We start from the raw sequence: 72089 nt of genomic DNA, 5'->3' as shown, positions 1-72089 counted from the left end.
ACCGTCATCAGCAGCTTACTCTATTTGGCTGTTTAATGTCAGCTAACTGTTGTCAAAATTGATTCGAGGACTTTTTTTTCCCAATTAAGACCACCGTTCTGATGATAGGACAAAGGAGGACTCATCCCAATAGCTTACGCGAATAATTTGAATGAGCTTTGTCTTCTTGGTTATCTATGCCCATCAGAGTCTTTATGATTATTCTTTGATTGATTTCTTCCTCCGCGAAAAAACTTTCACGGCAGCCAAACATGGCCAAAGATTCAGGCATGGCGAGTTCAAATTAGGTGAATGGCGAGTTCAAATTAGGTGCAACTTGGGTCGGGTTCAACCCGAAAAAAAAATCAGGCCTAGACAGGTTCAGGTTTGGGTTGAGTTTTTCCAACCCGGGTTGGAAATCAGGTTGGGTTGAGAGTTTGGGCAACCCGACCTGAGTGAAACCCGACAGAGTTTGGGTAACCCGACCCGAGTGAAACTCGACATTTTTAATCAATTTTTTAAGCTTAAAAACTCAGGTCGGGTCGGGTCGGGGCGGGTTGAAGTTCATTGGGTTGGAAATCTGGTCGTGTCGGGGTTGGGTTGGCCTAAACCCGACCTGAGCTGCACCCATCTCAATCTAATCTTCATTGGACGGTTAAACTAAAAGTAACGTTGTTTTGAGTTCCAAAGAAGCAGGACTATTAAATTGGTCCTCAAATAAGTAAGGCAAGATTGAACTGACCCAAATAACCTTAATAGTATTAATTAATCACCAAAATGTCCTTCATGGGCAATGACAAAAAGATGGAACTCAATCGAGCAATTTCTCTACCCGGCAACAGAAACTACATGAAAGAATCAAAGGAGAGACTTGAGAGAACGAGATTTCATAGGTTTTCTTCCCCTTTTCTTTCTCCAATACCCATCATCAATAATGTCATTCTCATCTCTATCATCATCAGAATGGTCCTTAAAATCAAGCACATGACCTTGATTAGACCATGATAATGGCATGCTTTCACCATCCATCTCAGCCATTCCTCCTCGTTTCCTCTTCTTCCCCCATCGAGGTCCAAACCCAGAATCATAGTAAAAATCCGATCCACCCCTACTTGGATTATTATTGTGTCGAGTTCCGGCAAGAGCAGCTTCTTCCAGGTCAGATTTCCGGCAGGACTCGTAGCGATAAGAACGGCGCTGTGTTAGATGGTGGGCACAAAGGGAGTGTCCTTTTGCCTCTCTCCAACATTCACATCCCTTCCCACCCTTCTTACTACAAATCCTCTTACTTTTCTCTTCATTTTTCTGTTTGTTCTCCTTCACTTTTGAGGGTTCCTTCAATCTATTATACATTTAACATCATACCATTTCGAATTCATATAAATTATTCCATGGAAAATGAAATAAATCCCAAAATCCATTTCTTGGTGTTGTTACTTACCTGGCAACGATGCCAACTGATACTCTTCCGCTCCCATTCTCCACTGTCACAGTCTCCTCATCTTCATCCTGAAAAATAATCATTCATACCCAACCCCACAAATCTCATTTACTACATTAACAAAAAGGTATAGGTAATTAACAGATTTAGGGTTTCTATCAATAGCCAGTCTCCTGCCGGTCTATACCCACAATTCCTAATCGTAAATAGGAAATAGACCCATTTACAAAAACCCTAGACCCAAAAGTAAAATGATGGAAATAAGATAGTGTAAAAAAATTAAAGTGAAAAAAGAGGGAAAAGAGATTTCATTTAGGGTAAGACCTGGGATTTTATTGGGTGAGAGGAGAGGTAGGATTGAGGAGCCAAGAGTAATACATCCCACGGTGACCGGTAGAGCTCGCAGATGTCTTTCTTCAAGGTCGTCGAGAAAGGTGAGATGGAGAGAGACGAAGAGATCTTTGCGTGCTTTCTAATCCTCATATGGTGTGACGCCCAATAGTATAGTCTGTATGTAGGAGAGATCCAATGCGCTCGATGTCTTTCACACTTTCTCTTTCAGATGTCGCAAAAATATCGAAACGAGGGTTTCGTCCCTAGCAACGAAGGGAATATTATATATGATATTTCTAGGGAGCTGATATTCCACCCCGCCTTTTAGGCTATTTTCTCCCTCTCGACGGCTGGCTAACGTTAAACGTTAGGATTAACGTATACGTCACTTTCCCACATTTGACCGGTCTCTCTCTCCGCGCACACACACAACAGGAACAGTTGGTGGGCCCAACAGAAACCGTTGGTGGAATGGTGGGCCCATCTTTGAACAATGTAGGCCCCACCCATACCATACCATAGGATAATCCAAACCGTCCATTTGATGGGCCATAAACGTAAATAGGTTGCGTCCCAAAATATCATTTCCATAGGCTGATCCTAGCCATCCGATCTAAATAGAAACTACATCTTATGCAACCTCTATAGATTGTAGGGTTGTGATCATCCTATGGAAATAATTTTTGGGGCACAACCTATTTACATTGTGGCCCATCAAATGAATGGTTTGGATCATTCTATGGAGTTGGTTGTAAAGTAACATTAAGGCCCGTCCACAACATAGGACGATCCAAGCCGTTCATGGTTTGGATAATCCTATGGAGTTGGTCGTATAGTAACATTAAGGCCCAATCGTAGGCCCCACCGATATTTTTCAAATTGAAGCGTACTGTCCACAACATAGGATGATCCAAGCCGTCCATGGTTTGGGTCATCCTATGGTGTGGTTCGTACAGTAACATTAAGGCCCAATTTAGGCCCCACCCATATTTTTGAAAATGAAGTGTACCGTCCAGACCATAGGATGATCCGAGCCGTCCATTTGATGGGCCATAACGTAAATGGGTTGTGCCCCCACAAGGGTTGGCCCATCAAATGAATGGTTTGGATCATACTGTGGTCGTACAGTAACATTAAGGCCCGTCCACAACATAGGATGATCCAAGCCGTCCATGGTTTGGATAATCCTATGGAGTTGGTCGTACACTAACATTAAGGCCCAATCGTAGGCCCCAGCGATATTTTTCAAATTGAAGCGTACTGTCCACAACATAGGATGATCCAAGCCATCCATGGTTTGGATCATCCTATGGTGTGGTTCTTACCAATTTAGGCCCCACCCATATTTTTGAAAATGAAGTGTACCGTCCGGACCATAGGATGATCTGAGCCGTCCATTTGATGGGCCACAATGTAAATAGGTTGTGCCCCAAAAATAATTTCCATAGGATGATCACAACCCTACAATCTATAGAGGTTGCATAAGATGTAGTTTCTATTTAGATCGGAGGGCTAGGATCAGCCTATGGAAATATTATTTTGGGACGCAACCTATTTACGTTTATGGCCGATCAAATGGACGGTTTGGATTATCCTATGGTGTAGTATGGGCAGGGCTTACGTTGTTCAAAGATGGGCCCACCATTCTACCAACGGGAGGCAATATCAGCGCCCCATTTCTAAGCTTAATTTACGAAATTAACTCTAAAACGGGTAGAAACTACAAAATACCTTGAGTTAATGTCTCTCGCCGTTGTATGCTTTTGTCCGTGCTGCTTTGCACTTAGTCTGTTCTTGTTTCCCGGTCGCTTGTGGCTTGGGTGTGCTCTTGCTCTATCTTTGTAATCTCCATTTTTTCAATATATCTGGTCGGGGTCTGCCTAACCCCAGCTTACCCTTTTCAAAAAAAAATGTCTCTCGCCGTTGTAGTTAAAAGGACGGTTGATATTTGAAAGGTGTTCATGCACGTGGAGTAAATTTCTTAACTAAATAGATCAGATTTCTCAAAATTTATAACAGAATCTAAGAGGCAAGAGACACTAAGAAGACATGGGATGAAAAATTGAACATCGATCATCTCTTTGTTAAGAACACCCATGTTGGGGGTAAAATCGGTATACATGGTACCGACCCTCAAAGACATTCTCCAATGCCAAACCAGACTGCCTCGCGCCCTGAAAGTTAAAATCGGCCCCGAATCGCGCCATCGCGTCCACACCATGTTCTTTTGGTTCGACACCGACCGTCATATTCAAACCAAATGCAATTGCTATGATCTCGCCCCCAAGCGACCAATCCGGACAGCTGTTACAGTTGAAGCGCGGCTTTCAAATTCAAAACACCCCGCCAAGGCCACAATCCCATAATCTCCGCCCGGTATCACAGGAAACCAAAGCTCCACGATCTTATCCTCTGTCCATCATGCCCCACGTAGGCTAAATCAAAGGAAAAACAGATATTCTCATGATCGTGGGCTGCCACCCCCATAAATAGGGGTCTACACACTCAAGCAAAGGCAACGGGAAATCAATTCTCCTTCTCCCCTTGGTCTGGTAACTCGTCTTGGCCCTCCACCCTATTCCATCGTCCATTCGTCTATGATTATCCATATCTGACTTGAGTGTCGAAGTGGCCGCCCGGAGCCACAACTCCAGGTCCACTGATGCTTTCTTTGTGAATGCAGGTTCTATTAGGCTAGCACGTGCAGTCAGATTTTAGACGTCCTTAGATTGGCGCCATCCGTGGGACCCGTCGATGCCAAAATTGATAGCTCCCTCTCAACCTAACGGTGAAATGGTTATGAGAAGCCAAGCAAGCCAACGAGCCCAAGAACAATATGCGGAGACAGGAGAAATGGTTGTCTCCGGCGACGCTCCGGTCACTATGAACGCCCTCAACAAGTTTGGGCAACAACTTGGGGATGTGGCAAGCGCCTTTCAACAAGTACTTCAAAGGTTCCCTCCACAACCAGCAACACCGTCCCCACCGGTGATTCCGCCCGCTGAAGAAATTCCACTTGTCGAGGTCTTTGAAGAACAAAAGTCTACGAGAGGATGAAACCCTCGAAGTCGGAGACCCCACCAGCACCAACAAGGGTCCGCGTCGATCACCAGTCCGTTACCCGACCATCGTTGTGATAATCGCCATCGCAGACGCAAAGACCCAATGGCTGAGCCAACGATAGTAAATTTGACTCATCAGATCGATGATCAGATACCGCCACTGAGAGGAAGTCCGACGAGGAATGACAGGGCGGAAGAAAACCCTACGATCATGGCTGATCTCCAACGCCAGATAAGGGAACTCTAACAACAAATGAGGGCGCCCTGTGATCCGGATCTCCTGGCGAAATGGGACAGCGAAATCGCCTCCCCGTTTGTCCCGAGAATCACCGATGTTGTCATCACAATGAACTCCGATATGCCTCGTCTGGACCTCTATGATGGGTCATCCGACCCTCTAGAGTTCCTTCAAGCCTATCACAGAGCAATGGTACTCAGGAATGCCTCAGACGCAACGATGTGCAAAGCATTCTCCGCATACTTAAAAAAGGATGTAAGTAACTGGTACGGCCGGTTGAAACCCAACTCCGTTGAGTCATTCCACGAACTCGGAAAATAATTCGTCGCCTACTTTGTGAACAGTTGGCCCTGGAGGAAGCCCACCGACGCTCTTTTAGTTCTACGACAAAGAAAAGATGAGACGCTCCAACAATTCATCGGTAGGTTCCGTACCGAACTTCATCAGATCAAGGAGCCCAACTTTGACATGGTCCGTGCCGCACTTTGTCACGCCATCAAGGATCGAGACATGAAGGTGGCCCTGAACGTCAACCCTCCTCGAGACCTCCAAGAGCTCATGGCCACTACGGATCGATACATCAGCAACGAGGAATCGTTTGCCATGGAGAGAGAATTGGAGAACGTCAGGGCAAGCGAAAAGCGAAAGGATGAATCTCGGTCAAGACCAAGTCAAAAGCGGGAGCGATACAACGACCGACAGAGTCGTCGCACCCCAAATATCCAGTTTGAAAGAGTTAATTATACGCCGTTAAACACAACGGTGTCCAACATCTTGTATGAAATCCGCGACAGAGAACCCATACAATGGCCAGAAAGGATGAGAAACACAGGGAAAAAGAAAAACTCTAGCAAGTACTGTTATTTCCACCAAGATCATGGACACACCACCGACAACTGCTACCATCTTGAGAATGAAATCGAGAGGCTCGCCGGACTTGATCGAATCAACCGTTATCTTCATAACTCTCCAAGGAATCAACAACGACCAACGTTCGAAGTTCATCGACTTACTGACGAGCGTCAGTCCCCCATCCACCGACGCTCGACCAATCACCAAGTGGAGAGCAGCCGTCAAAGAGCTCCAAAACCAGAAGAAGCAACGAGGATGAAGCCAAGGTCTGATCCGAGCAACAGTGTGCGTATCACTTTTATGGAGGAGGACTACAGAAAGATTGACCGACAGCACGATGACGCCGTAGTGGTTCGGCTCACCATAGCCAACTTCACTGTAAGCCGAATATTGGTAGACACAGGAAGCTCTATCAACGTTCTCCACCAAGATGCCTTCACCGAAATGCATATCGGCAAGGAAAGACTGGAACCGGTTGACTGGTCCATCTATGGATTCTCCGGAGAAGAAATCAAGGTGCGAGGCAAAATCAAACTCCCAGTAACGTTCGGAACTCACCCAACTCAACGGACCATCATGCAAACCTTCGTGGTAGTTCGAGTCCCTTCTGCTTATAACGGTATCATCGGAAGGCCAGCACTGAACGAACTGGGGGCAGTGGTTTCCACTACCCACCTGAAGTTGAAATTCCCCACGAGGCACGGCATAGGAGATGTCAAAGGTGACCAAGAGAAAGATCGGGAATGTTACGCCACCCTGTTGAAAAAGAAGAAAGCTGCCAAGGAAACCTTCTCCATCGGTGGCCCTGACCCATGAGTTGAGGTGAAGAGAGGAGAGCCGGTCAAGGAACTTACAAAGGCCCCTCTTTTCATCGGGTCCAAAGAATGAACTGTCCAGATTGGTTTTCTCCTTCCGGGTAAGCTTAGAACCGACCTTGTCAATTTCTTGAAAACTAACTCGGATATCTTCGCCTGGTCCGTCTCCGACATGCAGGGAATCCCCTCCGATGTAGCAGTCCATAAGTTGAACGTGGATCCAAATTTCAAACCAGTTAAGCAGAAGAAACGAAAGTTCACCGCAAAGAGACAAAAGCATATCAAGGAAGAAGTGGATAGGCTCCTTGAAGCCAAGTTCATAAGAGAGATTCATTTCCCAGAGTGGGTCGTGAATGTGGTGATGGTCAAGAAGTCTAATGGAAAATGACGAATTTGTATAGACTTTACCGACCTCAACAAAGCATGCCCGAAGGATTGTCACCAGTTACCGAGGATCGACCACCTCATCGACGCCACAGCCGGACATGAAATGCTGAGCTTCATGGATGCCTTCTCCGGCTATAACCTGATTCAGATGTACGAGCCCGATATCCCAAAAACCTCCTTTATCACCGACCAAGGACTATTTTGTTATGAGGTCATGCCCTTTGGCCTCAAAAACACCGGAGCCACATACCAACACCTCGTCAACAAGATTTTCACTGAACAAATAGGAAAAAACATGGAAGTTTACATCGACGACATGCTCATCAAGAGCCTTGAAGCTCGAAATCACATAGCAGACCTTAAAGAAGCCTTCTCCGTTCTCCGTCGCAACCGAATGAAGTTAAACCCGGCCAAGTGCGCCTTTGGGGTAACATCCGGTAAGTTCCTAGGCTTCATGGTTAGCCAGCGGGGAATCGAAGCCAACCCCGAGAAGATAAAAGCACTACTCGAGATGACCCCGCTGAAGGAAATCAGGGAGGTACAAAGGCTTACAGGCAGAATCGCAGCCCTCAGTAGAGTTATGTCTAGATCTGCCGACAGATGCTTGCCTTTCTTCAAGACTCTCAGGAATGTGAAAGATTTCTGATGGACCGAAGAATGTCAGACAGCCTTGGACCAGCTGAAGGCTTACCTACAAACTCCTCCTTTACTCTTCAAGCCGGTACCGGGCGAGGAATTGTACATGTACCTGACGGTAGGACTCGCCGCGGTAAGCTCTCTACTCATCCGGCAGGAAGGGAAAGTTGAACAACCCATCTACTATGTCAGTCGAGTGCTTCATGACGCTGAGACTCAATACCAGGGAATTGAGAAATTCGCCTTTACGGTTGTCATCTCCGCCTGTATTTCCAAGCTTACCCAATCACAGTCCTCACCGGTCAACCCCTCAGAAAAATTCTGCAGAAGCCCGAGACGTCGGGATGACTAATTAGCTGGGCAGTTGAGTTGGGCGAGTTTGACATTCAGATAAAACCCCGACCAGCAATCAAATATCAAGTGCACGCAGACTTCATAGCAGAACAGACGATACTGATGGACGAGCCAGAAGAATCGGACCATCCGAACGAGGAACCAGCTCTAAACTTACCAAACCAGGGACCACTTTGGATGCTATACATCTATGGTTCCTCCAACGCTGGGGGTAGTGGCGCTGGTTTGGTCATAGCAGGGCCGGATAATTTCCTCGCAGAGTATGCGACGAAGTTCAATTTCAAAGCCTCTAATAACGAGGTGGAATACGAAGCCCTAATCGTCGAGATAACACTCGCCACCGAATTACACGCCAACCGAGTCAGAGCCCACAGTGACTCACAATTGGTTGTAAGCCAAGCCAATGGTTTCAGCGAAGCTAAAGAAGAACGAATGCTCAAGTACCTAGAAAAGGTATGAAAAGAGATCTCCACCTTTGAAGAGTTTCAAATAGTACAGATTCCCCGAACCCTGAATGCCCATGCCGACGCATTGTCCAAGATGGCGTCTTCCGGAATATTCGAACCAGGAAATGTGTACACCGAGATCCTCTCCCGACCTAGCATCAAGAAAGAAGAAGTTCTACAACTCGATGAAGAACCCAGTTGGATGGATCCGATAGTACAGTACCTAAGAGATGGCACCCTACCCTCGGAAGCTCGACGTTTGATTGCCAAAGCCGCCCATTACATCTTCGACGGACAAGCATTATACAAGCGATCTTTCTCATGGCCACTGTCGAAATGCCTCCGACCTTTGGTCACGGAGATCGCAATGAGAGAAGTCCACGAAGGACTCTACCGTGACCACTCGGGCGGAAAAGTCTTAGCCCACAAGATCCTACGCCGAGGCTTTTTCTGGCCGACTCTCCAACAGGAAACCGCAGATTTGGTCAAAAGGTGTGAGCAATGCCAGAAGTTCGCCACCGTACCCGCCTTCCCGCGGTCCCCTACAAACCCATCTCCAATCCTGTTCTGTTTGCCAAGTGGGGAATGGATTTATTGGGACCTTTCCCAAACTCCACCAGGGGGCAACGTATGATGTACGTGGCTATCGACTACTTTACCAAATGGGTCGAAGCCAAACCTGTGAAAAAAGTAACTTCTAAAGAAAAAGAGAACTTCTTCTACCAAGACATTATCTGCAGGTTCGGAATACTGTGGATCCTAGTGACCGACAACGGTACCCAGTTTTCATAATAGAATAATGTCTAGTCATCCTTCTACTCAAATCATAGGTGAAACCTCTCAAGGAGTTAGAACAAGATCTCATTATAGAAATGTTTGTGCTAACATGGCATTTATTTTCCAAATAGAGCCTAAGTCCATAAAAGAAGCCTAAAAGGATGAGTTTTGGATGGTTGCAATGCAAGAGGAACTAAACCAATTTGAAAGAAATAAATTGTGGAGATTAGTTCATAGGCCTAGTGATCACCTGGTCATTGAACCGAAATGGGGTTTAGAAATAAACTCGATGAACATGGAGATATTCAAAGGAATAAAGCTAGATTAGTAGCTCAAGGTTACAACCAAGAGGAAGGCATCGATTATGATGAGACCTTTGCTCCGGTTGCTAGATTGGAGGCCATAAGGATGCTTCTCGCATTCGTATGCCATAAAAACTTTAAGTTATATCAAATGGATGTGAAGAGTGCATTCCTTAATGGGTATATCATGGAGAAAGTTTATGTAGAACAACCTCCTGGATTTGAAGATTTCAAATATCCTAATCACGTCTATAGGTTGGATAAAGTCTTGTATATTCTAAAGCAAGCTTCTAGAGCTTGGTATGAGAGGCTTAGCTCATTCCTATTAGAGAGTGGCTTTCAAAAGGGCAAGGTTGATCAAACCTTGTTCATTAAAAGAAAATAAAAATATATGCTTATTGTTCAAATATATGTTGATGATACCAAATTTGGTGCTACTAATAATAGAATGTGTGAAGAATTTGCTCAATCCATTCAAAAAGAGTTTGAGATGAGTATGATGGGAGAGCTCACTTATTTCCTAGGACTTCACATCAAACAATCTAAAAATAGAATTTTCATCAATCAAGAGAAATATACTAGGGAACTCCTAAAGAAATTTGGAATGGATAGCTCACAAATCAAGCCAACTCCAATGAGCATATCCACTAAATTAGAAAAAGATGAAATTGGGAAACCGGTTGATGGAAAGAAATTTAGTGGAATGATAGGAAGCCTATTGTAGTTGACCGCTATTAGGCCGGTGTGGGACCCGATCCCGCGAGAGGGGTGGGGCACGAGCCGCCACGCCCTCTCTTGGTCTCTCGTACCCACGCGATTGGCGTGTGCATTTTTAGTATTGATTTTAATTCATCTTTTATGTGAACTTGGGGTCACTAAGGCAATCTGAATTCCACACAAAAGAGACTGACAGAGTCGCCACCTAGATGTGGGATCTAGGACCCATAATTAACCAAAAATCTAGACTCGCTACCTGGTTACAAGAATGGAAGGTATGGGGAGTTATCCACCACATGCACCATTCCCGCCCGATAATCGATCTTCGATTCCAAAAGCTAACTCTTTTGAATTTATTTTAAATGGCTCATTCAACTCTATGCTAAGGTGCGAACTATGTGACATGCATCCTATGATCTAATTTCAATGTGGATCCTAAATGTGTATCTTGATTCCTTAATTTGTTTGAATTCAATCTAGGTGCAAGTTCTCCTAAGATTCTAATTTCATGGAAAATCCTAAATGATTTAATTAAGAATGTACAAGCAAATTAATATACAAAACACCACAATTTGTTGTGCTGCCGACTCGCGGTTGATATGCCATCAGACATCCAAGCTGCCTATGTACCCAAGTCTCACTGGGATCAGAGTCGACGTAGTTCGGTGCACCTAAGCTAAGCTACTTATGCCTAACTCAACTAAGACACCGATCTAGACTGATTTGACTGTTTCAACAGTTATAAGAGGAGTTATTTAATTCAAGTTAAGGATTTTATTATCCTAGGATTTCATCTAAGATGCTATATGATTCTTACCTAAATGCAAGTTGCTCCTTAGACTAATGCAGGTTAGCCTACATCCTAGTTTACTAGGCTTGTCCTAGGGAAAGATTGGGTGACTAGTGTAATTAGACCTATGGCACGGTTGCTATACATAGCAAACGTACGTGATGAGGCTGGACTCCTAACTCTAGGACTCCCTAAAACCTAAGACTCCCTAAAACTTAGGACAAGACACGACACTAGTATTCCTAAATTGGGCTCTAAGGGTTCTTATGACAGAAACCGTAATCCAACGGTTCCGAAAGACACGAGATGAATCGATTTCAGTTCTTGAAGTTAATTAATTTCGGATTTCAAGGATTTTCAGTTTCTGGACATAGGATTACCAATGAATCTAGGGTTCACCAATTTCGGCCCCGAATAGCATCCAAGGAAGGAAATCGTGCGCTCTTTCCTAGTGCAATTTAATACTTAGGTTATAGTACCTTATTGCCTGGCATATCTCAGGATTTCCGTGGACAGTAACCTCGAAAGCCAACAACGTGTTATAGCTTAAATATTCAAATTGTCAAAGATCGAGTGCACTAGGGATACGATTATGGATGCGCTGGCCATTTTTCCAGGAAAATCTAAAGATCCTAAAATTTCTGTTTCAATGGATTAAGGAGTGAACATGCGACAAAAATGTAAGGTTCTTTAGAAATTTTGATAATGATTTTTTATTAATTTCGAATTTTCAATGGAATTTATCAATTTTAAACATGTGAGTGATTTTACAAGTGAAATTAGTGCAAACGAATTCGAAATGAATCGAAATTTATACAGCAGAAAGATGGGAATGCATGTAGCTTACTGGATGAATTTTGAAGATTTTTACATTAAGCTCATATTTAATTTTGATTTAACAACAATAAGAACAGATTACAAAAATAACACAGAAACTACTAGAAATAGAAATCTAAATTCAATGAAATTTCTACAGTAGTAAAATATAAGTAAGCATAGCATGCTGTGAGATTTTCATGAATTTTAGAAACTATTTACTATCAGTTTCGGATTTTTCAATTTTCAGACCAGATTATGAATTAACACTACATCCCATATGAAACAAGATCTAAATCACTGGAAAATTTTACAGCAACTAGCGAGATGGAATATAAGACTACTGTAAAACTTTTGGAAATCTTATCTGTGATCTGATGTCTATAAAATTTTTCCCAAGATCTAATAATTTTCAAAGAAAGCATAAAATAATATACCAAACCAATTCCAAAACTTCTCAAAAATTCATGGTAGAATGTACCAGTATCATATTATTTTTCCACGAAATTCCATTAATTTTCGAATCCGTTTGGTATATAATTTATTTTTCTTCGTCGAAAAGATATTTTTAAAGAGTTTTCTATTTTTTAAAACACGATTTTTGAGAAAATTAGGACTCCGGAAAACGTCCTCCAACCTTGTTCTGATGTGATGAACACAAAAAAAATTTAAAATTCCAAAAAATAGATCATCCTGAGATGGCTATTTTTTCGAATTTCGTAATTACTCAGCCATTATTTTAAATAAAATACCATTCTTCACTCAAATTTTTGAAAACCTTTGATCCGATGTCCGATCCAATCCGATGGTTATCTTACTCTATTAGATGGATCGTTGTATTAAATTTCGGGACGAAACGGAATTGAAACACCCATGCAGATCATGATTTTGAGCACACACATATAATATTCAATTAAATTCAATTAAATGCTAAAAATCGTGGAAAAATACATAAAAAAATATCAAATAATCCTGGAAAAATCTGAGAATAGTGCACCTACCTGTGATGGAGATTTTGGGTATCCTTTGAATAGGACAAGATTTGAAGGCGGGGATATGGAGGATTTCTCTAGTAGTTTTCTTTAAGTCTTCTTCCTCTCTTTTTTTCCCTTTTGAAAGAAGAGAGCATGGGTATTTATAGGTGAGGGATGAGCCAGGTTGCCATCTTTAGGGCCTAGAGGTGTAGGGTGGAGATTGAGTGATGGAAAAAAGGAAGGGGAAAGAATGGCCAAGATCGGATTTTTCTAGAATATTCTCCCTCTTCTTTGGCATCTTCCATTTAAGCCATGGCTATGTTCAAAATGGCAGGCACTTATGCGGCCAGGATCAAGTACTAAAGATTTAGGAACAATTCAAGGTCCAAGATGATGCCATTTGTCCTTGGAATCTTTGTAGATTTTGGAAGCAAATTTCAAGGCAAAGGAAATGTCCAATTTGGTTGCCTTTGTAGAAAATGGCAATGATTTGGATGGTTGCGATTAACTGCAATCTCCATGTGATCGAAAGAACGGGCGAGATCGGGTCTCCAAATATCCTGAAATCTTTGCAATGATATGGAATAAGATTGGGTGGTTGAGATCAATTTCGATCGAAAGAATGGACGAGATGATGCCTCCAAATCTTCTAGAATCTTGTAAAAGAATTTTCAAATATTTTGAATGTAAAAATTGAAAAATGCGGTTTTCAGGAGATTTTGAAGTCCGATTTTGATAATTCTTTCGCCATTAAAATCGTTGATTTTTCCTCTTTCATTTAAGCCCAATATTGCCATAGAAATATTATTTTTAGAATTTTTGACCAATGCGAGCCGTCGGTTTTTAACAGCGAATCGTTTTTCCAACCATTGATCAAATTGACGATTCGATTGGTCCAACCAACTTGATCAATTTTTGATGAATGATCCTAACCTTTGAAATATGAATTTTGTCAACAATTAAAGTACTGAAAGCATCGTTGTTGATAATTTGGTTAAATTATTTCGACGGCTCTCGTTCACCCACTTTGATCCGTGATTTTTCACTGGGTTTTTGCTCAATTAAGTGACACAATGCTTAATCTGAATTTGAGATTAACCTTGATCGATCTTATTTTGACTAAATGATCACAAATTCTTGGTAAGGAAAGACACCCGGGTCAAGATCTGCCCTTGGTCTAACGATTTACGGAAATCGGGTCTCGGAATGGAATCAGGTCCCGGGCTGTGAAGTGCTCCTAGCTTATTTTGTCCCGATTGAAGATCCGTAAAGTCAGATCGAGACATAATGACATAAAACATATAAATCCATGATAGAGGGGCTCTCACATGGATTTAACACACTAAATTCACCAATCAGGGTATTTTTCAATTTTTCGGATCTAATCATCTCACCAGGTACATCTCTTTATCATTTTGGTTTTTCAGAAAATTTGAGGATGCATATTTTACCAATGAAATTCTACGGATCAATATATTAGGTTATTGCTGGTTAAAGTGTAGCAAAATGAGGGTGTCTACAGCCGGATATAATGTTTAGTGTGTGCATTTGTGCTAGATTTCAATCGGCTCCAAAAGAATTCCTTCTCTAGGCTTCTTAATATCCCGTGTGCCTTTAATCTTAGATTACTCTTGAGAGACCTTAGGTTTTACTTGTTTATCTTATTCTTGAGTGAGAGTGAGAGGTTCTTACATTGTAATTAGCCTACGAAGAGGCAAGTGAGCTCCATCCTTCATTCCTTCTTTGTCGTATTTGGTGAAAGGGGCGCCGTAGTTAAGTCCCTTAGAGCGTTCAAGCTCGGATTGTACTTGGCGGAAGGAACGCCGTATTTAAGTTCCTTAGAAGAAGATTCTTAGTGGATTCCTCAAGAGATCAACTTGGGAAGAGTGGAGTAAGTTTTGGGTTTAAGACCGAACCACTATAAAAATCTTGTGTCAAGCTTCATTGTCTTTTCTCTTCATCTCTTGTGGTAAGTGCTTGAACTCTTGACTCTAAAACTAATTCTTATTCTTTAATCAAACTAAAACTAGAGCAAGATAGTTTTTCAAAATCCTTAAAATTTTAGAAGACACCCAATTCACTCCCTCTTGGGTTGCTAAGTGGAATTTCATGGGTACGACAGGACCGCAGTAATGCGAAATGCTCACATCTGCTCTAGCCTAGCTATGTTATTGTATCCCATTACCTCTGGAAATAGGAGTTGTGAAACTGGTGCGTGGTCTGGAGAGATCAATCCATACCTTTCCTAATAGGAGTTGTGAAACTGGATTTTACCATATCTAGTAGGATCTGTGAAACTAGAGAGACCTTTGTGAGTAGAGGTGATGAAACTGTCAGTGACTATGTTGGACTGATCATCGACTTTTGCCAGTAGGGGATGTGAAGCTGGACTCAAATTTTCAGTTACTCAGAAGGTGACAGTGACCATAGCTATGGCTAGTGGGAAGTTAGTTGTTTTATACATTGTGTGGTGAAAACTTGTTATGATTTCTACTACTGCTTCCAATATATATAACACATTATGCAATGCAGGTTTGCAAAATAACCAATGCTTTTCAAATGTTTTTGTTCATGATTTGTTGCATGCGTGAACCATCCTCTATAGGATACATGTCTACATATTGAGCATTAGCTCACTTTGATATTATATATATTTTTTATATCCCGAGGAGTAGCTTTGTTAGCCTAAGGGTTTCCATGGGTTCATCCAATCACCATGTTTTGATGATCAACAAACACAAATTGATTAGTTCTTTTATGGACTATTATATTGCCTTGGAGTGTTGTGCTATAAACAAGCCATTCACAGGTCAATCCGTACAAGCACACCACCATCATGGCCAAAAGCTTGAGGATGAACAATTCAACTAAAGGAGCTAGAACAAACTCGGATCATCATTCCTTGAAGGTACAATCAAGGTGGAGCTCCAATTCAAGCATCCAAAGCAAGTGAACATTCAAAGGAACGTCATTGAAGGCAAAAGCTTGAGGATCATCATGCGCAAAGGTCAAATGAGCTTGAACACATTGGCGGCATAATCCTTGGAAGATGTCCAAGCAAGAAGCTCAAGTTGAAGATCCCACATGATATACAAAGATCAATGAAGGTTAGTTGAAGAAGTGTTCAAGAGAGTGCGTAGAATGGTAGATTGTACACTCCATCTCTTGTGATTTCTTCTAACGTCAAGGCACTCATAAAAGTACCTAAAACTCACTTAAAAATAAACTAAAATATTTTCAAAAGTGACCCAAAATCAAGTGGTCCCAAAGCCCAAGTGTTAAGTTAAGTTTCAAAATGGAAAGACATGAAATTAGCACTTGAAAATAGATCCAGCATATATCCTTTCATAACTGGTCCAAAATATTTTGAAATATTTTAAAAAATATTTTTAACAGAAAGATCTCATCGTTTTCATTTAAATCAAGTATAAGAGCGTCGAAATCCGATAAAAACGAATTTTACAAGTTGGGAGCTAAAAGTTGGAAATCTAGGTACGGAATTCCGGGGGTCCCATGGAGTTCCATGCCCGGAATTGTGTAGAACTCCGTGTTCCGTGAAGTGTTCTGGCACTTAAAAATATAGTCGTTGGAGTTCTCAAAGTTGCACAGAATTATCGTTTTGCCCCTGTAACGACTAGTTTTGATTTTTGGCTATATATATGGGTTTAAACTTGGATTTTAATTTAAGAAAAAGGTTTCCTAACATATCTAAGGCCTATACAAACACTTGTAAACCTCATTTTCTTTGAACGTCTCTCTCCACCTCATTTGTGCCTTGATCTTGATTAAACCCTTTCAAGAGTGGATTAAGCTTTACCTGTAATCTTCTTTGAGAGATTTTTTGTGTGAGCTTCAACTTGTAATCAAGCCTACATAGAGGCTATATATTCTTCTTATTTCTTTAAGATTCTAAAGAGGGTCTTCGATTAAGCCCGCTAAGAAAGGTAAACCAAGATTGTAAGAGGGTTTTACGCTTCGGCCCTTGAGAAAGGAGAAGCTTGCTTGTAAGAGGGTCTTACGCTTCGGCTCAAGAAAGGTGAAGCTTGTTGATTGTAATTGGCTCATTGATCCAGCCATTTAAAGGATGATGGTGATAGTGGATACCTTTGAGTACAACCTCAAGAAGAGTGGATGTAGGCCTTGCGTTTGAAGGTCGAACTACTTTAAATCTTGTGGGCAATCTATTCTACTTCTTGGTGACTCACTCTATCCCTACTCTTTTATTTGTGCTTTCTTGTGGTTTGCATTTACTCTGTTCTAGTTACCTGACCATATTACAAAAAGAAAAATAGATTAATATTGGGTAATCCATAGCTATATTCCTTTTTAGGCTAATTACAACTTAATCAAGTTTGTGAGTTAACTAGGATATTAAGTGTTCATAATTTCTATCTTTTCTATTCAAACTTACTTGATTAAGCGAAAGATAAAACTAGGGTGAACTTAGATAAGTTTTTAAAAGGTAAAATTTTACAAGACAACCAATTCACCCCCCTCTTGGTTGCCCAACTGTGATTTCACTTGGTATTAGAGCTTAGGCTCTTATAGAGGCTTGCATTTAAAAACATACAAGAGAACGATCTAATTGCAACCTAATGACATCTAGACTTCCATACTTTGATGGAACCGACTATGGATCTTGGTGGATCCATATGAGGTTTTATCTAAAGAGTTTAGATAATGAATTAATAAAAGTAATTGAAAATGGCTTTGTATTAAACTCTAAATCTAAGAGAATTAGTGAATATGATAAAATATTATATTACTTCAACTCAAAAGCTATGAATGCCATATGTTGTGCCTTACCTTCTCATATATTTGATAAAATAGCTAATTGTAAAAATGCCAAAGAAATATGGACCTCACTTGAAAATATTTTTAATGTAAAATATTTTATGGCATTAGAAAACAATAATGAAGAAAATTGTAATTTAGATCGGGATGAGCCTCTTACTATTGATGAACTTCTTGATGAATGTAAGAAACTAAATGACGCCTTAAATCTTGAAGTCTCCAAGAATCAAAAACTTAAAAACTCTCTCAACTCAATTTCCGAGGAATTTGAAGAATTCCAAAATAATTATCAAAATTTGCTGAAAGAAGAAAGGGAGTTAATTGAAAATAATAAAAAAATAGAAAAGGAAATAGAGGAATTAAAACTAAAAGAAGAGAAACTAAGGATAAACACATCTCATGAAATAAATGTTCTAAAAGAAGAGATTGAATAGATAAAACTAGAAAAAGAAAAACTTTTGTTGGAACATCATAGGCTACAAGAAGAAAGTGCTAAACATGATTATGACCATTGACACTCTTGTAGTTAATCGTATTCGTGTGCCTATTCTTCTATGTCATGCTCTTTGAAAGCCCAAGGGTCTACTTTCCAATCTTGTTTTGATGATTCTAAACATAATTGATTGTGTTTTTGAATACTAATCAATTTGCTTTGAAGTGTTGTGTTAAAGATAGGATTGATCATTGAAGAAACCAACACACGACATGGTCATGCTTGAAGATGTACCCAACAAGAGTCATCACTCAAGCAAGTATACAAAGATGGAAGATCAATTGAAGACCAAAGCTAAAGAGGAATTGAAGGTTGCATAGGTATCATTGTACATCCCTTCTCTTTAGATTTTCAAGTCAAGGCAAAGTGTTTTCAAAATGTTTTTCAAAGAACACTTAAAGAACTTTAAAGGTTTAGTGAATGATTATGTGGTGGACCAACATGTTGGGACCCTCCGAACTCCGAGAAATGGTCCAGTAGCTTCTGGCCATTTTCTCGGAACTCCGAGAAATGGTCCAGTAGAATATTTTGTTCTTCTGGCCGTTCTCTCGGAACTCCGAGAATATTTCTCGGAGCTCCGAGAATGGTTCTCGGAACTCCGAGAACCTCGCGACAGACCAAAAACTAGCCGTTGGGATTTAAATTAACTTGTGATTTTTGATATCCACACCCCCAAACGGTCATATTATTTGGTGAGGCTATATATACAACATCTAGAGGATTCATTTCGTCTCTCTTGATGATTTGAAAACCTCCTTAAGCATTGAAGAAAACTTGCAACCCATTTTGTGCTTAAGATTTGATTTTTTCCAAACTTGTCTTGCACTTGCAAATTTATTGAGTTGGGATTCTTAGAGCTTTCACTTGCAACTACCATCATTGAAGAGCAATCAAGGATCTACAAAGAGCATCAAGCTTTCAAGAAGAAGCCAAGCTATTCAATCTTCACTTCTTGTATAGGTGGCTAGGGCATTCCTTATTTTAATTCCCTAGAGAGCAACCGCTTAGAACTCGGTGGAGAAGGAGAGTCTTTGTAAAGGTGTAAGGGCATCCTCATTTAATATCCCTTGGAAGTGTAACCGCCTCGGAGCCGGGCATCGTGGAGGTCTCCAATAGTGGAAATCCTTAAGGACGATCTTAAGAAGAGTTGAGTAGGGCTTTGCCCGAACCACTATACATCGGTGTGTTCTTTCTTGTCTTGCATTTCCATTATTAATTTTTGGTTTGGCATTTTATTTTGTTTCTAATTATTTGCACTAACCAAATATTTAATTAAGTGAAGAAAATTCCAATTAGGTGCACAAGAAATTTTCAAAAGGGATAATTTAGTATTAAAATTCAATTCACCCCCCCTCTTGTTTATTTCAATTGGTATCAGAGCCTCGTCTCTAATTTTTAGAAAACCCTAACCGGTCTAGAGTAAAGATTCTAAAATGGCAAACTACCCTCAACACCATGAAGGTTATTCAAACACTAGGCCACCTTATTTTGATGGAACAAACTATGGTTTTTGGAAAACTAAAATGAAAATCTTTTTAACCCAAGATTATCAAATGTGGAGAGCCATTAATAATGAATACATATTACCCACAAGAAACCTAAATGATTGGACCGAAGCCGAACAACAAGCTTCGAATTATAATGCCAAAGCCATGAATTCCCTTATTTGTCCTCTATCTCCCGGAGAATTCAATAGAGTATCAAATTTGAATTCGGCTAAGGAAATTTGGGACACTTTGGAAGTCACCCATGAGGGAACCAATCAAGTCAAAGAATCTAAAATGAACCATCTCTTTCGGCAATATGAACTCTTTCAAATGACACCCGATGAAACAATTGCCGACATGTACTCTAGGTTCACCAATCTTGTAAATGGACTAAGGGGACTTGAAAAACAATTTTCAAATAGAGACTTAGTGACCAAGATTCTTAGGTCCCTACCTTTGTCATGGGAATCCAAAACCTCCGCAATCACCGAAGCCAAGGACATGAACACATTGAACCTAGATGAACTAATAGGGTCCTTGATCACTCATGAGATGATTTTCAAAACAAAAGCACCCGAAATTGAAACTAAAAGTGAAAAAGGAAAATGTGTTGCTTTTGCTTGTAATGTAGGTGAAAATGAAGATACAAAGGAAGACATGGAAGATGAAGTTGCCCTCCTAACAAGAAGGATCAAATTCTTACAAAGGAACATGGGAGGCATGCGAAATAGAAGAACTAATCCCCCATTCAAGAAGAAAGAAGAACTTGGTGATGGGTCTTCTCAACCCCGATGCTACGGTTGCAAGAAGCTTGGACACATTCGCCCGGATTGTCCACTCAACAATGAACCTACTTCAAACAACCGCTTCAAGAGAAGAGAAGGCAAGAAAGGAATGACCGCCACGTGGGATGAAGAAATTGAAATTGAAGGCGAACAAAATGATGGCGAAGATTGCTTGATAGCAAAGAACGTGTGCTTCATGGCCTCAACAAACGACAATAACGAGGTAAACACTCTAAATGATGTCGTTGTTTTGAAAGAAGTTCTTGATTCCTTACAAAGTGCAAATGATGAACTTGAAATTCAATTTGATAAAATTGCTTCACTTGAAAACTCTCTTGCTAACATGACAAAAGAATTTGGTTGGTTAAAGAAAGATCATGAATTTTTAGATGATAAAAATGAAAAATACAAAGTAGAAATTCATGAGTTAAATGCTTCTATCACCATTTTGAATGAAAATCGACAAGAGCTTTCGATTGAAAACAACAAGCTAAAGCATGAAAATGGTAAAATATCTTTTGAATATGATGAACTAAAGAAACTATTTGAAAAATTTGAACATAGTTCACTGAAATTGGATAGGCTTGTTAACATTCAAAGAATGCCACATGATAAAAGTGGACTTGGTCTTAAATGGAATACTACAATATCCAACTATAAAAACAAAATTTTAAAGGCTTCTTCTAATAGTACCAAAACTTGCTTTTATTGTGGTTTAGAAGGTCATTATAAAATTGCTTGCATGCATGCTAAACAAGATAAAATTAAATTGAACTCTAAAGTAAAAACAAATGAACATAGCAAGATTAGGAAGATTTGGGTACCCAAAGGATCTCACTTGCCTATTCATATGTAGGTATGCCTTAAAAGCCATAACAAGAAGAACACATGGTACCTTGATAGTGGATGCTCTAGACATATGACCGGAGACCTTACTCAATTCGCATCCCTATCACTCAATGATGGTGGAGACGTTACCTTTGGACATGATAAGAAAGGAAAAGTCAAAGGTGAAGGCACCATAGGTAACTCTACCTCTCTCATACATGATGTACTATTTGTTGATGGCTTATCCCATAATCTTATTAGCATTAGTCAATTATGTGATAATGGTTTTGAAGTTGTCTTCAATCCCGATAAATGCATTGTTAAAAATAAGATAGATGGAGAAGTAAAATTCATAGGTTCTAGAGACAATAATATTTACACAATTGGACTAGATGATCTTAGACTCCAAAATGTGACTTGTCTTAATGCCATTAGTGAGAATTCTTGGCTATGGCATAGGAGGTTGGGTCACGCTGGAATGGATCTCATTTCGACCCTATCCTCAAAAGAAAGTGTTAGAGGATTGCCTAAGTTCAAATACATCAAAGATCACATTTGTAGAACTTGTCAATTAGGAAAACAATTGAAAAGCTCATTTGCACCTAAAAACATGATTTCAACTTCCTACCCCTTGGAGCTACTTCATATGGATCTTTTTGGACCAATGAAGACAAGTAGCCTAGGTGGAAAGAGGTACGTGTTCGTAGTTGTGGATGACTACTCACGGTTTACTTGGGTCATATTTCTAGCACACAAAGATAAAACTTATGGAAACTTCCTTACATTATGCAATCAAATACAAAATGAAAAAGGTGTTGCTATCTCTTACATTAGAAGTGATCATGGAACGGAATTTGAAAATGTACATTTTGACACTTACTGTAATGAACATGGCATAAAACATAATTTTTCCGCACCTAGAACACCTCAACAAAATGGAGTAGTAGAGAGAAAGAATCGAACTCTCCAAGAAATGGCTAGAACTATGTTGCATGAAAATGATCTCCCTAGATATTTTTGGGCGGAAGCGGTTAGCACCGCTTGCTATATCATAAACAGGGTATATTTAAGGCCAATTTCTAAGAAGACACCTTATGAGGTTTGGAAAAACTTGAAACCAAATATAAGCTATTTTAGAGTGTTTGGATGTAAATGCTTCATTTTGAACATTAAAGAAAATTTACACAAATTCGATAAGAAGTCGGATGATGGAGTATTCTTAGGGTATTCGTCACATAGCAAGGCATATAGAGTATTTAATCGAAGAACCCTAGTTGTAGAAGAATCCATGCATGTGACATTTGATGAAAGAGAGCCAACACCTCAAGAAATACCACATGATGAGGATGAACCCATTGAACATCTTTTTTCCAAAATTGAGTGCTCCTCCTCATGCATCTACAAGTCATACATTACCTAGTGAGGAAGTAGAAAATGAAAATGATGACTCATTGCCTAGGGATAGGAGAACATTGGTAGATCATCCTGAATCCCAAATTTTAGGTGATGCCACATCGCCAGTGAGAACTAGATCATACTATCGTAGTGTGAGCAACAACTTGACGTTCCTATCCGAATTAGAACCAAAATCCATCAAGGAAGCTGAAAAGGATGAATATTGGTTGATGGACATGCAAGAAGAGTTAAGTCAATTCGAAAGGAACAAGGTGTGGATGCTAGTGCCTAGACCTAGTGATCATCCAGTCATTGGCACGAGATGGGTGTATAGAAATAAATTGGATGAAAATGGAATTATCACTAGAAATAAAGCTAGGTTGGTAGCCCAAGGGTACAATCAGGAGGAGAGAATAGACTATGATGAGACATTTGCTCTTGTTGCCCGTATGGAGGCTATTAAGATACTCTTGGCATATGCATCCCATAAAGGATTTAAATTATATCAAATGGATGTCAAAAGTGCCTTCCTAAATGGCTATATCCAAGAGGAAGTGTATGTTGAGCAACCTCCAGGTTTTGAAGACTTCAAACATCCAAATCATGTCTTCAGGCTTGATAAAGCTTTATATGGATTAAAGCAAGCTCCTAGAGCTTGGTATGAGAGGCTTTGCACTTTCTTGGTTGAAAAGGGATTTGAGATGGGAAAGGTGGATAAAACATTGTTTATCAAAAGAGAAAATCAAGATATCCTCCTTGTCCAGATCTATGTGGATGATACCATCTGTGGCTCAACTAATCAAAAATTGTGTGATGAATTTGCAACCTTAATGAAAAATGAATTTAAAATGAGCATGATGGGTGAGTTAACCTATTTCTTAGGACTCCAAATTAAACAATACAAAAATAGAATATTTTTAAATCAAGAAAAATATACAAAGGAGTTATTAAAGAAGTATGGCATGGATAGCAGTAAGATATCAAGAATTCCCATGAGTACTACGGCTAAGCTAGAAAAGGATGAATTTGGAAAATCTGTGGATCAGAAATTGTATAGGGGTATGATAGGTAGTTTGCTCTATTTGACAGCCAGCAGACCAGACATTATGTTTACTGTCTGTCTCTGTGCTCGATTTCAATCGGATCCTAAAGAGTCTCACCTATCAGCAGTTAAGAAGATCTTCAAGTACTTAAGAGGAACCCAAAGTCTAGGACTGTGGTATGAAAGATCATCTTCCTTCACTCTCATCGGATATTCAGATGCAGACTTTGCTGGATGTAGAGTAGATAGGAAAAGCACTAGTGGGACTTGCCAATTCTTGGGAAAATCACTTGTTTCATGGTTTAGCAAGAAGCAAAATTCAGTAGCTCTGTCCACAATAGAAGCAGAATATGTGGCAGGTGGAGCTTGCTGTGCTCAAGTCCTATGGATGAAAAGCACCTTGATGGACTATGCAATCAAAATGGAAAATATTCTCATCCAATGTGACAATACTAGTGCTATAAGCTTAACAAAGAACCCCATACAACACTCAAGAACAAAACACATTGAGATTAGGCACCACTTCATCAGAGATCACTCACAAAAAGGGGATATTTGCTTAAAATATATCAACACTGAAAATCAATTAGCGGATATTTTTACAAAACCCCTTAGTGATGATAGAATTTGTTATATCCGAAGTGCCTTAAACATTTGGAGTGCAGATCAAGTCAAAGAAATTGCCAAATAAATACTTTGTGTCTTTCACCAGCTTATCTATATAGTATTTATACATATCATCTTTGTTTGGTAGTATCTGCATGAATGAGATGTCAAATATTAATCTTAAAAATCACTCAATTGATACTCTTAGCCTTCTTAGTTTTCTAAGTTGGAGAGGTATCTTCACTTTAATTAAAAATACCTAATAATTTGACATTTGTCAACATCTTGATCATGAACAGGTATATGTGCATTACTTGGCTATATATTTCTATATTCCATAAGCATTGATTTAGGGGGAGTTATCTACTCCTAAATTTTTTTTTACACCCTTTCTGTCGACGACAAAAGGGGGAGAAGGTTTGAAATTGATTATCTATTCAATTGACTATATGCACCACATGCTTATAACTTGTATCATTTATCTGTGTGCATATATTGAGGGGGAGTTCCAGTATTCACTTGCCTACTATGTCACTCCACACACACCTCATAATCAATTTTGTTTGTCATCATCAAAAAGGGGGAGATTGTAAGCCCAAGGGTCTACTCTCCAATCTTGTTTTGATGATTCTAAACATAATTGATTGTGTTTTTGAATACTAATCAATTTGCTTTGAAGTGTTGTGTTAAAGATAGGATTGATCGTTGAAGAAACTAACACACAACATGGTCATGCTTGAAGATGTACCCAACAAGAGTCATCACTCAAGCAAGCATACAAAGATGGAAGATCAATTGAAGACCAAAGCTAAAGAGGAATTGAAGGTTGCATAGGTATCATTGTACATCCCTTCTCTTTAGATTTTCAAGTCAAGGCAAAGTGTTTTCAAAATATTTTTCAAAGAACACTTAAAGAACTTTAAAGGTTTAGTGAATGATTATGTGGTGGCCCAACATGTTGGGACCCTCATAAACATTCCATAATTATCATAAGAGTTGAGTTCCAAAAGCTAAAAAATCAAATAAGCAAAAAATACACACACTGCTGATTTTTTAGGCTTCTCGGAACTCCGAGATTTTTCTCAGAGCTCCGAGCTCGGAACTCCGAGAAATGGTCCAGTAGCTTCTGGCCATTTTCTCGGAACTCCGAGAAATGGTCCAGTAGAATATTTTGTTCTTCTGGCCGTTCTCTCGGAACTCCGAGAATTTCTCGGAGCTCCGAGAATGGTTCTCGGAACTCCGAGAACCTCGCGACAGACCAAAAACTAGCCGTTGGGATTTAAATTAACTTGTGATTTTTGATATCCACACCCCCAAACGGTCATATTCTTTGGTGAGGCTATATATACAACATCTAGAGGATTCATTTCCTCTCTCTTGATGATTTGAAAACCTCCTTAAGCATTGAAGAAAACTTGCAACCCATTTTGTGCTTAAGATTTGATTTTTCCCAAACTTTTCTTGCACTTGCAAATTTATTGAGTTGGGATTCTTAGAGCTTTCACTTGCAACTACCATCATTGAAGAGCAATCAAGAATCCACAAAGAGCATCAAGCTTTCAAGAAGAAGCCAAGCTATTCAATCTTCACTTCTTGTATAGGTGGCTAGGGCATTCCTTATTTTAATTCCCTAGAGAGCAACCGCTTAGAACTCGGCGGAGAAGGAGAGTCTTTGTAAAGGTGTAAGGGCATCCTCATTTGATATCCCTTGGAGGTGTAACCGCCTCGGAGCCGGGCATCGTGGAGGTCTCCAATAGTGGAAATCCTTAAGGACGATCTTAAGAAGAGTGGAGTAGGGCTTTGCCCGAACCACTATACATCGGTGTGTTCTTTCTTGTCTTGCATTTCCATTATTAATTTTTGTTTTGGCATTTCATTTTGTTTCTAATTATTTGCACTAACCAAATATTTAATTAAGTGAAGAAAATTCCAATTAGGTTCACAAGAAATTATCAAAAGGGATAATTTAGTATTAAAATTCAATTCACCCCCCCCTCTTGTTTATTTCACTCTTCTTTATGATTTGATTCTTGTTGTAGACTTGGACATTACAAGTCTAAATGTAGGTTTAAATTTGTAAAATCAAAAAAATTTGTGTGGAGAATAAAAGGCACATTACAAAACACAAACTTGGTTGGACCCAAGATGGTTTGGGTTCTAAAACCCCCTACTTGATCTATTCTTTGATTATACTAGAGTTAGGTTTGTGCTTATATTGCCAAATCATAAAAAAATCATGAAAATACATGAAATCAAAGTTGGTCTTTATTAGGGCTGCAACTCGAGCCGGGTTTTACCCGACCCGAAAATAGCCTGGGTCGGGTTCAGGTTCATGGGTTTCGGGTCAAGCCGGGTTCAGCATTCAAAAGCCCGCATGAATCTCGAGTCAAGCCGGGTTTGAAGGGGCCCGACCCGACCCGACCCGAGTTACATAAGTTATAGTATGTACATTTTTTTCTATTGTTAGTTAAAAGTTAAAGGGATAATTACATTTACACCCCCTCTAGTTTCTGACACATCCACTTCCACCCCTATAGTTTAAAACGTGACAAATACACCCTTGTAGTTTCAATTTGTTTATGGTAGGCCCCCTCAGCTGAAGGTTCGTCCATAGATTGAAGGGTTAGGATGATCCAATGGAGCTGATTTTTTGGGCACACCCTATCTATGTCAGGACCCATCAAATGAACGCTTTGGATCATCCAAACAATGTGGGCCCACATTATTTGGATAATTTTTTGGTAGTGTTTGGATTCGGGTAGGGGCCCACATTATTTGGATGATCCAAAGCGTTCATTTGATGGGTCCTGACATAGATATGGTGTGCCCAAAAAATCAGCTCCATCGGATCATCCTAACCCTTCAATCTATGGACGAACCTTCAGCTGAGGGGGCAAACCTTAAACAAATTGAAACTACAGGGGTGTATTTGTCACGTTTTAAACTATAGGGGTGGAAGTGGTTGTGTCAGAAACTAGAGGGGGTGTAAATGTAATTATCCCAAAGTTAAAAGTGAAAACCCACGCACCCACTGTTACTATATGCGAGTGTAATTTCTGCTTCTATGAGTTGAGTTGATTCAAGTGTTTGATTCAGCATTGTTTGATTGTAATTACAACATTGTTTGATTACAGCATTGTTTGATTCAAGTGTGATGTGAGTGTAATTACATCATTGTTTGATTCAAGTGTGATGTGAGTGTAATTTCTGCTTCTATGAGTTGAGTTGCCTTGCCAAACAAGAATTTTCCTTCAAAATTTGCGTCAACGTGAAAAAACCCGACCCGACCCGAACCGACCCGAGATTTATCATGGGTAGGGCCGGGTTTGGGAATCGTGGGTTTTCCGAAAAAAAACCCGACCCGACCTGACCCGAGATATTTCTCGGGTAGTTCTCCAAAACCCGACCCGAGTTGCAGCCCTAGTCTTTATATGTTGTATCTCACATGCACTTGATTGTTAAATCTATTACAAAGGTAAAATTAGTATCTATCTTTTCTATTCAAACTTACTTGATTAAGAGAAAGATAAAACTAGGGTGATGGATATGTTTTTAAAAGGTAAAACTTTGTAAGACAACTAATTCACCCCCCTCTTGGTTGCCCAATTGGGATTTCACTTGGTATCAGAGCTAAGGCTCTTATAAAGACTTTCATTTGAAAACTTACAAGAGAATGATCTAATTGCAATCTAATGGCATCTAAACTTTCATATTTTGATGGAACCGACATGGATCTTGGTCGATCCGTATGAGGTCTTATCAAAAGAGTTTAGATAATGAATTAATAAAAGTAATTGATAATGACTTCGTATTCAACTCCAAATCTAAGAGAATTTTTGAATATGATAAAAGATTATATTACTTCAACTCAAAAGCTATGAATGCCATATGTTGTGTCTTACCTTCTCATATATTTGATAAAATAGCTAATTATAAAAATGCCAAAGAAATATGGACCTCACTTGAAAATATTTTTAATGTAAAATATTTTATGGCATTAGAAAACAATAATGAAGAAAATTGTAATTTAGATCGGGATGAGCCACTTACTATTGATGAACTTCTTGATGAATGTGAGAAACTAAATGACGCCTTAAATCTTGAAGTCTCCAGGAATAAAAAACTTAAAAACTCTCTCAACTCAATTTCTGAGGAATTTGAAGAATTCCAAAATGATTATCAAAATTTGCTGAAAGAAGAAAGGGAGTTAATTGAAAATAATAAAAAAATAGAAAAGAAAATAGAGGAATTAAAACTAAAAGAAGAGAAACTAAGGATAAACACATCTCATGAAATAAATGTTTTAAAATAAGAAATTGAATAGATAAACTAGAAAAAGAAAAAACTTTTGCTGGAACATCATAGGCTACAAGAAGAAAGTGCTAAACATGATTATGACCATTGACACTCTTGTAGTTAATCAATCGTATTCATCTACCTATTCTTCTATGTCATGCTCTTCTTTATATTGTGATTGTTGTGGTAGACTTGGACATTACAAGTCTAAATGTAGGTTTAAATTTGTAAAATCAAACAAATTTGTGTGGAGAATAAAAGACACATCACAAAACACAAACTTGGTTGGACCCAAGATGGTTTGGGTTCCAAAACCCCCTACTAGATCTATTCTTTGATCATAGTAGGGTTAGGTTTGTGCTTATATTGCCAAATCATAAAAAAATCATGAAAATACATGAAATCAAAGTTGGTCTTTATATGTTGTATCTCACATGCACTTGATTATTAAATCTATTAAAAAGGTAAAATTAGTATCTTTCTTTTCTATTCAAACTTACTTGATTAAGAGAAACATAAAACTAGGGTGATGGATAAGTTTTTAAACGGTAAAACTTTGTAAGACAACCAATTCACCCCCCCCTCTTGGTTGCCCAATTGGGATTTCACTTGGTATCAGAGCTAAGGCTCTAATAGAGGCTTTCATTTGAAAACTTACAAGAGAACGATCTAATTACAACCTAATGGCATCTAAACTTTCATACTTTGATGGAACCGACAATGAATCTTGGTCGATCCGTATGAGGTCTAATCAAAAGAGTTTAGATAGTGAATTAATAAAAGTAATTGAAAATGACTTTGTATTAAACTCCAAATCTAAGAAAATTTGTGAATATGATAAAAGATTATATTGCTTCAACTCAAAAGTTATGAATGTCATATGTTGTGCCTTACCTTCTCATATGTTTAATAAAATAGCTAATTGTAAAAATGCCAAAGAAATATGGACCTCACTTAAAAATATTTTTAATGTAAAATATTTTATGGCATTAGAAAATAATAATGAAGAAAATAGTGATTTAGATTGGGATGAGCCTTTTACTATTAATGAACTGCTTGATGAATGTGAGAAACTAAATGACACCTTAACTCTTGATGTCTCTAGGAATCAAAACCTTAAAAACTCTCTCAACTCAATTTTTAAGGAATTTGAAGAATTTCAAAATGATTATCAAGATTTGCTGAAAGAAGAAAGGGAGTTAATTGAAAACAATAAAAAATTAGAAAAGAAAATAGAGGAATTAAAACTAAAAGAAGAGAAACTAAGGATAAACACATCTCATGAACTAAATGTTCTAAAAGAAGAAATTGAAGAGATAGAACTAGAAAAAGAAAAACTTTTGTTTGAACATCATAGGCTACAAGAAGAAAGTGCTAAACATGGTTATGACCATAAACACTCTTGTAGTTAATCGTATTCATCTACCTATTCTTCTATGTCATGTTGTTCTTTATGTTGTGATTATTGTGGTTGACTTGGACATTACGAGTCTAAATGTAGGTTTAAATCTGTGAAATCAAACAAATTTGTGTGGAGACTAAAAGACACATCACAAAACACAAACTTGGTTGGACCCAAGATGGTTTGGGTTCCAAAACCCCCTACTTGATCTATTCTTTGATCATAGTAGAGTTAGGTTTGTGCTTATATTGCCAAATCTTTAAAAAAAATCATGAAAATACATGAAATCAAAGTTGGTCTTTATATGTTGTATCTCACATGCACTTGATTGTTAAATCTATTAAAAAGGTAAAATTAGTATCCATCTTTTCTATTCAAACTTACTTGATTAAGAGAAAGATAAAACTAGGGTGATGGATAAGTTTTTAAAAGGTAAAACTTTGTAAGACAACCAATTCACCCCCCGTCTTGGTTGCCCAATTGGGATTTCACTTGGTATCAGAGCTAAGGCTCTTATAGAAGCTTTCATTTGAAAACTTACAAGAGAACGATCTAATTGCAACCTAATGGAATCTAAACTTTTATAGTTTGATGGAACCGACTATGGATCTTGGTCGATCCGTATGAGGTCTTATCAAAAGAGTTTAGATAATGAATTAATAAAAGTAATTGAAAATGACTTTGTATTAAACTCTAAATCTAAGAGAATTTGTGAATATGATAAAAGATTATATTGCTTCAACTCAAAAGCTATGAATCCCATATGTTGTGTCTTACCTTCTCATATGTTTGATAAAATAGTTAATTGTAAAAATGCCAAAGAAATATGGACCTCACTTGAAAATATTTTTAATGTAAAATATTTTATGGCATTAGAAAACAATAATGATGAAAATAGTGATTTAGATCGGGACAAGCCTCTTACTATTAATGAACTTCTTGATGAATGTGAGAAACTAAATGACTCCTTAACTCTTGATGTCTCTAAGAATCAAAACCTTAAAAACTCTCTCAACTCAATTTCTAAGGAATTTGAAGAATTCCAAAATGTTTATCAAGATTTGCTGAAAGAAGAAAGGGAGTTAATTGAAAACAATAAAAATTAGAAAAGAAAATAGAGGAGTTAAAACTAAAAGAAGAGAAACTAAGGATAAACATATCTCATGAACTAAATGTTCTTGAAGAAAAAATTGAAGCGATAAAACTAGAAAAAGAAAAACTTTTGTTGGAACATCATAGGCTACAAGAAGAAAGTCCTAAACATGGTTATGACCATAAACACTCTTGTAGTTAATCGTATTCATCTACCTATTCTTTTATGTCATGCTCTTCTTTATGTTGTGATTATTGTGATAGACTTGGACATTACAAGTCTAAATGTAGGTTTATATTTGTAAAATCAAACAAATTTGTGTTGTGAATGAAAGACACATCACAAAACACAAACTTGGTTGGACCCAAGATGGTTTGGGTTCCAAAACCCCCTACTTGATCTATTCTTTGCTCATAGTAGAGTTAGGTTTGTGCTTATATTGCCAAATCTTAAAAAAAATCATGAAGATACAGGAAATCAAAGGTGGTCTTTATATGTTGTATCTCACATGCACTTGATTGTTAGATCTATTAAAAAGGTTCTCTAGATACTTCACTTATTGCATCTAATCTGTACTTGTGCTTAAATGTTATATCATTTGAAAATAAGTTAAATTATACATGTGCTCATTATTTATTATCTTCATGTATCCATTGGTACTTAAACATCACATAATTTTGAAAATGTGTTATAGATATACATATGCTTATCTTTCTTTATCTATATGTATCTATATTTAGGTATTCATACCATTGATGACGTGATATATTTTGTTGATCTCTATAAACTTATGTTATTTGCATAATAAATTACACTCACTTTTTTTGGTATGATCATGTAGTATGGTCTAAGTGTTTGGTATATCATTTGAAATACATTCATGCACTTAGTACCCTCATTAACCCATAGGAATAGCATAGTTTGGTTCAAGATAGGTTCCTAAGTTCAATATTATGAAACTTGAACTAAAATGAAACAAGTCTTGCTATTGCTAGATTTTATTATTCTAGAATTGTTGATCATGTCATTCTAGCAAACATAGAAGAAATTGAGTGAAAATTGAAAACAAAAAGAAAATAAGAAGATTCATTTCAGAATATTGTATCTAAGCGAAATCGTTGTAATTCAAACCTTAGACATCCTTTAAACAAACAAGGTTGGGTCAAAGCACAAAACTTAGTGAATTTTCAAATATATTGTCAATATCGTGAGAAATTCATAAGTTGATTCATTAACCCAAGGTGTTTATCATCTAGGAGAGACTCTTGAACATCCTTAGCTTTTGAGATTATCCGTTTGAAATCAAAATCTTATAACACTTAAGGGATATTGGAACTTGGTTCAATGTGAGGAATCCATATAAGTTATCTTGACTTTTCATTGAACTAATCATGTCTATGAGCCTTAATATGATCATTCATCCATGACATATAATGTCACTTGTTTTGAAATAGTCTAAATTGAATATAAAACACGCATACAAGTGAAGATGATGTGCTAAGAAACTTTGTTTATCTTAAACTCCTTCACAATAAACATAGGTGTACATAGTCTATAGAGTATCTTATATGTTTGCTTATTTATGATATCCATATGATCTATAGTGTATCTTATATGTTTACTTCAAATTAAAGAGGGAACATTAATAGTAATAATCATTGAACCCTTTAATTAAAGGCATTTGATTTGAATTAATAAATTTTTGCCTACTATGTATATGTGATCTATGTATATCATACTTGAATACTCTTAAACTAGATCACTATGTATAAAATAAATTTGAGTTAGTTGAAATCATAAATTCTTCAAAACACTAAAACTTGAATCTCATGAGATCGTTTGATTTAAATTAAAAATCTCATTGAAAATCAAAAGGTTTTGGTCATATAAGCCCAATTTGTGCCTAAAAGTCATATATATAACTTAGAAATATATGTATTGGGCTAAAATGTGTTTTGTTAATATAACTTAATCTTTTAAACTCAAATCCATCAAAATACATTAAACAACTTAATAAAAGATAAGAAAATGAAAATGAGCATTCCCAAAGGGCATGTTCACTTGCGTTCCCGCGGGAGCAAAGGAAAGGAAAGCGCTCAAAATTTTCTCGGGAACCCTCGTTTTATGCTGTTCGCTTACTTTCTTTGGAAAATGGAATATCTGACATGGAATTGATAAAAAATTACGTGGAAAACTGGGTTTCTCGCAAAAGGCGCGATTCTCTGTCTCGCCAAAACGATAGGAAAATGAGTTATTTTCCTTCGCGAAAAAATTTATCGGGATAGGGACAGAACCACGCTCGAGGCAAAAAAGGAGAAAATTTTCTTCCTTCGTCGACTTCACCCTCTCCGGTGGCATTTCTCTCTCCGGCAAGCACAGCTTGACCGGCGAAGTGACACTCCGACAAGGTACGACTTCTTCCTTTCTTCTTCTCCGAAAATCCAGTGGTTTGAAACTCCTCTGCAAGTTTTTTTTTTCTTCTTAGTCAAAAAATCTCATTTCTTAGAAGGATCAGCCTCCTTTAGCCTTGATCTACAAGATCTACACAAGGTCTACAGTTGAAACCCTTTACCCTTGTTCATTTCTCATTTTTCCCTCCTTTTGTTTCTTCTGAAACAGTAGTGAAGGGTTTAGGGTTTCATTTGGTATTGTTTGGGATTTTGTCACTCAGTTAGGATCTAGGGTTTGGATTTTGTGAAACCAAAGGATTTTTCTTTGTTTTCTCAGATCCAGGGTTTGGATTTTTAGGGTTTTCTGTGTTTTTCATAATAAAGTTCTAATTGGAAGATCAAGTTATTTTTCTTTGTGATTCGGATCTATGATTTTCCTTGCATTTTTGTTTCAATTCTTGGGGTAGATATTACGATTTTTTTTCAGTTTTTTGTTGTAATAAGGTTTCTGATTTTGGGGTTTTCGTAGTATGTTTGCTTTTCTTTGCAAATAGGGTTTTAGATTTTGGGGTTTTGGATTTCTTGTCATCTAAATATTTTTGCATGTCTGATTACTAATTATCTTTACATTTTATGGATTGTTTGGTTCCTTGGCCTTTCTTCTCATTGGTGGTTTTGATATAATGCCTTGGTTGGTGGGTGGATGGGTGTTGATGATATGTGGGTGGATGAGTGTTCGTGGGTGGATGGGTGTTGCTGATATGAGGGTGGATGGGTGTTGGCGGGTGGATGGGTATTGATGATACGTGGGTGGATGGGTGTTGATGATATGTGGGTGTTTCTCATACATGCATTGGGTTTGGTTTTCATCAAAAACCTGGCTTGTTTTGTTGGTTTAGGGTACTAATTTGATCTTTTTTTACATATTCTGTAGAGCTTTCTGATATAATGTCTTGGTGGTTTGGTGTTGCTAGTATTTGGGTTTCAAAGTAGGGTTTTTAATGGATTGAAACTGGAATCTCTCCATGTAGGGCTACCATCAATCATCATTCCTCGAGAACCACCAAATAGGAGGATGCTTATTATTTGAGCTGCAGCTCTAGTAATGGCTTCGGTAGCTACAGTGACGGCTAGGGTTAGACTTTACGTTGAAAAAATATGACAAGGGGCCCTTATGAAAGTGGGTACGAAACTCGTAGGACATTTGTTACACAGATTACAAATGCAGAGAATCATTGTATTGCGCTTCTGCGAATGGATGTTCGATGCTTCCGCAGCTTCGTCGCGATATTTAGAAACACGGCCCTGCTTGAAGACACAATACATTATTGTGTTGAGGAACAAGTGGCAATTTTCTTACAAGTAATTCCCCACAGCCAAAGGAATCGTACTATTAGAGCATCCATTAGACGGTCAAGGGCGACTGTTTCGAAGTATTTTAACAAGGTCCTATGTATTGTGCTCCAACTTCAAGAGTTGTTCATATTACCTCCATCAACGGACACACCACTTCACATTGCTAACAACCCGAATTTTATGCCGTACTTTAAGCTACCGTTTATTACCTATGTAGTGGCATTTAAGTTGCATAGCAAGTGACTGATATGTCAGCACTGACAGTTGACAAGATTGAATGTCCATATTGTAGGACACACATTCAAGCAACAGTACCCGAGGATCAATCATCATGCCCTCTCAAAATGTGCTAGCTGTATGTGACTTCGACCTGAAGTTTACTTACGTGTTAACTGGGTGGGAAGGGTTGGCATCAGACTCTAGGGTCTTAGCAAGTGCTTTATCAAAGTTGAACGGGATTCCTTGTTTATCAGGTAGTACTGAGTTTGCCTTTTACTCCATACCGTTGTTGTTGTTCTCGGTTATGAAACTTAAATATATATATATCCTTTCGTGTGTCTGTAGGAAATTTTTACCTTGCTGATGGTGGGTACCCATGCCTGAGAAATTTTATAACTCCTATCCGATGCATTGGTTACCACCTAAACGACATTAGAGGGCGCAGACCTCGAACTGCAAAGGAGTTGTATAATCAAAGGCATTCATCAGCAAGAAATGTAATCGAGCAAACTTTCGGTGTCTTGAAGAAGCGATTCAACATAATAAATACGCCACCCATGTACCTATTCGAACGACAGGTCGACATAGTGTTAGCCTGTTGCTACGTCCACAATCACATAAGGAGGGAGATGCCGAACGATACATACAGTCTGATTGTGGATAATGAGTTGGGACTAACTGTAGCGGAGGAGGACGATGAAGAAGAAGAAGATCATTTTCTTACTAAGGCTGAAGATGTGAGAGCAGGCGGTCTACTTCGAACAAGAATAATGAATCATATGTGGAATGATTTCCAAGCACAATGACGTGGTTGTCATAAGGATGACATGTTTTTGGGTTGTAATAATTTTATGACTATTTCGATTAGACTTCTGCAACTTTGTTTCATCATATGGTTTTTTATTGTATTAGGATTTGGAATATTCTTGGGTTGTAATAGTAATCTATTTCATCGTACTATATTTGATGATATATTGTTGCGACTGATTATTTGGATATTTTTATACTATGTTTCACAATGTTTCAGATATAATGGAATCAACTTCAGTAGAGAAGAGGAAGAAAAATAACTCCTGGAGCGACGATATGGATAGGCATCTCATAGTAGCCATACAGCATCAAATTGCCGAGGGCCAGAAGGACCCTAACGGTTTTAAAGAGGCTGCGTACAGTGGCACAACACATGAGCTTACTACTGTCCTTAAAAAGCATATCACAAAGGAGCACGTTAAGAACCGTATGAAGACGATGAAAACCAACTATAGGATTCTTAACACTATCGTCAACCTGAGCAGATTTGGCTGGGATCCATAGCTGAAAAAATATCTGTGGAAGACCCAGTGAAGAATGACTATTTGGCGGTAAGTATAAGTCGTCATAAATCCTTCTTTATTTTCATCAGAGTTTGGTCATAATCCTTACAATGCCTCGTTTTGTTTTTAGAGGAATCCTGAACATCTTCACTTCTTTAATAACCGTTGGGAGCTATATGAGGAGATGAAAGAAGTGTTCGGGGAAGATTATGCCACTGGGGAGTTCGCTAGGGACAGACATGCCCCTTCTCAGGACACACAGGATGTAGAGGGGCTTTTCTCATCGAGCCAGGCAGTAGGGCTCGATGATATGTTCGACCCCTGCTTTTACTCCTCCCCCAGCTCCCCGTGCTTTCAGATCACATCATTCATCCCCAGTCAGAGACACCAGCATGGGCTTTAATGACTCATCGCCACTGAAAGCCCCAGCATCATGTAGTAAGGGAAAGAGGAAGAGGCGAACAAGTGGTGCACAACTTTCATCTAATATGACTTACTTGTCAGATAGTGTTAGGATGGTTGCTGAGGCCATCATAACAACTGGTGAGGTCCATAGCCTTGCTGAACTGAAAGCCACTGTTATGGGCATGCCTGGTTTCACCATGATGGAGTTGATTAGGGCCTACACCTACCTGTACAAAAGTCACAAGGATGCTGAGGTCTTCCTTTCCCTTTCAGAGGATGAGCATATGCATATGATGAGAGATATTATGGCGCGTTTGGCGTAGATTGGTATGGGTTGGGGTCGTTTTTGGGAATCATACGATCGTAGGATATGATCGTAGTATGGCTTTGATACTTTTTGTGTCTATATTTTAGAGGACTTGTTATGTTGATGTTGTTCATTTTGTTGGACTTGTTGGCTTTATTGTGATGTTTACATTGTTGGACTTGTTTGCCCGACTTTTTTGGTGGTTGGGCGCTTATCCTATGCAGTTGGGTGCTTATCCTATGTTATCGGACTTGTTTGTCCTAGATGGGCGCTTATCCTAGTTGTATTTTGTTGGACTTGTTTGGTGGGTGCTTATCTTATTATCTACTTTTTTGTTGGACTTGTTGGGGTGATATATTTTGTTGGACTTGTCTCTTTATTATCTCCTTGTTTATTGGTACTTTTTAATACTGTATTTTCTATATTCTTGTAGTATTAGAGCAATATGTGGACTCTAGCCATGGACAGGACTTTGCTAGCTGCCATGATGATTCAAATAACAGAAGGAAATAGAGGGATGAATGGATTCAGTGTCATGTCATTTAACAATGCCCTCATCCATGTCAACAATGCTCATAATATGCACCTAAACATATCCCAAATCAAAAAGAGGCTGCGAACATTAAAAAAGAACTACAAACAAGTAAAGGCATTGTTGGAACACGGTGGGTTTGATTGGGATTCAACGAGTAAGATGATTTCCATATGCAATGAACTGGGCACATCACATATTACGGTACGTATGTCCATGTAGTATGTTTATGTTTTGTTCTCTTATAAAATTACAATTCCTACATCTCTTATGCTATGTTTTTCATGCAGGCTCACCCTGAAGATTTAAGTGTGTTAACACAATGACACGACTTGTTTGACGAATCCCTTGTAGTCTTTGGGGACGATTATGCAACTAGGCAGTGGGCCCGTTCAGTAGGATTGCGCGACTAGGTTACTGATTATCTAACTGGGCAGTGGCATCTGTAGTTCAGTACTGTTTCTGTTTATTTAGAGTTTATGGATCCAGTGTTGCTTTCTGTACTGTTATGGCTCTTATTCTGTTTATGGCTCTTAGCCATGTAAACTTAAAGCCCCATACTTTGTTTATGTAGACTTTATGGATTCAGTAGTGTTGGTTATTTAGTTATTTTTATTTGTATTTCTGCAGGTTAATGGCAAAAAACAAGTTCTATGTGGTTTTTAAGGGAATGCAGGTGGGCATATATGACAGTTGACAATACTGTCATGTTCAAGTTAACGGGTTTAGTGGAGCGTGCTTCCGTTCGTATGGGAGTAGGGAGGAGGCAGAAGCTGAACTTACTGCATTTTTACATGCCATTAGTGGGCCCAACAAAGATAGGAAAGAAGAGACTAACATTCCTGGGGATTCCCAAGCCTCAACAAGTTCTTCTGTGACGAGTTCCTCTTCCAGTTAGGTTTTATTGTGGTGTTTGTTACTATGCTTTCCATTTTGTAGGCCTGTAACTATGTCAGATTATGAAATATGGTTCAATGTGACTTTTCTGTTTAGTTTTTCCAATACAGTTTAATTGGCAAGTGAACAGGCGAAGGAAACTTTTTCTCTGGATTTCTCAGGTTTCCTTGCGCAAGTGAACAGGCACATGATTCATTTTCATGTACAGTTTTTTCCTTTCTGCCACATCAGATTCCTTTCCTTTCCTAAGAAAATAAGTGAACGGACCCTAAAAGATAACAACTAGCTTGCTTCTCCAAGAAAATATGAAAAAAACTAGTTGTCTCAAAATGATAGAGTTGCTTGCCCTATGATAGGTTGCTTGAATGGTTATTATATTAGCTATCCTTGCTGTGATTGTTTGTTGATGGTATTATATAGCACTCTTTACATTATTACCCTTTGATTGGTATTAGCTGCATGGTAAAGATGTTAAACCCCCACTGTTAAAAGCTATTCAATGGGTGCTCATGCCTTCTTTTGAAGGAACGGTACCATCACTCTATATTGAAACATCTAACTCTTTGGCTAAACCATGATCATTATTATGTGTCTTTCCTTGCTATATTTGTATATATTGTATGTACATATTCATGGGGGAGCATGTCTTGCCTAGTTGACCCATGATTTCATTTTAGTAGCAAACATGCAATTATAGCCCAAGGGTTGTTTTTCAGCTAATCACTCTCTAAACCCTTGGAGATCCTATTAGCACGACCCTTTGAATTCATACCATGTATGAGTCACCACAAAGGGGGAGCTAAATGTCAAATTTGTCATTTTTAGCTTATCATATAATGCTTAATATGTGTATCTCCTCATATATAATAAGTATCTTCATTTGAAGTTTCAATGATTCACTTCGGCCTGTCTTGAGAACTTATTCTGAAAACATCTCTTTTTTATATAGAGAAAAAGACTCCAATTTGTGCTTCAATTCCATATCATTCTTAAATTTCAAAATTATCTTGGACGACCTCGTAATGTTTATCACCTCTTCCATTGATAAGATCCTTGTTTTGAGCCTTATCGTGCAAATCTCTTAGAATTCCATCCATAGGGTATTATTTCAGTTGAGTATCTTATATCCTATGAGTTTACACTCTTATCATGTTCACTTGAAGCTATCTACAACGATCTTCATGATAAGTTTGTCCAAGATGAGTTGTTATTGTCATATCATTAGCTATCTTGCTTGTCATTCCTTGATTCTTTTATCTTATCTAAGGCCTATGACAAATACATAGGGGGAGTAGTTTACTCCATTTGTATATCATTCGATCTTTATAATCATTGGATTGCATTACACTTGCACATATCCATTTCTATGATTCAATATGCTTATCATGTGTAATTTTACTTTATTATTTTGTATTCATGATAAGTAATTAAGGGGGAGCTATTAACTTGCAAATCATCTATATTTGCTTATCATTGTGTGTTTTCCAATGACATCTACTCATCAAATCATGATAAGATTCTTAAAGGAATTCAAAAAAATTGGGAGCTTATCATGCTATACTTTACACTCGCACTATTTCTCTCATGATAAGTATACAATGAACTTTAACTTTTCATATCTATTCTAATTGAATGGGTCATAGGGTTACTTAACATTAGATATCTTCATATACAGCCTAAAACTGCGATAAAATAATGTATCTCTTTGATTTTTCAACATAGGATTGCTCTGTCTTAGTTTATCTCAAATTCTTATGGTCTTATGCTCTTATCATGCATATTTTAATATAATCATCATGTATCCATGATAGGTTGATAGGGGGAGTGCTTGTTGAATATCTTTTATCTTATATTGTGCTTTAACATTTTAAATTACCCTTTTTGCTGATGCCAAAAGGGGGAGAAGTTATGAAAGTGATTAGTTGTCCTTGGAATATATGCATTATATGCCTTATATTGTTATTTCTAACTTATGCATATATCGAGGGGGTGTAAAATACATCATGTTGCATATCTGTTCGGTCTCATCTTCATATCTATTTTGGTATTGCAAACCTCTTAATCAATTTGGTCTGTTATCATAAAAAAGGGGGAAATTGTTAGCCCAAGGGTTCCCATGGGTTCATCCAATCACCATGTTTTGGTGATCAACAAACACAAATTGATTAGTTCTTTTATGGATTAATGTATTGCCTTGGAGTGTTGTGCTATAGACAAGCCATTCATAGGTCAATTCGTACAAGCACACCACCATCATGGCCAAAAGCTTGAGGATGAACAATTCAACTGTCAAATGGGCTAGAACAAACTCAGATCATCATTCTTTAAAGCTACAATTAAGGGAGAGCTCCAATTCAAGCATCTCAAGCAAGTGAACATTCAAAGAAACGTCAATGAAGGCCAAGGCTTGAGGATAAACATGCGCAAAGGGCAAATGAGTTTGAACACATTGGCGGCATCATCCTTGGAAGATGTCAAAGCAAGAAGCACGAGTTGAAGATCACACAAGCAAGCCATGACCATATAGGAAGATCAATGAAGGCTAGTTGAAGAACTGTACAAGAGAGTGCATAGAATGGTAGATTGTACACTCCATCTCTTGTGATTTCTTCTAAAGTCAAGGCACTCATAAAAGTACCTAAAACTCACTTAAAAATACACCAAAATATTTTTAAATGTGACCGCAAAACCAAGTGGCCCCAAAGCCCAAGTGCTAAGTTAAGTTTCAAAATTGAAAGGTATGAAATTAGCAATTGAAAAATAGATGCATCACATAAATCCTATCATAACTGGTCCAAAAATATTTTACATATTTTTAAAAATATTTTTAGCAAAAAGATCTCATCATTTCCCTTCAAATCGAGTATAAGTGCGTAGAAATCCGATAAGAAACGAAGGAGATATGAATTTTACAAGTTGGGAGCTGAAAGTTGGAAATCCAGGTACGGAATTCCGAGGGATCCCACGGAATTCTGTGGAACCCCATGGAGTTCCGTGAAGTTCGCTGGAACTTAAAAAATATAGTCATTGGAGTCCTAAAAGTTGCACAGAATTATCGTTTTGCCCCTGTATCGACTAATTTTGATTTTTGGCTATATATATGGGTTTAAACTTGGATTTTAATTTAAGAAAAAGGTTTTCCTACATATCTAAGGCTTGTACAAACACTTGCAAACCTTCTTTGCCTTGAACGTCTCTCTGCACCTCATTTGTGCTTTGATCTTGATTAAACTCTTTTGAGAGTGGATTAAATTTTACTTGTAATCTTCTTTGAGAGATTTTTTGTGTGAGATTCAACTTGTAATCAAGTCTACATAGAGGTTACATATTCTTTTTATTTCTTCAAGATTCTAAAGAAGGTCTTTTGAAATTCCAAGGGTGGTCCCTAGTACGGCAACTTAAGAGGAGGTAAAATTAGGTTCCTAGCAAGTTTTAACCTTTTGAAAACTTTAACCCAATTTTGAAGATTAAGAGATCAATAATGAAATTCAAGCACACAAGTTAAATCTAAAGGTGCAATGCAAATGTAAAGCAAGAGATTAAGAGAGAGTGCACCCGAGATTTAAAGTGGTTCGGTCCTCCAAACGCGAGGCCTACTCCACTCCACCAACCAAACCCGTTGATGGCTTCACTATGGGATCTTCTTAACTTCGGCGAAGATCAATGCCGATTACAATTCCGATTGCCTTTAACCTTGGTGGCAATCTTCACTACGGAGAGTGGGCTCTGCTTCTCCGAACACTCGCCCAATACAAGTTTCTTGAATAAGAAAGAAAGAACAAAAAATCCCTCACAAGGGTTTACAACTTTGAAGAAGATGTACAAATTGAGCCTATGATCCAAATCCTAATCTTAGAGGATGAGAGGCATATACTAGCTTGATTCACTCTTAGGATATTCCAATAGGATTTTAGAGTGTTAGGATTGATAATTGGGAAGTTTAGAATGCCCATATTTATAGAAAAACCCAAATATGATCGTTTGAGGGCATAGTGGTAATTCCTGCAAAAATTCCCAACGGCTATAATTCTTACCGTTATAGTGTTCTCGGAGTTTCGAGAAAGTTTCTCGGATTTTCGGGAATACAAACAGAAGTTGGAAAATTCTACTGGACCAAATCTCGGAGCTCCGAGGATTTCTCAGAGTTCCGAGCTCGGAGCTCCGAGAATTCTCTCTGAGTTTCGAGAAGCCTATCAGCAGCAGATTTTCAATTCTGTTTCTTGGGCTTCCAACTTTGCACCAAGTTAGGATTGTTATGAGGGTTCCACATTGTTGGAACACCACAAGGACAATCTCTTAAACATTTTAGGGGTGTGTGTTTACTTAATTTATGCCTATCAAAATCCTAAGCTAGGATTGGATCTTATACATTCTAGCATAACTTCGATCTTCAATGTGATTCTTCAAGTCTTCAATAGTCTTGGATCTTCGATGTCTTTGGCCTTCCGAATGTGGTCCAATGAGAGCTTCTTGGCCTCAATCCAAGCAATCTTGTCTTAACACCATTAGATCTACAACTTAGACAAGCAAACACATTAGTGATCTTAAATCACTTGTGTATTGGAATCATCAAAATAAGATGGGAATGCCAAGGTGGGAACCATTAGGCTTACATATTTGATTCGGCCCGCTAAGAAAGGTGAATCAGGATTGTAAGAGGCTTTTACGCTTCGGCCCTTGAGAGGAGAAGCTTGCTTGTAAGAGGGTCTTACAATTCGGCCCAAGAAAGGTGAAGCTTGTTGATTGTAATTAGCTCATTAATCCAGCCATTTGAAGTAGGATCGCGATAGTGGATACTCTTGAGTACGACCTCAAGAAGAGCGGATGTAGGCCTTGGGTTTGAAGGTCGAACCACTTTAAATCTTGCGTGCAATCTCTTCTCCTTCTTGGTGCACTCTCTCTATCCCTACTATTTTATTTGTGCTTTCTTATGGTTTGCATTTACTTTGCTCTAGTTCACTGGCCATATTAAAAAAAGGAAAATAGATTAATATTGGGTAATCCATAGCTAATTTCCTTTTTAGGCTAATTACAATTTAATCAAGTTCGTGAGTTAACTAGGATATTAGGTGTTCATAATTTCTATCTATCTTATCTATTCAAACTTACTTGATTAAGAGAAAGATGAAACTAGGGTGAACTTGAATAAGTTTTTAAAAGGTAAAATCCTGTCAGATAACCAATTCACACAACACCCCCCCCCCTTGGTTTGCCCAACTGGGATTTCAAGCTTGGATGGCGTTGTGGACTTTGGGCTGAGAGTGGATTTAGCCGATAGGGAGTGACATTACTTAATTCTTCCATTCTAGGTTGTTAGCTTATTCAGACGGTTGAGAGGAACTTTATTTGATTTAGTTCTTCTTGTTTATGGCGAGCGATTGTTGTTCGCGAATTATGGAGATTAATTCCTAAGGATTGTTTATGGTATAATTTATACTGCCTTTTTAGTTGCTCTGCATATTTAATGTTATACAGTTGATATTGCATATTACGTCTTGTGTGCCTGTGTCATGGAGGCATGGGCACAAGGCACTGTCGCGAACCCCGGTCCGGGGCTTGACACTTCAATGAGATTATAAACACACAATCGCCAATCTCTTATTCTAATTCTTACACACTCAATACGCCACTTCATAAGGATCAAAGCCAAGAGCACCCAACGTCCAAACAAACCCACCTTCACTTTCCAAACGTTCAAGCTTTCTTCTTCCGCTCTCTTTGTCTCACTTTGTATTTGGATAGTAATACATTCTATATCTTGCATCTACCAAACCTGTCTCACTCCTTTTCTCCCCTAGTCTAACAACTAAACTATAAGAGAAACCCCCACAATTTTCCAAACCGTCCAAGACTCACTCTCCTCTCTTTTCCAATGCTATTAGGAAACTATACAAAGAGTCCCACTTGTTCGAAATAATAAATACATCCCATTATCCCAAGAAAGTGGAATTTTAGCAACTTCCCTCGATAGAAATCTTAACTGCCGAATAATGGAGCCATAAACAAATAAATGTGACTGATCAATGCAGTTTTGGGCATATTTCTCGCCCATGGTGGGGCTCATGGATTGATGGGTCAGGTTCAAAGAGGGTGTCACATTTGTACAATGGGATTATTGATACCACTGAATCATTGCCCTTTTGTTGTAGTCGGTATTACACCAAGTAATTAATCTTCATACATTACAAGTTACTAATGCTAATTGATTAGTAAAGGAAATAAGTAAGAGATCGACTTCTGATGAAAGCCCTAATCATAGATCTCAAGTAAAATTTTCATTGAATTCATGAGATGTTAAAAGAAAAAAAATGCTACACAAGACATTAATAACCCACTTTAATACGATTTACAAACATACGCTTACCTTACATCATAGTAATCCCAATAACCGTATATAAAAATGGAAGCTGAAGAATAGCAGCCCCAGAAAAACTTGTATTCCGGCCAGAAAATATCAAAGAATAAATTGCTTAATAGAGCCCTAACTAGGTTTAAAGTCTGAGATCAATAACCTTGACACACTCTCAGGAGAATAAGTTGCTTGACCACCCTTCGTATTCCACTTCAAATTGATCCCAGTCTTGTGAAGAAAGCCCAACAATCTATCAGCTTCAATTACTCATTTATCATAAGAGTTGCAGACCTTGAAGATTATATACTTACATAAGCTTTCATATTTCCTGTAACAAATATTAAATTCATTACAACCAACCCAAAAATCCTAAGAAATGCATTGAAGATTTTATACCTTTCCCTGTTGTATATAAATAAACCAAAGCCTGAAGAACATATGGTTAAACAATCTGTACAATAGAAACACATATACTATATACGTATAATTCAATAATATTATATACTATGGTTCTGGACCAAGTCGAAGCTCCAAATCCAATTCACAATCCTTCCCTTCTTTCCCCTTCTCTTCTCGATCAACTTGGGCGCTCGATTGGACATCCAACTCATCCTCAAACAGGCTCAGTGGCCACGGCTTTTTCACAGTTGGATTGTTGGAGGGTAACCCTTGTGTTTGACTACTACCCGATGCGGATCCAGGAAAATACATGGGATAATTCCTTGGATTTTCCAAGACAGGTGACGGAAATTGTGGGTACTTTTGAAATTGCGAGAAGAACACAGAATTCGAAAGATCTTCGTCAGGCTTGTTTGTCACTGAAGGAATCGTTTGGTCTCGGATCCTCGCTCGATCTCTCCTGTGAATGTTCATGTGCCCCCCTAAGGCTTGTGCAGTGGAAAAGCCTCTCTTGCAAAAGGTGCACTCGTAGAATCGGCCTGTGCCGGTGTCCTCATTGATAGTTTCATTCTGGTTGGTTTCTTGGTTTGAGGACTTTGAGTCTTGGATTTGATCACTATCCATCATAGAGAGGCTTTTTTCTTGTACTACTTGGTTGTTTATCTGAGTATAATATGACAAAGGGAAAGACGATCGATCAAAGACTAGAAAATTTTGGAAGGAGGAGAGATGGTTTTGAGAAGAAATGGAATTTAGAATATGGTGGTATGCAGTGTGGGAGAAGGGACAACTAAAGACATAGGCATTGTCAGCGTGTCTAAACTGATATTGTCTTGAAGGAGACACGGTTTGACGTATTGCTATGGGAGCTATTCATTTAGACGGCTATAAAAATGATCCACCTTATGAACACAGCTTTTTTCTGTTATTATTTTTTTCCAACTTTGTCTCCAATTTAAGCTGTTGTTGCTTTCATCCAGTTTCTCTCACGCGCTTTCCACTTTGGCCTCTCTCTCTCTCTCTCTCTCTCTCTCTCACACACACACACACACAACATATTAGATACAACATATTAGATTTATGGATATGATAGACTTTTCGAGTTCAAGAAACCTGTTTAAATTAACGTGAGACTATTGATAACAAAGAAAAAGGATGGAATTGGAACTTGCATTTCAATGAAATTATGAGTAATGATAGTAACAAAAAATAAAACCAAGTAATCATCAGAACTAAACAAATGTTTTAAAATAATCATCAGAAGTAAACAACATAAAAAAGTGTTTTCTGAATAATCTACATAGTATAAGAGAGGAAACAATTTTTATTTTTATTTTGAAGGAAATCTCTGATCCTAGAGATAAATGAGAGAACTCTTCAAAAGATATGGCTTTTTTATTTAAGATCATTATCACTAGAAGCATGTTTCATTAAATAAGGGGTGTCATTATCAAATTCAGGAGTGGAGAAAACATTTTCCTTTCGCCATTAATCTTTCACACTCTAAAAAGAAAAGGAGTGCCATTATTAAAAAAAGGACTATATATGAAAATTATCAGCTAAAAAGAAAAAGAAACACACACACACACACATATACATATGAGAGAACATTTCCTACACACTTGTGTAGGTAAGTTACCTACACACTACCATAAAATACAGTGGGGGCCCACATTGTTTGGGTGATCCAAACAATTCATTTGAATGGTCCTCACATAGATAGGGTGTCCACAAAAAATCAAATCCATAGGATCATCCTAACCATTCAAACTATGGAGGCAAAGAATGGACTAATTTGTGAAGGTTTATACACGTCCATTTTACTTCCACAAATCATAGGGTTGGGATGATCCTATGGATCTGATTTTTTGTGGACACCCTATCTATGCGAGGACCATTCAAATGAATTGTTTGGATCACCCAAACAATGTGGGCCCCCACTGTATTTTAAGGTAGTGTGTAGGTAACTTACCTACACAAGTGTGTAGGAAATGTTCTCTCTCTCTCTCTCTCTCTCTCTCTCTCTCTATATATATATATATATATATATATATATGGAAAAGGTTTCTGAGGAATTGCTCACCGTGAGCAACCTACTAAATACACCATCTCCCACAATTGTTTGACTCATCCAACCTATTCATTCTATAGGTTAATTATGATTAGGATTATGATTTGTCAAGGTTTAAAAGGATGGCTAAAAAATGGGCTTCTATGGATCGAATGGTTAAGATTATGTTTTGGAGTGGTTTGTTAAGATCACCCTATCTATGTGAGGTCTTATAGAATGAATGGGTTGGATGAGTCAAACAACATGGAGATGGTTTATATATATATATATATATATATATACATATTTGCTTTCAACTTTTTAACCAAAAAAAAAAAATATTTGCTTTCAACTTTTTAACCAAAATAAAAAAAAATGCTACTCATATTGTCACTACCATGTTTTATTGATTGCTCAAACTCAGCTTGTCGTTTCTGTTTTAATTAGCTTAGAGATAGTTGGAAACTCTAATAACCTTTGACAGCTATTTAAATGAAGTGCAATTATTAAAGAATGGTAGTGATAGCCTATATAAAAATGAGAAAGGGAACACAGGAATTGAATGTAGGTGTTAGGGCAATTAAAGGGAGGAAAGTAGTTCAAAAGATGGGGTAAGAAGTGTCGTTATGAAAACAAAGAAAGGTATGTTTCATTATCGTCGAAATAATCGTTAATAGCTATTTTCTTCCACGTGCCACCACGGCCTTTAGTGTAAATAGGGTACTCATGAATACACTAGACTGGGTACCCCGGGATAGAAAACGGGCGAATATACCATTTCCCATAGAAAATTCTTTAAAAAAAATGAGTGCCATTACGAAAACAGGGCAGTCTGGATATTATTTGCCATAAAATGTTTTCATTCCTTTCTTCTAAAATAATGAGATTAGGAAAATAGAAACGTGGGTATTAGGGCAAAAGTGGAAAGTAGTTCAAATGAATGCGTAGACTAACCTAAACGTTTGTCTTCACATGTATGCTCTTCTCCCTTGCATGTCATTGAATGGAAGAGAGACAAAAGAAGTTCGTAACCCTCAAGAGTCCCTTTTTACTTTTCCTTTTTAAAAAAAAAATTTCAGAGTATAAACAAAGACTGGGAATATAAATGGCCATTTGAACATGCGATAATCATCTCCTTTCCTTTTCGAATGTTTTTAAAGCTATATACTAACAACAATAGCAATTACACCAACGACAACAAAGTGAGTTCGATCTGCAACTACTCTTGACTACTCCCACCTTATTCAACTCTATTGTCGTTACAATTTCTCCATTATTGCTGTTGAAAACGTGTGACTGAGTTCTGCAACTACTCTTGACTACTCCCACCGTCTTCAACTCTATTGTCGTTACAATTTCTCCATTATTGCTGTTGAAAACGTGTATGTGCGTGTGTGTGTGTGTGTGTGAGAGAGAGAGAGAGAGAGAGAGAGAGAGAGAGAGAGAGAGAGAGAGAGAGAGGCAAACTAATATTATGGTGAAATGCATGTGAAACTATAAATAACTATGGCTATGGTTAAATGCATGTGACCCAGATACCTAGTTTCATTAGAGAGAGAGAGAGAGAGAGAGAGAGAGAGAGACTATAAGTAGAAAAGATTATGGTGAAATGGATGTGACTCAGATACCTAGTTTCAGTCTAGTTTCAGTGGGTAGGGTCTGTGTAGGAGAAAGTGAGATACATATAGGGAGAGAATAAAACTATAAATAACTAACACTATGGGGAAATGCTAGTGACGGGAGTTTTCATAAGGTGTTCACGCGTTTATACGCGTGATGGGGCACGCCTTAATATTTGATCCAATTAATGACTGCTCAAATATCTAAGGCGACAACTATGTAGAACCCCATTACGAGCATGAAAGCTCTAAACACCATAGAATTTCTCACTCCCCCAGCACCATATAGTTTCAGTAGTTTCTCCATGTTGTAAGCCTGTATAGTCCAGTATTTTAATGAAAGTAATGTACGGACAGCACCATAGGATGATCGGAACCGTGCAATTAATGGACCACAAGGTAAATAGGCTGGGTGCAAAAAATTATTTCAATATCATTATCTTAGCCCTCCGATCTAATAGGAACTGCAAACCTCTATAGATTGGAAGGTTGAGATCGCCCAATGGAAATGATATTTTTTGAGCCACAACCTATTTACATATATTGGGACCTATCAAATAGAAGGTTCGGATCATCCAACAGTGTATGCCATAGAGTACATTTTAAAAAATACTGGACTATACGGCCATACCCCACGTAAAATCTCTGATTTCAGTGACCCAGATATTTGGTTCCAGTCATTCTTTTTTAAGATGCGGGAGAATACAGAAATATTTAGTGCCGTTAAATTGCAATCAGTGGGCCCCTTCCATCTCGTACCAGCCATGTATTGAACAGGTAGGAAATCCTGACCATCGGATCACAATCCTACAAATTGATTGTAGAAAAGAGAGAATCAAATATCTAGGTAATGATCAGTATTCAATTCAAGAAAGCGCATCTGATGGACGGGTTGATCTTTCAATCGGCATGATCGATGGCTACAGAATTTGACGGTTGGAGAAAACTTGGTCCTAAGTCTAGATAGATCAAAGGTGGGTCCCACGTATTTGGTTATATAAAAGTGACTTTAGGGCACCTTTGGATGCCAACAAAATCCTTCCTTGTTCGTAATTATGTTTTTTTTTTTTTCATTTAATCTTATTTACAAATGGGACATTAAGGCCTCTTTGGAAGCCATTAACTGTAAGGTGATGGGGGTAAAATACGGTATAACCGCAGGATCATGCCGCGTGTATATAATTATCACCAAAAGATCTCTTATCATTACATATCATTATCTTTATCTGTTATCTACAAGAAGGATTAAGCAAGCGGCGTACGTTATTAACTCTCTATGGCGACAACATTCTGCCCAATACAAGTAAGAACTGAAGCCTTTTTCCTCAAATGATGAGGAGCGTCCACATGGCACACGACAAATGAGATTGCATGCAGGTGAGACAAGCATATATGTGGAAAACACACAAGGAAAGGGACTTGAATCAACAAAGGGATTCCCACTTCCTGAAAGATGGAAAACAAGAGGACCATTCTCCTCCATTAAAGAAGGGCCTTAATTGCCCATCAGAGCAAGGATAACTACTGGAAAGGAAGAGTGAGAGGTGCAACACCATTACTCCCCTTCCCCCGAACCCTACCAACCTTTGGATCACCCACATCTTAGAAAGAACCCGTAGTTGAGTCTGGTAACCTAGCTACTCACGCCATTATCTTGCTGGTTCATTTATTTGGTTGATGTCGAAATCTTACTTGGGTGTCGAAGTGGTTGTTCGGGACGAAGCCCGGACCTCCTTTGTCTGTGATTGCAGGAATCAAGCGGAGGATCTCTATCGGCCGCATGACCACGGATCCAGATTTTGGAATCATCAGATTGGCCCCATCCGTGGGACCCTTTTTGCTAGAACATTTTGTGGCAATGAGAAACCCTCTTCCCTAGCAAGAAGATAGAGTGGTAACTAGGAGCCGGGCCCAACTTGCAACGGTCGACGTTTCTGTTTCTAGAGAGCAAGCTTCGTGAACCTCGGGGCAGAATTTACCCGTATCAAGCGCCCCTCAAACGGTTCGTACCATGGAAATGTTTAATGAAGTTTTTTTGGAAATCTTCTAGCGTTTGCGCCCTCCTCCTGCACCTCCAGCCCCAGGGAATCCCCCTGCCCCTCGTGGACACATTGAAGTATATGAGGACAATGGAGAGTCACAAGAAGATCACCACCCTCGACGACAACGGGAACCGGATTATGCTGCTTCTCCAATCTACCAATAGTCCTGTGCCTCTTGGGAGCCCGTCAAACCAAAGCGAGTTGACAGCCCGCCTCTCAACCAGCCACACGGAGCCTTGTTTATCATGCTCGTGGAGGTCGACTCCAAGGGTTGCCTCCGGTTCACGAGGAAGAAGTGCCAACCTCCGCCCAACTGCTCGGTCTGGAGCATTTTACTGAACACCAAAGACAGATCCAAGAGGTCAAACAAGAAATAAGAAAGCCCTACACGAACGACATTCTGGATGAATGGGAAAGGGAGACCTCCACCCATTTTACCCCAAAAATAACCAGGGCCACAGTCGATGCAACAATAGATTTGACACGGTTTGGATATTACGATGGCACCACCGATCCGCTGGAATTTTTGCAAACCTTCAAGAGGATAATGTCTCTCTGCGACGCATCGGACGGATTCATGTGTAAGGCATTTGCCTCCTTGTTAAGGAAAAGTGCCAGTGACTGGTATTTGCACCTGGAGCCCTGCTCCATCTGTTTCTTCCATGAGTTTGGTAAGAAGTTCACGACACGTTTCGCAAATAATCACTTTCGCCATGATCCAGCAAATGCCCTCCTTTCGCTCCGGCAAGGAAGAAATGAAACCTTAAGAGATTTCATTGTTAGGTTCAACGCCGAGTTGTCTCAACTCACCAAGATCGATGTTCAGATAGCGGGGGCGACCTTGGAGCACTCTATCACTGATAAAAATTTGAAAGTGCAGCTAACACTCAAACCACCCAAGGACTTGCAGGAACTAGAGTCTAAAACTAGCAAGCTTATCCTAGCAGAGGAAGCTTGTAGCCGCAATAGGAACAGGGATCAGGCGGGTTCTATTGATAAAAAGAAAGAAGATCCGAGGCCGCCCGGAAGGTTGCAGGCAGATGATAGTCCGGCTAAAAAGAACGCTTCCCAAGTTTTTAAAAGATTGGGATATGCTCCCTTAAAGGTTCCTTTGTCGCATGTTCTTTATGCGATAAAAGACTGTATACACCTAATTTTGTCAAGGCGGTACTAATGATAGGTGTCGCAAGGAAGAACCTTATGATGAGTCCCAAAGGACAAGTTCGGTTTCTCTCAATCTCTCTTTAGGGTATTTTTGAAAGAAACGATTTCTGAAAACCGTGTTATCTCAGAAATGCAACCGGAAAGCCTGTTTTTACACAGCACCCGCTTTTTTCGGCAACCGAAAAGCCTGTTTTGCACAGCACCCGCCTTTTACGGCATAAACCGATAAGCCAGTTGTCACACGACATTTCAATCGGTGAGTTAACTTTGAGTCGAAAACTTCCGTTTTTACTCAAAGGACACTTTGTTTCCTGAAGGCAAGCGATATTAGGTTCAATGGAAAGTCCCCAGAACGAGTAATCTAATGGATCTGACCGCATGTGATCGGAATTCAATAGAAACTCGCCTTTAAAAGACAAAAAATCACTTTTTTCGAGAACGGAGATGAGACGAAACTTCACGCCTTTCAAAACATGATGTCACCCAGGTGATGTCACCTAGGTGACACCAAATTTCGCCTTTAGTCAAAATTACCTCTCTTTACCCCCCCAACTCTATAAATAGGGGGGTAAGGTTAAAGTTAAGTTTTTTACTCTGATGAAAACCCTCTCTCTCTCCCTTGTTTTAAGTAGAAAACCCTGGTTTTTTGCCCCTTTTGGCCAACCCAATCCAAACCCCTGCAGAATTTTCAGAAAAAATCCTAGTTTACTTATTTCTAGAAGAGAGAAAGTAGAGAAACCCTAGGTATCTCACAACGAGCGTCAGCATTTTGCCGAAATTCTGAAGGTTTGGAGTGACATCTTTTAATTAGCGCCGTTGTTCTATCGAATTTCAAAGAACTACGAGCTATTTTTCAATAATAGTGTCATTGTTCTGTCGAAATCTCGGCAAACTTGAAGCCCCTTCGTCAACACAGCGCCGTTGCGCCACCGAATTTTGGAAAACGTGAGGCCCTATTATCTAAATAGTCCTTTTGTCAACACAGCGTCGTTACGCGGTTGAAATCTCGGTAACCTCAGAGTTCTTCTCTTCCGAACAAGCGCGGTTACACTACCCAACTCTCTACAAGTTCTGGTAAATTTACGTTTAATTACCAGCTTTATATAATTTCCTTTACAAAGTAAGGTACGAGGTTGTGACATTATAAGATCCCGGCTCTATTTACCTAGATTTTATAATATAAATCCCTCTACGTTTCTTTTCCTTTCCTCACTTTCCTTTACAAAGTAAGGTACGAGGTGGTGACGTTATAAGATCCCGACTCTATTTGCCCGAATTTTATAATATAAATCCTTCTACCTTTCTTTTCCTTTCCGCACTTTCCTTTACAAAGTAAGGTACGAGGTGGTGACATTATAAGATCCCAGGCTCTATTTGCCCGGATTTTATAATATAAATACCTCTACCTTTCTTGTACTTTCCTCACTGTCTTTTCCATTTGATTTAAGTTAACCTAATTGTGATCACGTTGCGAGATCTTTCGGGACTCATTCTACAACATACAATCTCAATCAGGATAACTACCATTTTTTCGGTCTGTTTTTGTAAATTCACTTTATTTACATCATGGAATTAAGCATAATCTAAATAAAGAATAAAAAGATAAGTTATTCTGTTTAAATTCTTCAAAAAATGCCAAATTAAGTCAAGAGACCAGATTAATCCGGGCAAGAGGGGTGCCTAACACCTTCTCCGATTGTAACCATAAGCCTTACCCAGATACTTTTAAGGACCATGCCTTAAAGAAAACAGAGCAAAATTATAAGGTTCTAGGCCCAGAGCAAAAGAACCCATTTGGTTACTGTTCCTCCAATGAAACTCGGGTAACACTCCCCTCTTCATCGGACGAACAGACACGGGTCCTAGGCCCTAACCTCGGTGGCGACTTTGAGTTTCTCTTTCTTGCGAAGTGAGGACCCTGGTCCTGAGCCCGCAAGAAATGCAGATCAAACTAACACTCTCAGAGAACCGGATGTGGTGATCCCCTGCCGCCTCACGCGCACGGGAAAAACTGGCTCCCTCAAAGGCCAAGGTCTTCTGACCCCCCTAGGAAGCTAAAAACTGATCCTAAGATATCCCTCACCGAAAAATATTGTGATTTCCATTCGGATCATGGTCACGAGACAGATGATTGCTATCATCTCAGGCTACAGATTGAGAAATTAGTCGAAGAAGGCCAGTTGAACCAGTATCTCCGAAGCCCGACGAGGATAGAAAGACCTCGTACCCGGTCGAAAGAACATCGTCGTTCCCCACCCCGTCGCTCACGAAGCCGCCACCGCTCTCCACGATGATATCGAAGTAGGCATCATTCTCATGATCGTCATCATACCTCCAGGCATGGTTTTAAATTTCGACTGAAATCCGAAATTTAGGACTGAAATCGACCGACACCGAAATCGATAAAAATCGAAATGGTCATTTATTTCAATCGAAATTTCGATTTTTCCGAAATTTGACCCAAAAAATCTTTTTTTTAATATTAATTTAATATTTCATCGAAATTTCTACCGAAATTTAATATTGAATAAAATATTAGTTTCGGGTTTTGTACCAGATTTCGACCGAAATTTCAAAATTTCAGGGTTCGAAACCGGTACCGAAACCGAAATTTTAAACCTTGCCTCCAGGCACCGCCGATCCCCGAGAGGACATCGTGAGGATAGGTCCCATTTGTTACATTGGTTGTAAAACCCCGAGCAAAATCCGCTACATGTTGCGGAAGAATAAACCGTGTAGAGCAAAAATTTTACTCTAACCTAGGATTCCTAGGGATTAATTAATTTTATTGTGATTCAATAAACATAAATATAAATACCTTTATGTAGAAAAAAACTCGTCCGCTTGATCTACTTCTCGAAAATTCGCCGACGATCTAATCGACGCGAAACCACAAGTTGAATCGATGGATTCCTTTTGTTGCGTGAAAGATCTTCTGTACAACTCTTTGTTCACTTTATAACTTGACCTAGATCAGATTATACTGTGGGAATATGTATTTAGATCAATAGAGCTTGGTTGGATGTTTGTCTTTGATCTAGAAACGACAAAACTAGTTGATGGAATTGAAGGAGAAGAAGAAGAGAAAGACTTTGGGGTGTCTTCCAATTTTCAACACATGGAATTATGAAAGAACTCTTGAAAACTCCATCCATATGTCTTATATTTATAGAGTTCTCAATTTCCATATGCACAATCCAAAGTTTCTAGAGAAATTTCAAAAAACATGGAAACTAGACACAATTGAAAGCTCCAAATGAGCAAAACAAGCTCTAATTGGGCAAGCAAGCCACTCCCCATTATGGAAACCCACATGGGACGTCCAAGGGAGCTTGGCTTGCTGCCCAAGCAACCCTTGGTTGCCCCATGTGGTTCCAAGTTTCCAATTTTTTGTTTTGTTGCCTCTCTCTCTCTCTCTCCCTCTCTCACTTTCCAATTTCACATGTGTTGCTTTAATTTGAGAAAACAAATCAAGCAATTATATTCTAAATATAAGTTGAATTCCAAATTGATAATGGCACACCACATGGTGCGTGTGGCAATGGGGCCCACCCAAATTCGTCCCATGTGGGTCCACTTATCCAATTCAATTCCCCATTGCATTTCACATTTAATTCCCAATTAAATTATGCAATCCAATCATATCCATTAGGATTTAAGCTCCAATATATTTTATGATATTCCCAAAATACCCTTATGGTTTATACTTAACCATTTTGGTATTCCCAATGTATCCCATAGTGCAAATACACTATATACATTGTGTATATCATTTCAATGCATCCAATGCCACGAAAGTAGTTCGTGTACGCAACCAAATAAACGCATGACCTCTATCTAATAGATAATAATAATAGGTCAATCGAGTAGTGAGTGGGATCGTAGCAGGGATTCAACGGTAGATCCTGCAGAACCCACAAGTGGGCCCTACTGCGATTATTGTACCATAGCCTCTACTACAATCGCATTGAGTCAGTGGCCTCCATCGAGACGTAATCCTGAAAATAACCGTCAAATCATCATACCCCTAATCACATCAAATGTGCAAGTCCTTTCTCCAAGTCCACATCTACTGAGTTGAGTCCTACGGGGGGTGGACATCAACTACCCCCTGGGCTCACTCACGGTATACCTTTCAATTAAGCAGTGTTGGCCCGTAAATGCATTTGCTAAAAACCATTTCAAAACTTATTTTGTGAAATCCTTTTGATAAACACTTTATCAAATCCACCTGGCCAGATATTTTTCTAGGCCTACTACTCTGACCAAAACCGTAGATGTTATCCTACAAAATAGGTGGAGAATTCCATGTCGTGTATCACTATTGACCTCGAAGGTTCGTCCAACATTCCAGTACTACCCTCTAGTGACTCCAAGAGAATCATGGTTAGATAGAGCAAGAATGAGAGACTCGCCAACATACCAATATGACCCCTCAGGTCAAAGGACATGTAAAGGCTCTGTCTGGTAGAATAGCTCAACTGTCTCCTGTCCACAAGCTATTCTAATGTGGTCCTTTTAAGTACGCAATCTCATTGTCGTGCCCATTCTATCTTTCTTAGGGTCCACTACTCGAGTTATTGAGATAAGTCACTCCACATCTTGTACATGTTGGCAAGATAGATGCTAGTTGTATACAGGAGGAGGTATCCAACCTCAACCCCAACTAGTAACTATTAAGGTCTGCAAAGAACCAGAATCCCATATCTCCTTACTCCCTAGGATCTGTGAATCCATGAGCATGGATTTCCTACTTTGCTACCTAAGGATAAATACGTGTCAATAACAAGTAGCATGTCACACATATCTAACTTTTAGTTACCCATTAATTGTCATGAAAAAAAACTTTTATCGATTAACATGCGAAATATACTGGGTTTTAGGGCACCTACTCTAACAGTCTCCAACTTATCCTCAAAGCCAGTTATGCATATTTCTTAGACCCATACCCTCAACATGTTTGTCAAAGACCTTTTGACTAAGGGGTTTGGTAAAAGGGTCCACCACGTTATCTGCTGAGGCAACATTTGCAATAGCTACATCCCCTCTGTCAATGATCTCCCATATCACATGATACTTTCGAAGTACAAGCTTAGACTTCTGATGAGACCTCGGTTCCTTTACTTCAACAATCACTCCACTGTTATCACAGTATAGCATAATGGGTCTCTAAACAAAGGGCACGACTCTAAGGTCGTCCAGAAACTTTCACAGCCATACCGCCTCTTTCGCTGCTTCACTCGCAGCGTTGTACTCACCATCAGTTGTGGAATTTGTCGTAGTGTCTTGCTTGCAACTTCCCCATGACATTGCCACATTTGTTAAGGTGAACACAAAACCAGATGATGATTTCATGTCATCAACGTCAGACTGAAAGTCTGCGTCGGTAAAACCAGAAACGACCAACTCGTCTGCAGTGTAAACTAAACAATAATGTTTAGTTCTCCTGAGATAATTGAAAATATGTTTAACTGCTGTCCAATGCTCTAGACCTGGGTCCGACTGATATTTGCTAACCACACTTACAGAGTGACAGATATCTGGCCTTGTACATAACATAGAATACATAAGACTTCCCACAGCCGAAGCATAGGGAATGTTGTTCATAACCTGCTTATCCTGAGGTGTCTTGGGAGACATCTTCTTGGATAATCTGATTCCATGCTTGAAAGGGACAAATCCTTCTTGGAATCTGCCATGTTGTACCTTGCCAATATCTTATCTATGTAAGTTTCTTGTGATTGCCCAAGCTTCCTATTCTTACGGTCGCTAAACAATTTAAGTCGTAGAATCTATAAAGCTTCTCCCAGATCTTTCATAACAAATATACTTGAAAGCCACAACTTTGTACTTGATAGCATTCCTACATCATTCCCAATAAGTAGGATGTCATCTACATAAAGAACTAAGAACGTAACCGCGCTCCCACTGACCTTCTTGTAAACACAAGCCTCGTCTACGTTCTGGCAGAAGCCAAACTCTTTGACTGCTTGATCAAAACGAATGTTCCAATTAGGGGAAGCTTGCTTAAATCAATAAAAGGATCTCTGCAACTTGTACACCTTTTGATTACCCTCTTCAGCAGCCTCGAAACCCTCCGGCTGGACCATATAAATATTTTCCTGAATGTTTCCATTCAAGAAGGCAGTTTTGACGTCCATCTGTTAGATTTCGTAATCATAATCTGCAAAGATAGCTAGTAAAATCCTAATGGACTTTAGCATAGCTACTGATGAGAAGGTTTCCTCATAGTCAATACCAGCCTTTCGACTAAATCCCTTCGCCACTAGCCTAGCCTTATAGGTCCCACCGTTCCATCAGGTCCTTTCTTCCTCTTGAAGATACATTTGCATCCAATGGGTTTAATACCCTCAGGTGGATCAACAAGAGACCAAACCTTATTGGAATACGTGGAGTCCATTTTGGATTTCATAGCGTCCATCCATTTTCCCATATCGATGTCTAACATCGCCTCTTTGTAGTTAACGGATCTGTATCTTCTGTATTTACTTCACCCAAGTAGACAAGTCTATTGGATTGTCTGACCTCCCTACTACTACGTCGGAGTGTTGGAATAGGTTTAGTGGGTACTTTCTCAACTTCCTCATATCTCTCTTTTGGATTTTCGGGTTGCTCTTCTAAGGCAATTCAATCATTTCTACTCGCATCTTGAATGACCACTTCTTCTAAGAATGCGGCATTTCGGTTCACAAAATAGTTTTGCTCACCAGCGTTATAAAATATATAACCCTTTGTTTCCCTAGGATATCCAATAAAGAGGCACCAATTGGTTCGGGCCTCCAACTTTTCAACACCTATCTTTTTAACACGGGCAAGACAACCCCATATCCTCATATGATTCAATGCGGGTTTTCTGCTTGTCCATATCTCATATGGAGTCCTTGGTACTGATTTAGTTGGTACTCGATTAACGATGTAGAGCACTGTTTCTAGGGCGAATCCCCATAGAAACAAAGGTGCCAATGCAAAGCTCATCATAGATCGAACCATGTCTAAAAGTGTTCAATTTCTCCTTTATGACACATCGTTTAACTCTGGTGTTGCAGGAAGAGTCCATTGAGAAACTATTCTATTTTCTTTTAAGTAGTCCTTAAACTCATCCGAGAGGTACTCTCCTTCCCTATCGGAGTGAAGTGTCTGAATCTTCTTGTTAAGCTAATTTTCTATTTCATTTTTGAACTCTTTGAAGTTTTCAAATGTCTCAGACTTACGTCGCATTAGGTACAGGTAGCCGTACCTTGAATGGTCATCAGTAAAAGTCACGAAGTAGACAAACCCTCATCTCGCAGGATGAGAAAGATGACCACATACATCTGTATGTATCAATTCCAATACACTTTCGATTCCTCCACTCTTGCTCTTGAAGGGAATTTTAGTCGTTTTGCCTTGGAGACATGTCTCACAAGTTGGAAAGGGTTCCACTTGGATTGAATCCAATGGACCATCTTTCACTAATCTTGTGATCCGCTCTAGGCCAATATGACCTAATCGAAGATGCCAAAGATGTGTTGGAATTACCGTGTCCCTTGCCCTTTTGAGGTTTGGAACATCAACACTCGGAATATTCTCAACATTGCTCACATTCTCTAAGACGTTAATTAAGTATAGGCCATTACTCATTGTACCTTCCATAATTAAGGAATTTTCTTTTTTAATAAAAAGAGAACTTTTATTAAAACTAGTAGAATATCCATCATCAAACAATTTTGAAACTGAAATTAAATTATTTCTTATTGAAGGTACATAGAGACAATCCTTTAATATTAGATAACCGCCTGAGAACGTCAAAACATAATCTCATACAGCTTGGACAACAGTTGTTGCTTCATTTCCAACCTGTAGGGTGAGGTCGCCCTTAGTCAACCTTTTAATTTTCCTTAACCCCTGTAAAATATTGCAGATGTGTGAGGTCGCACCTGTGTCAACACACTAGGAAAATACAGGACCAATCATATTGGTTTCAGCAACAATCACTTACAACATACCTGAGGAAGGCTTGTTGCCCTGCTTGGTAGCTAGATAGCTCCTGCAGTTTCTCTTCCAATGTCCAAGTTTTCCACAATGGAAGCATCCGTCATTGCTCGTGGTTGACTTCTTCTTTTTAAAGTTCTTCTTGTTCTTTACCCCTTGCTTGTTCTTCTTAAAGCCCTGGCCTTTTGCTCTTCCTTTTCCTTTACCTTTCGGCTTAGGTGTTGAGGGTACATTATCCTCTGTTAGGAAGACACTTTTCTTATTACTCTTTTGCAGATCCTCAGTTGTCTGAAGTTGATTCATTAGCTTTGTCAGGGACACTGTCATTTTGTTCATGTGGTAAGTCATAACAAACTCTTTGAATGACCCACATAGGGAAGACAAGACAATGTCGATCTGCATCTCAGCATCCATGATGGCCCCCAAGATGTCGAGCTCATTTTGATAGCTCATCATCTTTACCATGTGGTCCCTAACTGGGGTTCCCTCTACCATCTTGGTGGATATTAGGCCTCTAATCGCCAACAGCCTAGCTGTGCGATATTGCTCTCCAAACATTTCTTTAATATTCATCATTATATCCGAGGCCGTTGCCATCCCAATATGTTGCTGCAGCAGCACATTGGGCATAGAGCCAAGGATATAATATTTTGCCATCTCATTGTCCTCAAGCCACTTAGATTTTCTATTGTGGTCTGCCTGAGCCGAATCGGGACCAGGTAGTTCAAGCTCCTCAGTGGTAGGAACCCAATAAACTTTAGCGGCCGTGAGCACTAGTATTGGGTTCCTTTTCCAGTCGAGGTAATTTGGACCAGTTAATTTATTTCATCGAAGATCTTAGCTAATGGGTTGAATGAAGCCATGGTATCTACGTGCAAAGGAAAGAGGCATAATTAGCAAAACTACCATTTTATTTAATTTCATGACATATCCATCAGATCCGAAATTTTGATCTACGATGGAACCACCCATTGCATGTCTCATTCACGGGCTCCTCAACCTCGTGAATCAAGATAAATGTATAATTTCTCCAATGGTCATCGGAAACTTATTGAACAACTTTGAATAAGTGGATTCATCTAATCCTTTGAGATCTAATTTATGTTCAGCCTCCAAGCATTAAAGTATGTATATCCTTTGGGCGTCAATACCCTTTGCATGGTTAAGTTATACCCACCGCCTAGGAAAAACTATGCAATCTATAATGACTTCTGCTTTGGCATATGACCAATATAGCATGCACATTCTCCTTATCCTAGTAGGAATCTAACAGTTTACTCTAGTCAAGAAACAAGATCGGCTTCTGCTTTGACATATGACCGTCCTATTTCCTTGACTAGCCAACGGTTAGATGGCTATGGAAGGCCATGAGGTCTTGTCCTTTCGACTAGATGGCTATGGAAGGCCATAAGGTCTTGTCCTTTCGACTTAACCCCATTTATCAACTTAATATTTTTAAGAGGGTTATTTAATGTGGGAGTTACAATCATCATTGTGTATGTTTGATTTAGGCATCCATTGCGTAAAAGAAAAACATACATCGCAAACCAAACTATGCCATCCATCACATGAAAAATAAACTATCAATCCATGAAAATAAAAACACACCATCCATGAAACCCAATTAGGCATCTTGGATCAGAAGGATTCTCCCACTAACCTTATGTGAATAAGGAAATCCCTACAACACCATCTTGCCAAATTGAGGGTGAATTATGGAAAACTTTGTGCAACGGCACAAGGGGAACTTCGCTGGCCTCAAAGTGAATTCCCAAAGGAGTGTAATCTGATTTGCCTCATTATTTGAAGCACAACATCTCCATCTGCCAGTCAATTTGGAGCATCACCATGCCACAATTCCCATGATCCATCGATTGGGAACCAAGAGAATGATCTCATCTTCAATTGGTCTTGGACAAATAAATATAAACTACCCTAGTGTCCTACACTAGCCTAGGTAATCTATACATCATAATCAATCTCCATGGGAAACTGTCGTCCGCCCAACTGCCCAGAGGGAGTAATTAAAAATTAAAATAATTAAATTACATTGCGGACTTTAATATTATAAATCATGAAATAAATCATGACATCAGATCATAACATCCATAAAAAGATCATGCATGTCATGCATGGACTGAGGTACAATCTATTTTTTGCCCATCTTTCACTAATAGCGATCAATTTGCACAAAACTGGGTTAATTCAATTTTGATCAACACACAACCATCATGATTTTTAATTAGAAACATCATAAAACCTTTTTATATGGTCTAATAAATCAACGTACAAAATTTTTCATGAAAACAAGATCGTTTAATTTGTGAAAAATAAAATTGGTCCATACTGGGAACACAATCCGGATAGCATTACCTTTTGAGTAACTTTGAGTGGGATATAGTTACTTGAATTCTTTCTCAAGGATCTGATCATGCTACAAACACCTCAAGACATTATTAGAAAAGTCTATGCCTGGGTTATAGACTTTTCAAACCGTTTTGGGTGGAGAAACAAAATTCTAAATTAATTTTTGGAATTAATTTCCTGAATTCCAACAACTTTTTTCAAACTTTGAAAAATCGTATCTCCTAAACCGCTCGTCGAATTTTGATGATTCTTGATGCATTGGATTCGTATTCGAGTCTACTTTCCAACCATGTAAAGCGATCAATCTAGAAACACCATGCGGTTTAGTTTTTCCATTTTCCGACAAACAGTTCTAAGTTTATTAAAAACACACAAAGATTAGGAACCTCGAATAGCCAGGATAAACGTCCGAACTCACAGCAGATCACCACATGATCTATCTTTGCGTTATTATCCTAATCTATTCCCTAGTTAGCTCTGAAACCACTTGTTAGATTGGTTGTAAAATCCCGAGCAAAATCGCTACACGTTGTAGAAGAATAAACCGTGTAGAACAAAAATTTTGCTCTAACCCAGGATTCCTAGGGATTAATTGATTTTATTATGATTAAATAAACATAAATATAAATACCTTTATGTAGAAAAGAACTCCTCCGCTTGATCTACTCCTCAAACATTCACCGGCGATCTAATCGACGCGAAACCGCAAGTTGAATCGATGGATTCCTTTTGTTGCGTGAAGGATCTTGTGTACAACTCTTTATTCACTTTATAATCTGATCTAAATCAGATTATATTGTGAAAATATGTATTTAGATCAATGGAGCTTGGTTGGATGTTTGTTATTGATCTAGAAAAGACAAAACTAGTTGATAGAATTGAAGGAGAAGAAGAGAAAGAATTTGGGGTGTCTCTACCAATTTCCAGCACATGGAATTATGGAAGAGCTCTTGAAAACTCCATCCATATTTCTTATATTTATAGAGTTCTCAATTTCCATATGCACAATCCAAAGTTTGTAGAGAAATCTCAAAAAACAAGGAAGCTAGCCACAATTGGAACCTCCAAATGGGCAAATCAAGGTCCAATTGGGTAAGCAAGCCACTCCCCATTATGGAGACCCACATGGGACGTCCAAGGGAACTTGGCTTGCTGCCCAAGCAATCCTTGGTTTCCCCATGTGGTTCCAAGTTTCCAATTTTTGGTTTTGCTGCCTCTCTCTCTTTCTTTTCAATTTCACGTGTGTTGCTTTAATTTGAGAAAACAAATCAAGCAATTATAATCTAAATATAATTTGACTTCCAAATTGATAATGGCACACCACATGGGGCGTGTGGCAATGGGTCTCACCCAAATTCGTCCCATGTGGGTCCACTTATCCAATTCAATTCCCCATTGCATTTCACATTTAATTCCCAATTTAATTATGCAATCCAATCCTATCCAATAGGATTTAAGCACCAATATATTTTATGATATTCACAAAATACCCGTATGGTTGATACTTAGCCATTTTGATACACCCATAGTGCAAATACACTATGTACATTGTGTATATTCTTTCAATGCATTCAATGCCACGAAAAGCAACCAAATAAATGCGGGACCTCTCTCTAATAGATAATAATAATAGGTCAACCGAGTAGTTAGTGGGGTCATAGCAGGGATTCAACGGTATATCCTGTAGAACCCACAAGTGCGCCCCACTACGATTACTGCTCCGCGGCCTATGCTACAATCGCATTGAGTCAATGGCCTCTATCGAGACGTAACCTTGAAGATAACCGTCAAATCATAATACACCTAAGCACATCAAATGTACAAGTTCTTTCTCCAATTTCACATTTACTGAGTTGAGTCCTACGGGGGGTGGACATCAACTACGGCCTGGGCTCAGTCACGGTATACCTTTCAGTCAAGCAGTGTTGGCCTGCAAATGGATTTGCTAATAACCATTTCAAAACTTATTTTGTGAAATCCTTTTGATAATCACTTTATCAAATCTACCTGGCCATGTATTTTTCTAGGTCTAGTGCTCTGACCAAAATCGTAGATGTCATACTATAAAATAGGTGAAGAATTCCTTGTCGGGTATCACTATTGACCTCGAAGGTTCGTCCAACATTCCAGTACTACCCTCTAGTAACTCCAATAGAATCACGGTTAGATAAACCAAGAATGAGAGACTCACCAACAGACTGTTGGACCCGATCCCACGTGGGGAGAGCGACCCACCTCCCCCTCTTGGTCTCTCGTACCCATGCGGTTGGCGTGTGCCGTTTATTATTTGATTTAATTCATCATTTTCGTGAACTTGGGATCACTAAAGCAATCTGAATTCCACACAAAAGAGAATGACAGAGTCGCCACCTAGATAAGAGATCTAGGACTCATAAGTGACCAGAAATCTAGATTCGTTACTTGATTACGAGAATGGAAGTTATGGGGAGTTACCACCACATGCACCATTCTTGCCCGATAATCTGGTCTTCAATTCCAAAAGTTAACTCTCTTGAATTTCTTTTAAATGGCTCATTTAACTCTATATTAATGTGCGAACTATGTGACATGCATCATAAAATCGAATTTCGATGTAATATGTAATGTGTATCTTGATTTTTTTTATTTTGTTTGAATTCAATCAAGTGAATGTACTCAAAAAATTCTAATTTGATGAAAATCCTATGTGATTTAATTAATTTTAATTTTTTAAATAAGAAAAGAATATAAAAACTATCCTAAAAACCCCACTGATTTTGTGTAGGGCCGACCCGTGATTGGTGTGCCATCAAGCATCCAAGCTGCCTACTTACCCAAGCCTCACTGGGATCAGAGTCGACGTAGTTCGGTGCCTAAACTAAGCTATATGCTTAGACTACTAAGACACCAATCTAAATTAGACTAACTGTTTCAACAGTTTAAGGGAATTCATTTAATTCAAGTTGAGTAGCTTTTGTTATTCTATGACTTCATCTAAGATGCTATATGGTCATATCTAAATGTAAGATGTTCCTTAAACTAATGCAGGTGAACCTACACCCTAGGTTAACTAGGCTTGTCCTATAGGGAGATGGGTTGACTAGTGTAACTAGATATACGGCACGGTTGCTATCCATAGCAAACAGCCGTGATGAGGCTGGACTCATAACTCTAGGACACCCTAAAACCTAGAACACAACGTGATGTAAATGTTCCTATAGGGCACTAAGGGTTCCTATGATGGGAGACCGCAATCCAAAGGTTCCAAACACAAGGGTTAAATCGACTCAAATATTTAAGTTAAATCATTTTTAATTTTTTAAAGATTTTCGATTCCTAACATCTAAAGAATACCAAAGCTTCTAGGGCATGACGAATTTCATACTTAGATCACATTCATGAAAGGGAATCGTGCGCTCTCACCTTGCACAATTTAGCATATAAGTTATAGTATATTGTTGCCTGGTATGGTTCTCAGGATTTCTGTTGACTACAACTTCGGATCCAACAACATACTATAATTTAAATACCCAAATTATCAAGGATCAATTGCAATTGGAATACGATTATGAATGCGATCTTGGCGGTTAAACTATCATGGTATAACAAATTTGCGAAGGAAATCAATGATTCCTAAAGTTTCTGTTTCGATAGTTTAAATATTGAATAGATGGTGGAGAATTAGAATTCTCTGAAAATTTTTATAACAATTTGAATTAATTTCAATTTTCTTAAGGATTTTAAAGATTACAGACCAGATTATAGATTTTCAAGGTCACCTATAGCAAATATAATTTAAATAAGTTCAGATTTTACAGTAGCTTTCTCTTGACCAGAGAAGGTCACTGTACAATTTTCATGAATTGTCAAGGTGATTTACTATTAATTTTCCAATTTTGAAGATATATGTCCAGATTATAGATTTACACACCAACTTATAGCAAATGTAATCTAAATAATTTAAATTTTTTACACTAGCTTTATCTTGATCAGAAAAGGTTACTTGATAATTTTCATGAATTTTCAAGATAATTGACTATCAATTTTCGATTTCGAATATATCTGTCCAGATTATAGATTTACAATACAATATATAGTAAATCTAATCTAAATAAGTTCAAATTTTACAGTTGCTTTCTCTCAACCATAGAAGATTACTGTAAACTTTGCATGAATTGTGAAGTTGATTTACTATCCGTGTTCTATTTTTAAATATTCAGATCTGGCTAATAACATTACAAAGAAACACATAACAAGCATGGTCTGAATTAATTAAAACTTTGTGAGAACATGTCATTCCTATAGTGAATCTCAATAAAATATTTCCAGAATTGTTTACTTTGATTTGCTATTTTTTCCAGATTTAATATGGCATGCTTGATTTAGCATAAAAAATCATAAGAGATATCTACCATTAACTAAAAATTCTGAAAACTTCAATTGAGATCAGGTCAGATCTTAGTTACTTCGCACCCAAATGTTACTTCTGGAAACTCTATATACTTTTCTAAAATTGGCTTTTACCCAAAATGCCCATTGAATTAAACGATTTTTTAAACCTCTTAATTTAAATCTAAAATTCTTCAACAAATTTTTATTATTTCAAAACCTTAAAATTCTATTATATTTAAATTTTCATCTATTTTGGATCTGTTTTGACACATTTTTAAATTCGATATTTAGAATTTTTCCCCCTTAAGGATAAAGTTTAAAAGGTTAAATCGTGGTCAAAACGAAGTCAAATTTTCTAAAAATTCCAGATTTCTATGCTTTTTAATACATAAAAGATTCAGGAATTGAATAATTCAAGAAATTTCAAGGGATTATTATAAGTGCTTTGTAAAGTCGGTTTAAACCCTCTTATTTTCAAAAATCAGATTTTAATATTAAAAACTAGATTTTCCAAGAAAAATTTCAGATTGTGAAATAACTTAAACCTGACCTTATCTCCTCAAAATTTCACATGCAAACACTTTCATCTTCACAACTTTTCAAAGAAAATCCTAAATTTTCTCATATCATGCTTCTAATTTAGATTACATGAAAGAGGGTTTAAAAGACCAACCTTGCTAGCTCTACTTGTCTCTAGGGTAAGTGGTCCTTAGATATACGCTTTGACTTACCCTTTTTATCGTAAAAGAAAACCCCAAAGAATAATAATATAGCCTCCAATATGTTGAATATGTTGAATATATGGAAGCACTTTGTGTAGAACACTTGAGGAAGAAGAAGCAAAGCACTTACAAAGGGGAAACAAATTTCCTTGGGAGAGAGAAGGGTGGGACGAATTTTCTAGTGGGACAGCAGGTTGGACGAATTTCAAGCAGAGAAAAGCCTTGGATGGGTTTGCTTTTATAAGCACAAGGCTAGGTTTGAGTGAATTTGGAAGTTTCCAATGTGAGGTCTCTCTTTTTGGCTTGTTTTTAATTTGTGCTTTGACTTTCTTATTCTTTGATTTTCATATTGAACTTATTTTTGAACCTTATTTCTTGCAACCTAAGCAATGCTAAATTACACAACAGAGATCCTTCAAGATCAATCTAGAAGCCTTCTCACATAGGAAACTAGCTTTTATGAATAATTTTCGTCCAAATAGGGTTGCCTAACGTTTGAGCTCAATTCGACCTATTTAGAGGCTGATTCAGGAAATGTTGTAATAAAAAAAGTTGTAGATCTTTTTGAGACGTTCGAAACAAGTATAAGTACAAATTTGTTGGATGAGAAAGTAAAAAGTTATGGTAATTTTACTAACCTGACCATACTAGCCCTTTCTAATTATAACTCTTCCTTTATTATTTTTTTCAAAACAAATATGATGTCACCAACCACCTTATCCCATGTTGGACATTTTTGAATGCGGCCTCCCCTTGTGTGGTGCCCACTTATGTGACCGACCCACATGGGTGGGTCCACATGGACCCCCACCTTGTGGGCTTTAGCCCAATGAGCCTTATGACATGTATTTTGGGTTTTTTTCAATGAAAATTCAATAAAATCATTTAAATTCAAAAATTTTATTGATGAACCCAACCCATATGACATTTATGGTGCACCCTCGACATATGGTCAAACCATCCCCTTTAGAAAAAATAAATTTTTGGACCAAAATGCCCCTGTTTGATCATTACGCACCCAAAGGCGACTAAAATGACCTTAAATTGGATAGCCCCCGAAGGGGAAAGTTAAAAATAGAAAGTGTGGACCTCGATCAGAGAGAGGCGGGGGACGAGCCCCAAAAAGTCTCTCTAGATCATCCACGTAAAGAAGAGCTCTACCAAAGAACTCTAAAAAAGGTGCATCTCACAGCATGAGTGGCGATGTAAGGTGAGATACCTCTCGATTCGGGGACCAGCCCAGATTCGAGACGTACCTTAAACAAAGAAGAGTCGTCATCCAAGGAAGTCAGCCCTGGATCCCATACTATGCTCTGCTGCAATGGATAACCAGAGATGCAATAGGTTCGTGCCTGGTTACGAATTTGGAAGGTCCGAAGAGCACCTTGTCCGCCCAAGTGCAAGCACCTGGTCTCTTATGCCATTTATTTATTGATTTTGAAGAGTTTTGGGCGAAAGTCACTTGAAATGGGAACATATATCTCCGAGAAGACGTCTATCTAATCATGTATGTCTCGGAGATGAATACTAAGCACACATAAAAGAAGTGAAAGAAGTGTCACCTAAGAATAACTAGGTTATGAGTGTCGTACCTAATTGACGTCTAAGTTCTGGTGTGCAAACACATGCATGCTATAGCTAAAGGTATAAGGTCTGTACAGGATAAGAAATCTAAAACTAGCAGTTAATCGTGAAATGAATTAAGAATACAGTAAATAAAATAAAGAATAAACAATAAAATAAAACCAAGGGCGAACACATAGCGCCTATCTACATCAGGGCTAATGATGAGCACATTTATTTGTGAATTGTAGGTGTAAAAAGCATGCATATTTCATGTTTAAAGCGGTGCTACTAAGGTATTTTATTTGTTTTTGGTGTTTCAGGACTACTTTCGGATTTTCACGGAAAATGGAGCTAAGAAGAAGGACTTTCAAGGAAAGTAATCAAAGCTTGGAAAATCCTAGCCGAAATTTATTGGTGCAATATCTTTGGCCAAATTCACTTGTGCATCGTATGGGTTAGTTTTGTTATTGGCACCCTCATTTATTTTTACACACTTAAGGGCTTGGATTTTCTCGCAAGCAATTTGAATGGTTCGGATAAGCTATGGACATGATTTAGAGGGCGCACTTGATTACCGTCATGGCCCACTAAATGGATGGATTCTACGACCCACACTATAGACTGATCCTAACCATACAATTCAAATGCATGGTATGGTCCCAGTCTCTCTTACCATTCGGCAATCACCACATGGGACCAATCTAATAAATCAAATTTCATGAAGGGACCCATGTATACTTCAGCCCAACAAGTAAGGCCCACCATTTCTCAACGTTAATGCCTCATAATGGGTTTCTATTCTTGGGCAAAATACTAAATACGAGAGTTCCAGAGGAGAGTGTAGTTAGGTGTGAACTTGTGAGTGAATATGGCAACTGACATTACCCTCTTCATTTAAGATTCTATCTTAGGGGATGTTGCCTCTAATTGGTTGTGGAAGGAACTAAGGGGAGGAGTGTCGTTACTAATAATGGTTTGAACATTAATAGCAAGCAATGGATGTGTCACATTTGGGAATTTGTTAGGGTCGGCAAAGCATGTGATGAGGCATGTACGTATGCATGTTAACACATGTGCATGTGAATAGCATCTCACAAAACAAATTAGGCAACTCTTCAAATTCGTCCAGCAATGCATCTACCCCTTTTTGGTAATTGTATAATATAATACAAGTGGGACCCGCTTGCGTCTTATTTTAGAAATGCATTCGGATTTCTAAAGATATAATACAAGTGTTCAGCCAACTTGGGAGGGGCCCACCGTATTAATTTTGGAGCTTCCTATTCAAGGGAACTCGAGCATTTAAGTGGGCCCACTATTGTTTCAACACAATTTCGTTCAAAACCTTATTATAGTTACAAGCACCTCATGGGGTCTCTCTCTCTCTCTCTCTCTCTCTCTCTCTAAGCAAAGTGTCGGCAATTCTTGTTCTTGCCTTTAGAAAGTTCCCTACTTTATTCAAAAGTAGACGGGTGGCAATTTTATCTCCGACCACTTGCCCAAAATGCCATGTTTCACGATTGGCCTCTTTATTTTAGGAAATGAAATTATATTTTTTTCTTTGGAAAGCTATAGAGTGGAAGGAGGGATTCTCAATTTAGCTATCCTCACTTTGCACTCGTGGGAACAACGGCTTGGAATAATTCAATCGAGATAGCATGTTGCTGAAATTGACGTGTTGGATGATTTTTTTTTTGGGTGGTTAAAATAGCAACATCCACATGAGCTGCCATTTTCTTTCTTATTTTCTTCCTTATTTTTTTTGGCTAAAGGAGTTGTTTTTAAAATAAGAAAGTTGTTATATGAGGACGATTAAGAAAGGAGTGAGGTGTTGGTTTTCTTTTATCCACGAAATTAAATTTCTTGTTGTTTCTTTTCCTAGAGGGAGGAGAGAAAAAGAATTATAAATACCATTACATATGAATGAAAACTCTCTCGAACATTTTTTTTGGCAATCTTTTTCCTCTCTCTTGCTTTTCAATTCTCAACCACTTTTGTTCCACTCTTAATTTCGCCCAATTCTCTTTCTCATTCAAAACCGAACAACCCTTGCTTTCTCTTTGGCCATTACTTTCTTGCTCTTGTTAAAATTATTTGTGGAAGTGTTTGGTGTGTGCTTTCTCTTTCAATTCAAAGGCTCGATCCGACCGTCCACAATTCGATCTAAGGTGACCCAAGGCTTGAAGGAAGGCGATCAAGGTTTCAACTGTTGCGAAGAGGAGAAAAAGACTAAGTGTTCTTTAATTTTTGTTATTTCTTTCAAATCTAGTTCAATGTATTTTTGTTTAATTTCAATTAAAAGAGAAAGTACTTTGTGTTGTATTTTACTTTTCAAGTTTTTAATGACAATTCTCTTCTCTATTCTCTCTATTTTCTGTGTTTCTTTCCCCTTCTTCATGAGTAGCTAAACCCACTATACTTAGGGTTTAGATGAAGCTATGGGGAAGGAGAAAGAGAAGTAATTAAAATAAGTGGCTTATATAACAAATTATGTAGGATTTTATTTTTGTACTAATCCCAATCATCTATGCCATTGGCTTTCCCCTTTCGTATGGATGATTGTTGATTAACAAAGATTAAATTATATATAATTAATATAAATTAGAGGGTTAATTCAATTAAATACTCATAAATAATAACATCTTTTATATCTTATTATTTATTGACTGTTTAGTTGGATTTTCAACCCAATTCAAAAGTTATTTTAATTAATCAATTTAATCCAAACCCATGGTGGATTCTAACCCTAAGTAATCTTTTATATTGAATTAAGGTTTTTATACTATTCCAAATTACTTTTGCAATTTTCCAATTTACTTAAGCCCTTAGAATTTAGTTTTCTAATTAAATTAGATAAGTAGTTAATAGAGACCATTAAAATTTGGT

At 38.3% G+C, this 72089-nt stretch overlaps 4 protein-coding genes and 1 pseudogene across 4 annotated transcripts; 2 read left to right on the top strand and 3 right to left on the bottom strand.

Moving 5' to 3' along the window:
* Nucleotides 1-732: 732 nt before the first annotated feature.
* On the bottom strand, nt 733-2057 carry LOC143857440 (uncharacterized). The gene is made up of 3 exons (XM_077367866.1): nt 1745-2057; nt 1421-1488; nt 733-1321 (listed from the first exon to the last, which is right to left on the bottom strand). The coding sequence occupies exons 1-3, from the start codon at nt 1901-1903 to the stop codon at nt 838-840; spliced, it is 711 nt and encodes a 236-aa protein (XP_077223981.1). The 5' UTR covers nt 1904-2057; the 3' UTR covers nt 733-837.
* A 5792-nt stretch (nt 2058-7849) lies between these two features.
* Nucleotides 7850-8556, top strand: LOC143857034 (uncharacterized). The gene is made up of 2 exons (XM_077367307.1): nt 7850-8044; nt 8134-8556. The coding sequence occupies exons 1-2, from the start codon at nt 7850-7852 to the stop codon at nt 8554-8556; spliced, it is 618 nt and encodes a 205-aa protein (XP_077223422.1).
* A 27178-nt stretch (nt 8557-35734) lies between these two features.
* On the top strand, nt 35735-37146 carry LOC143857033 (uncharacterized). The gene is made up of 5 exons (XM_077367305.1): nt 35735-35855; nt 36133-36302; nt 36401-36466; nt 36549-36730; nt 36777-37146. The coding sequence occupies exons 1-5, from the start codon at nt 35735-35737 to the stop codon at nt 37144-37146; spliced, it is 909 nt and encodes a 302-aa protein (XP_077223420.1).
* Nucleotides 37147-45415: 8269 nt separating this feature from the next.
* Nucleotides 45416-45934, bottom strand: LOC143857032 (transcriptional regulator TAC1-like). Its single transcript, XM_077367304.1, has one exon. It carries the CDS (start codon nt 45932-45934, stop codon nt 45416-45418), a length of 519 nt encoding a protein of 172 aa, XP_077223419.1.
* An 11165-nt stretch (nt 45935-57099) lies between these two features.
* Nucleotides 57100-57825, bottom strand: LOC143857031 (secreted RxLR effector protein 161 pseudogene; annotated as a pseudogene).
* Between the last annotated feature and the right edge of the window lie 14264 nt (nt 57826-72089).

This window comes from Tasmannia lanceolata, unplaced genomic scaffold (assembly GCF_043159265.1).
Source record: "Tasmannia lanceolata isolate RefF3 unplaced genomic scaffold, GAP_Taslan_0.1 ptg000024l, whole genome shotgun sequence".
NCBI classification, from domain to species: Eukaryota; Viridiplantae; Streptophyta; class Magnoliopsida; order Canellales; family Winteraceae; genus Tasmannia; species Tasmannia lanceolata.
This window is presented reverse-complemented; position numbering and strand designations above follow the sequence as displayed.

Bases quoted from the DNA above. Each gene is read 5' to 3' on its own strand.
- LOC143857034 (XM_077367307.1), top strand. From the start codon at position 7,850: ATGTACCTGACGGTAGGACTCGCCGCGGTAAGCTCTCTACTCATCCGG. The intron at 8,045-8,133 runs GTCAACCCCTCA...TTTGACATTCAG, and splicing joins CCCAATCACAGTCCTCACCG to ATAAAACCCCGACCAGCAAT.
- LOC143857032 (XM_077367304.1), bottom strand. From the start codon at position 45,934: ATGGATAGTGATCAAATCCAAGACTCAAAGTCCTCAAACCAAGAAACC.
- LOC143857440 (XM_077367866.1), bottom strand. From the start codon at position 1,903: ATGAGGATTAGAAAGCACGCAAAGATCTCTTCGTCTCTCTCCATCTCA. The intron at 1,489-1,744 runs GTCTTACCCTAA...ATTATTTTTCAG, and splicing joins CTCACCCAATAAAATCCCAG to GATGAAGATGAGGAGACTGT. The intron at 1,322-1,420 runs GTAAGTAACAAC...AATGTATAATAG, and splicing joins TCAGTTGGCATCGTTGCCAG to ATTGAAGGAACCCTCAAAAG.
- LOC143857033 (XM_077367305.1), top strand. From the start codon at position 35,735: ATGCCGAACGATACATACAGTCTGATTGTGGATAATGAGTTGGGACTA. The intron at 35,856-36,132 runs GTCTACTTCGAA...ACAATGTTTCAG, and splicing joins TGAAGATGTGAGAGCAGGCG to ATATAATGGAATCAACTTCA. The intron at 36,731-36,776 runs GTTCGACCCCTG...CCGTGCTTTCAG, and splicing joins GCAGTAGGGCTCGATGATAT to ATCACATCATTCATCCCCAG.